Source organism: Dromaius novaehollandiae, chromosome 25, assembly GCF_036370855.1.
Source record: "Dromaius novaehollandiae isolate bDroNov1 chromosome 25, bDroNov1.hap1, whole genome shotgun sequence".
Classification (NCBI taxonomy): Eukaryota; Metazoa; Chordata; class Aves; order Casuariiformes; family Dromaiidae; genus Dromaius; species Dromaius novaehollandiae.
This window is the reverse complement of record NC_088122.1, coordinates 4299319-4367174: the sequence shown is the minus strand read 5'-3', so window position 1 is coordinate 4367174 and position 67856 is coordinate 4299319. Positions and strand designations below refer to the sequence as shown.

General features: G+C 49.1%; 6 protein-coding genes and 1 long non-coding RNA gene across 8 annotated transcripts in view; 4 read left to right on the top strand and 3 right to left on the bottom strand.

Moving 5' to 3' along the window:
• Positions 1–15083: 15083 nt before the first annotated feature.
• LOC112986222 (excitatory amino acid transporter 5-like) lies at positions 15084–30223 on the bottom strand. The gene is made up of 11 exons (XM_026105388.2): positions 30047–30223; positions 28393–28472; positions 25515–25727; positions 24932–24974; positions 24076–24298; positions 22210–22309; positions 21366–21599; positions 19124–19318; positions 17532–17666; positions 15335–15434; positions 15084–15221 (listed from the first exon to the last, which is right to left on the bottom strand). The coding sequence occupies exons 1-11, from the start codon at positions 30221–30223 to the stop codon at positions 15084–15086; spliced, it is 1638 nt and encodes a 545-aa protein (XP_025961173.2).
• On the top strand, positions 15501–20905 carry LOC112986225 (uncharacterized). The gene is made up of 3 exons (XR_003259961.2): positions 15501–16020; positions 19285–19335; positions 19842–20905. It is a non-coding gene; the product is annotated as an uncharacterized LOC112986225 (long non-coding RNA).
• A 1254-nt stretch (positions 30224–31477) lies between the features above and the next one.
• Positions 31478–43094, bottom strand: PRAM1 (PML-RARA regulated adaptor molecule 1). 2 transcript variants are annotated; one of them, XM_064497598.1, is made up of 10 exons: positions 42483–43094; positions 39418–40114; positions 36881–36953; positions 36170–36282; positions 35194–35248; positions 34478–34571; positions 33717–33879; positions 33160–33193; positions 32289–32323; positions 31478–32035 (listed from the first exon to the last, which is right to left on the bottom strand). In XM_064497598.1, the coding sequence occupies exons 1-10, from the start codon at positions 42483–42485 to the stop codon at positions 32031–32033; spliced, it is 1272 nt and encodes a 423-aa protein (XP_064353668.1). In that variant the 5' UTR covers positions 42486–43094; the 3' UTR covers positions 31478–32030. The 2 variants fall into 2 exon arrangements, with proteins under 2 accessions (XP_064353668.1, XP_064353669.1); XM_064497599.1 differs by lacking the exon at positions 39418–40114 and having other exon boundaries at positions 31483–32035; positions 42483–43089.
• A 984-nt stretch (positions 43095–44078) lies between these two features.
• POLE4 (DNA polymerase epsilon 4, accessory subunit) lies at positions 44079–47702 on the top strand. The gene is made up of 4 exons (XM_026105415.2): positions 44079–44364; positions 46502–46586; positions 46867–46908; positions 47253–47702. Exons 1-4 carry the CDS (start codon positions 44125–44127, stop codon positions 47264–47266), a joined length of 381 nt encoding a protein of 126 aa, XP_025961200.2. The 5' UTR covers positions 44079–44124; the 3' UTR covers positions 47267–47702.
• LOC112986243 (uncharacterized) lies at positions 47284–59584 on the top strand. The gene is made up of 7 exons (XM_064497255.1): positions 47284–47412; positions 49646–49741; positions 51600–51739; positions 52828–53095; positions 57563–57744; positions 58351–58409; positions 59289–59584. Exons 3-7 carry the CDS (start codon positions 51713–51715, stop codon positions 59437–59439), a joined length of 687 nt encoding a protein of 228 aa, XP_064353325.1. The 5' UTR covers positions 47284–47412; positions 49646–49741; positions 51600–51712; the 3' UTR covers positions 59440–59584.
• Positions 59585–59671: 87 nt separating this feature from the next.
• Positions 59672–64999, top strand: LOC112986252 (bone morphogenetic protein 2-like). Its single transcript, XM_026105423.2, has 5 exons — positions 59672–61945; positions 62131–62267; positions 62644–62766; positions 63148–63343; positions 64090–64999. Exons 1-5 carry the CDS (start codon positions 61594–61596, stop codon positions 64494–64496), a joined length of 1215 nt encoding a protein of 404 aa, XP_025961208.2. The 5' UTR covers positions 59672–61593; the 3' UTR covers positions 64497–64999.
• A 1762-nt stretch (positions 65000–66761) lies between these two features.
• The window catches only part of LOC112986275 (potassium voltage-gated channel subfamily V member 2-like), a 2614-nt gene continuing 1519 nt past the window's right edge, over positions 66762–67856 (bottom strand). The window contains exon 2 of the mRNA XM_026105471.2: positions 66762–67034. Coding sequence (XP_025961256.1) covers positions 66762–67034 — 273 coding nt within the window. The remainder of the gene's footprint in view (positions 67035–67856) is intronic.

Sequence of the window (67856 nt, the reverse complement as noted above, 5' to 3'; positions counted from 1 at the left end):
CTAAATGGTCCATGCTGGGAGTTCATGTAGTTCAAAATAGATTTAGGCTTTTACTTATTCATTCATATCTTTTTCTACAGGAATTGGATTATTATTGTGCAATTTGAGATTTGACATTTTTTCAGAAGAATCTGAACTGTATTCCTGAATAGACTAATCAAGTTTACACCACTAAAGATTATAATATTTGTAACATTATTAGAAAGATGGAATTAAAATAAGGCACATGACTCTTATTTTTCAGGAAAAATGTTGTTCTCTCCCATCTTTTGATGGTGTTTATCTTGATTTAAGGAGAGAGGAAAAAACCAGAAAACAAAAAAAACAACCCTATACTTCTACTCATAAATCTGGTTTGAAACTTTTGAAGAGAGTTTTCGAAAACAAGAAATCCTTCACAGATTCGGCAGGGTATTTTGGTTCCTCTTTTCCCATTTCAGTTCTGATGATTTGAGGCAAGATAGACCCCAAGTTTTGACTGACTCAGGAAAGATTGTATAAGTGACCTTTTTAAGAAATGCTCGTGAAACTGTGTCCTTCTAGTCAGAAGAAAGCCATTTGAATCCTAATATGCTACTGTTGTCTTTGAACAGATTGCATTGAAGTGTCACAGTAATACTCCCTTGTTACTTCACCAGCGCAACATTTTACCATATTTTGATGAAGTCAGCTCCTCTTGAGTTTCAGGAGGTGCCTTGCTATGTTCTTTAGTCACAGAAATCATCCTTCTGTCTTTGAGCTGGGATAATTATCATACCTTTGAGACTTTAGCTCTGATTTTTTGCTGAACTCCTAGTGACTTTAGCTGAGAAAAGGAATGTGGGGGGGGAATTATGTAGTGCATCGTGTATGATAGCAGGATGCATGGCAGTGCCAAGTCAGATCAGGCATCTTGATACTGTGAAAAACCAGTTTTCTAAATAAGCTATTTTTTCCTGTTATGAAAATTTCTCAGTACAGCACTGTTCACCAAGTTGGAACCACACACTGTGCTGAATTGGTGAAGAGCGGAAATCAGCATCCTCTGTTACTACCAGCGTAGCAACACATTATTGAATGTGCAGCATCTGTTGTAATCACAAATGTTTAATCAACAACGTAGATTTTTAGATCTTTCGGTTTCTCTTTTTTTGTGGACCTAGGCCAACTTTCCATGTTCTTCCTCCCATAGGATGTTAGTCCTGTGTTACTCCTTTTCCATAGGTTCATTCAAGCTTTGTATTTTTCTGCTCTTCTGATAGGAAAAATCATGAGAAGTTAAGGCATGTCTTAACCAGAAAGCTTAATAACAAAATATGCCCAAGTAAAATATGGGCCCCCTCTCAGAAAGGGCAGTTTTATTCAAAAGCAAAAGAAAAAAATTAGTCTAATCACAACCACCGAATGGATATTCTCTTTTTGCAGGATTCCCCAGAGACTCTCTGTCCTTAGACTCTTTTACAAAAGAGTTGCTCTAATGTGGGGTCTCTTGGAGCTTCCTACTATTAAATTTCACATACTTAATTTTCAGAATATTCTGAAATTAAGGAGTTAAACTGTACTGAAATCCAACTCACTGGTACTTCAGGAAACAAACTGGAGAAAAAAATCCTATGCTCCTTTGTGTTTTTGTTTTTATTTTCTCTGTATCTGCTTGTAAAATGTGATGTTTCCTTCTCGTAAAGAGAAACACAACTGCCTGCCCCCATGTCTTGCCTTGATTCCCATTCTGTTAAATATTTATATATAGTATACACACTGTTGAAAAATATTAATATTTAGAAATGTCCTCCTGGGCCATATTAATGGTGCGTCCAGCTCAAGAGTCTGTCTCCAACAGTGGCGGTAGGAAAAGCTATTTAAGGAAAGCACATGAACCTGGGCACCATCTTGTCTTCATTCCCCTCATGCTTCCCCAGCATGCACAGCCGTTGGATGTCAGATGGGACCTGCCTATTCCCATAATATTCCTTCTCCTCTTGCTTTTTAATTTTTTGGGGGCTACCTTTTGTGGCTTTAACTTGCCTTCTACTTTCATCACTTCCTGCTAGCAGGAGGCTGAAAGGAATAGTGTCATGATAGAGGTTTCATTTTACATGTTTGTCACAAATATAAGTGAATGAAGATGAGCAGTTTATGTTTCTCTCTTTGCTCCTTGGCATACTTTTTCTTTTTTTTTATATCTATGCGTAGAAACAGTGAATTTAGCAAAATGGAAATCTGAATCTAGCTTGTCAAAACATAGTTCTACTAACATTTCATTGGCAAATATTTTTTCTTTGTAATAAAATTAATTTAAATTTGGCACAGTTAAAATGTAGGGTTTTTTTTTTTTAGTTTGAATCACACATATACTATATAATGCTGTGAATGTTAAACTCTTCAAAATTGATTATTTTTTTTTCCTCTGCAGAGTCATAGCTGGAGTGCTGATTAAGGAGGGTGCTCTCAACTTAAACTAGAACTTATAAAAAACTTCATTCACTGAGTTTAATAAAAATGGGTCCGGGGCTTCCTGAATTCTTTGAATATCTATCAGTGGACTTCTAAAATTTGTTTTAACTGAAATTCTGTTTGAATGTGTTGGAACAGATTCTGTCCCAAGTCCAGCCTGTGCATGCTACAAAGAAAGATCATAAAGGAGAGCAAAGCAGATATTATTTGGCATAGGAGCAGTGTTGAGTCTGTATAAACAGTGCTGAGCTGCTTCCTTTTCATAGACTTCTGTAGGCTCCAGCTCAGGTGTCGTGGAAGGAGTGTGCACTCACCCTTGCAGGATTTCAAGGCTGTGTTATAGCTTACATAAGGCTGTGGTAAGTAAGCATGTGTGCTTCTCTAGAGTCATGGTACAAATAGTTTTGGTCTCTGTCAAGCCAGACTTGTAAAATTTGGAATGAAACCATTTTTTTGTGACTCTATATACTTCATTTACTTGTCCCAGACTATTCATTCTCCTTGGCATCTTTCAAGAGCCACGGTATACACATACACTTGTATATCCATGTATATACATATAGTTTGTGTATACATGTATGTATTCCTGCTTGTGTATGTGTATATTAAAATGTGTATAGACTATATTTTATGTTTATAATGTATGTATATTATATTGCTAAATTATATATGCTGAATAACATGTATATGTTATATATGCACATATGTTATTCCACACACAAATGCAGTATAGAAGTATTTCATACAAGGGTGTTTGTCTTTAAACATCCAGGTTTACTTCTGTAACATAATAGTCGTGTTTTTTGACTGTAATACAGTAATATGATGTACAAGATATAGAAGTTTTAAAATATTAATCTCCAGTTGGATAAAAATTTAACTCTCAAATTTCCCCAAAACTTAAAACTTCTGAAGTAGTTGCAGAAAACTCATTTCTGTATACTTCCATCTTGGTATTTCTCGACAGCAGTCCTATAATGCACAATATTGCTGCTTTTCAGGGAGCATCTTGCATTTGCTTTTCCCTACAAGGCAAAAATGCTGCCACTTCTTTGGGAATCAGCAATTTAAAAAATTATTTTCTTTGGGTCACTTTTTTTTTCCCCCGCTTTCTGGTTTTACCATACTTCATAGGCCTTAATGTTTTAATCCTTTCTTACTGCAGGAATGGAGGAAGGAAGACAACTCAGCTTCAAGACTGACTGTGAATCTATTGAAATGACTGATTGACCTCGTATGCCATGGCACACAACATGATTGCCTGGGGTGCACCATCTGACCCCTTACTCCCCCCACCCCATCAATGGATCCCAGAGCAGACATCCCGGCTGCTTGTGCTAACTTAGATAAAATGTATTAAGGCCTTGCCCGAGTGTCTTAAGTGCTTCTTTTCTGAACAAGGCAAGATTAAGGTTTATAGCCAGGTGCTGATGTGCTGCATACTTTGATGTCTTTGTGCCTTCTTCTATCACTCAACTGGCTTAGGAGGACTTGCCTTGCCATGTCTCTGTTTTATTCCTGGGCAATGCTGTCTCTGCGCCGTGACGGTTACTAGGGAGCGTTCTGATTTATATGTTTTGTTACTTGAGCAGTTCTTAAGGGCAACACGAGATGCTGTAGCTTGTTGGCGTGTTGCTTTGAAGCCTTGTGCTTTCCTCCTGGTCTCAGAGTACAGCACTCTTGACTGGGCAAGTCTGAACCTTGTGTGCTGTTGGACTGCCAGTGGCCTTGATAAAGGAATGTTTGACCTGACTTCAGCCTCTCCATATTCATGTCACAAATCCTGACCTTAGCAGAATAGCAGCTCTATTATCCACTGCAGCGGTATCAGATTTCCCAGCTCCTGTGCTGTGCTATGTACATTCTCATTTTGGGTGAGGCAATAATGCTAGCTGGGGACCTCTGATTCTTTTAAGGTCACCTCCAAGAAGAATAGAAAGGGAGAAGGACAGACATTTTCTTTTGAATTTGTTGAATTAAGGTAGCCTGACATAATTTGTGGAACACATCTTCTGCAAAGAATAACTCGCTGACAGTCTCATAGCTGCTGGGGTGTGAAGTGCAACAAATGGATCACATCTCTGTGTAGGACTCCTCTGCATCAGTTACTGGGGGGTACAGTCTTGATTGAATGGGAGATCTAATCCATTTTATCGCTTTGCTCAGTGAGGAAGGTGAGTGTCATCCAATCCTAAGCAAATTCTTTTTGTTACAGGAACCAAAAGAAGAAAAGATGGATGCCACCCTAATTTGAAGAGGGATGAAATGTTTTTGCTCAGAAATGTTGTAGTCCTCTGTAGTATGCATGCTGGATTGGGATCTTCTCACCTCCTGCCCAGTGCTGCTCTAACAGCTGCTACTACTGCAGCCTTCCTGGGCCTGTCCATCTCTTCTTCCTTGCTGGGGTTAGCTGAATGAGAAATTCCTTACAACCACTGCAGTTTTATGCTGTCGGCACTCATATCTGTGTGAAAGCTTAGTAGGTATTAAAGAAACGTGATGTGATACTGCTTCAAAATTTGTTTTGAATGATAAGATTTCAGAAGTGCAAGCCCTTAAAAAACAAAAAACAAGTGTTTGAGTGTCATTGTGAGCAAAAATAAAAATCTGAAGCTGTATTTTGTATATGGGTTTAGATGACAATGCCACTACGAACGCTTCAATCTCCAGCTTCTTGTACCAACCCTCAACTGTCATCTTATTTGCGTAGGTATAACTGTTGGTGTAGGTGCAAAAAGAACAAGTTAATGAACTAATCAATTTTTTGAAAGTCCTATAACAGTGGTTACTTTTAATCCAGTTCTGTTCTTGGATCTGTTTGCCATTTAGTCCCATAGATATTATATATATAGATATATTCCAGCACTATTGAAGGGGCAGTTCCAAGATGGGATCAAATAGCTGAGCCTCGGGCTGCTTGAAGTGGCATTGCCCTCAAAACATATAGTCAGGCATATTTCAAGTGCTTAATGTCAGCTGGGTGCCTTGATTAAACTAAAGGAACTATTAAGAGAAACCAGCTAGACTGGAAGGCTGGGGTATACGGATGTGAGGGACAGCTGGAGTTGCTTCTTAGCTGGAATTGCCAGTACTATCATCATTCTGTATTCCTGGAAAAGCAAAAGACTACACTGGGGGGAAAAAAAATAAGAGAATTAAGAGAAAATGGAGAGCTAGTAAGTAATTGCAGGTGGAGGAGGACTGGTTGGTAATGAAAGATGCACAAAGAAGATCTGGATGAGAAGGGGTTGTGATATTGTGAGGTAGGATAGAAACTTAATTTTCAGCTAAGTTGGGAATGTTGTGCATGTTGGCAAAAAAAAGAATAGATGATAAGACTGAGGTTATCTAGATAGAAATTACCATGGTGGTGGATGTAAAATGCATAAGACTAGCGCACTCTTAAGTGTAAGTGTGTAATTAGAGCTGGAGTTCTGATAGTATTAGTAGTATATTATGAATGGAAAATAGTAAGTATCAGGCATATGCATATTAGAGGAATGTAACATGGGCAATTATAACCTCGTTAATTTGATCTCAGTACTACACAGGGCTTTAGAAGTATGCTTCTCAATACGCGAGACGCCTACCCTTGCGGAGCACTAAGATCAGAAAATGAAGACTGTGGCAACTACTTTCAAGGGGCTGTGCGCTGTGGTGCAGCTTTTCGATCCAAGTGAAGCATAGCCTAAAAAATTATTCTGAAGCCTTACACTTCAAATTTTGAATATGAGCTTTAAAGACATGAAGGTAAATAGAAATGGTTCAAACGCAGCTTGGGTTTATAACAGATAGTGTTATTAATGTGATGGGTTTCTTTGAGAAGAAATTTATAGAAATTCAGTGCAGTAGCTCTATTCACCCTAGACTTGATACAGCATCACATAAAGCAGTAAATAAACTTGAGTAATTATTATAAGTACAAGAACTTTAGGGTGGGACCTGCTTTAAAAGAAGACAGCAGCAGAGAAGGTTGAGTAGGAGATACCCAGCTGGGAGGGCGCTATTAATTTCTTAGCTTTCTGGGAGGCATTTTTAACATTTGCTTGTCTTGAAATATCACTTACATGCTATGAAATTCTCAGCTGGAAATTGCTGAGAGATGCTGTAGCTCTCAGCTCGTCCTCTCTAATCTTCCTCCCAGTCTTTAGTGAGTGTGAGGAGATAGGTGGTTAGTAGGCATGAGAAATACTGATGTTCCTTCCCAAAGCACAGGTGCTACATGATCAGGCAGAGTGTATAAACATGCATCTCCAGGACTCTGGTGCAGTGAAGTACTACCGGGGTGAGGACAGGTCTGAGGAATATTTATTCTGAGAGAAAACTGAGTGTAAATTGTTTGGGCACCTGAGAGAGGATAGGATTTATCCTTTGGAAGTACAGAAGGGGATTAGAAGCATGATACTAAAACAGTGAAGGTGTTGTCACTAAAACTCAAAGTAGAATTTAAAAAGTTTCTAACCAGCACATCAGGTTGTTTCTGCAGCAGCCTTCCAGTTAGAGTAGTATGAACAACCGTCCACTCCCCTCTTCTCTCCTTTTCAGTTGGAATATAGGTAGGTTGGATGGAAGGGTGCCTGTAGCAGTAGGAGAGCTCATCTGATGAGCTGGACAGGTCCAATCGTGTGCTTCATGGTACCTTGTGACACACAGGACTGAAGTATTTGAGAAGATGATAATGTGAGGAGTCTCATTTTCACCTATTACTGCTGTTGGTCTGCTTGTATCCTTTGAATAAGAGATGTACTAGGTGGGGAATTAGTCATTTATGTGATGGACAGGATCTGACAATCAGCTATCTTGTTGCATCTCTGCATGAGAACATAGAGGAAGATTGTTGGTGAGAACTTGGAAATCTAGGTTCACCTGGTGGTTTTGATTTCATCCTGAGTGTAGAGCTGGTTTTGTTGCATAGATGCATGAAAGGGAGGCTCAAAATGGCCATTTAGTGTTTTCACTTACTAAAAGACTGGAGTGAGCACTTGCAGAGAATCATTTTGGATATCCTGTTTCTCAGTGCAGCGTGTGACAGAGTGCCATTGAGTTGTGTTCTCTTCAGTGGGAATGAATAGAAAGGCACAAGCCTTTCAACATGCTGCTAATTTTGAACTCCACCATCTTGCTTTCCTTATTTTGACAGTGAACCAGTTGAGCAATTTGGTTGTTTTCTAGCTGGGGATGGGGCACAAGTGGAAGTGAGGGCTATTACGTAGTTCGAGGAAGAACTTGAGGGATATAGTGAAATGAATGATTCATGTGCACGCAGGAAGGTTCTGATGAACTGCAGAATTTTCTTGAGCCAGCTTGATGCCTCTCCCAAGTAAAGTTAGGCGATCACATTACAGTGATAACAGAGGCAGTTGTTTACTGTCCAAAGCCAGCCAAGGAGTCGTGAGGCTTGTCACTGAATTAATATCCTTGTCAGAAATATCTTTGTAATATTAGGTTCATGTAATGTGTTCCTAATTGAGTTGCAGATTAAAACCAACTGGAGGCTGTATTTGGTGAGGAATGAAGCGGCTTGCTTAGTAAATGAGCATCTTGCTGTGTACGGCTGCCAGGGAGTGTCAGGTGTTCATTCATACGGCCCCATATGGCTGGAGACCTGCTTACCCAAGACATTTTTTTTTTCTCCTCCCATGACTCATTGCCGTAGCTGTTGTCAGTAGAGGCACCTAAGCCTGGATTCTTTGTTACAAAACAGGGTGTTGCTAAGAGACTGTTTTCTTTGTTTAGGGACCAGGACTCTGGCATTTCTTTTCCCCCACTCCAGCCTGGTTCAGAATAGTCTGAATTGTATGACCGTGAACAGCTGGCAGCATGCATTCTTGAGAAGTGTGAAAGAGGCTACGGTCCTTTTAAAACTTCCTGCTTTGTTATTGGTGATGTGTTTTTGCCTTCTCTTAGGATCATTTTTCTCCTGGCTCAAGCACGTTATTATTATTTGCTTATTTTATGTCTGATAGCTATCACAGTTAAACTCTTTGTATAATGATGGTGAGTGGTAATTGTAAATCCAGCTGTCAGGACTTTCCAGACCTCTTTATATGTGTGCTTTTTTTTTAAATAAATACATTTGCTGCAGAAGTGTAAGTGCTGTGCCATTCAAATTCCTCTTTGAGCTCATCCTCATTATACTAGAAAGAGTTTATAGAAACTCAGAAAAATCAGAGCTTCAAACAGAGTCAAGGTTTATTCTTTGGATTGCACTAATTCTTAAAGAATGTGTCAAACTTTTGTGTATTTTTGTAAAATGAGGCTGCCTCTTGTGTAGTTACTCTGCTCCTGCTTCACCCGTTTTCATTACGTCCCTTGGTCTGCTTCCAGAAGTTTATGCTGCAATTTTGAAAGCCATGACAGCAGCGCACAGGATTTTCTTGTTTTGTTTTCTTAAACCCTTTTATTAAAACAAGAACCCAAACTTAAGAGATATCTTAGTTACAAAGCCATCACTCGTAAGAAACAACAGAATTTAGCAGGCTGTATAACTAATTGTGAGCACTTGCATTGGGCATTATGAATAACTCCACATGTTCATAGACTAATTTTTCTGTAGCAACTTTGCATTACTTGAACTCTGCGCTCAAGAAATTTTCTGTTCAATAAGGATGTTACATACTGAAGTCCAAGGGCTGTAAGGAAGGAGTTAAAGCATATACTTTGGTTTTGACTCTGGGCTTCAGAGTACAGGAAAGTAGTGCTCTTTGTACACAAGTGAGTTTGGATAGTGAATTGCTGACATTAAGCTTGTATCACCGTAATCTGTTTCTGTCATGGACTCCTTATGTCGTATAGGGCCAGCTACTCTTGATTTTTCTCCCCCTCTTCTGGGTATTACTGTCTGACTTTTTTTTTCTTTTCCCCTGTCTTCCAGAGCTGGTGCGTGGGTTAATTATTACAGTCTCTTTAGTTCTTTGAACATCATATTTTAGCTAACATATTTGTTGGAAATTAAAATTCCACGGAGTGAAGAGGGGAGACTGGGGACAAATTATTTCCAAACTACTAAGCCGGTGTATGCTACACCATATATCTAACTTGTGCATGCCCAGTTCCTAGCCAAGGTGTTTTGTATGCAGAGAGCAGATGTATCTTCAATTCCTGCAATAATATAGACTGGAAAAGGAGTGCTGAAGATGCAAGTATTTGAGACATTTGAGGGGATTTATGGCTTTTTTCTTTCAGGCAGTGCTTATGTCTAACTTAAAAATTTCTTTGTGTAGTGAGAATAAACCTCAAAGAAAACAGGCAGGATCTTGAAAGAGCTCTTAAATTTTGAATAGATTTTGGAACTTTATCTTAGTTATGCTGAACAGATTTTTTTGGAACTTGAACTACTTCCAGACTCCAAGCCTGAGGAGCTTGGTCATATATAGGTCACTTATTTGTGAGTAACAGCAGCCTCCCAGGCTTTAAAATGGTATCTATCCTTTTTCACCCAATTGTGCCGATCTCACAAGTGCACTTGATATTTGTGGTGGGGATGTGCTAAGGAGAAATAGCAGCCTAGAGCTTCTACTTCCATACTGAAAGGTGAGAAAAGAAGGTCTTGGGAGAGAATACCTCCTCCGTGGGGACTTATTAAAAGAGCTGTGTATTTGGATGAGACCTGCTTTGGGGAAGGTGGGGAGCAACAGGTTGTTTTGTATTTGCCTGTTTATGAGGTTCTTGCACCTTTCTTTGTAACGTCTGGTCTGGCACTGTCAAGGCGAGAAGTTGCAGACTGAAAATGGCCAAGTCCAACTACTTGAGCTCGTGGTGTTCAACCCTATGCAGTTTTCTTTTGGTTTTGAGTTAATTGCTCTGTTTGGTGCTCAGTTCCATTTCCTGCTTCCCCAACAGAACCAGAGGTGGTCAGAAATATTATCATACCTGGAAAAGCAATGGTATTCATGAATACAAAGATAGAATTAGTTTCTGCTCTTATGACTCTGGTTATGAGCAAGTGAATAATTACTGTTACTTGCAGAGTATATGTGTGAGTATTTTATTTCCTACTTAAGACTTCCTGTATAGGAAATACTGGTGCCCAGGTTGGAAGAAAATAGTTATGATCTTGAAGAGCAGCTAATAACTCTGTAAGACAGCTGACTGGATTTCAGGTATCATCATCTGAAGAAGAGGATGAATTCTCAATATATGAGAAACTAACAAGTAAATACAAGTTGGTATTTATGGCCATTGGGAGGAGAATCATGAAGAATTCTACCTGACTAGAACTGTGAAATTGCTATCAGATGTCTAACAGGATGTAAATGTAAAGAATATTCATTCCGTCTGTATCCAACAATTGCTGCCTGCCAAAGCAAACAGCTTTATTTAGGATTCTGCAGACAAAAAGACAGCAAAATGGAGCTAAAATGTCAAAAAAAAAAAAAAAAGAAAAAAAGAAAAAAATGACAGTACTCTGAAGATAGTGGGCATGATGCTGCTGCTGTTAACATTTTAGCACCAGAATGTGGTTTGAGGTAATGCTTTGCAGATAATTGAAGACTTTGGGAATATTGGAAGGGAATCAAGAAGGAGAATGGTTCAGTATCTGTTTTGTTGTGGTTCTGCTCAAGGACAGTGAGTAGAAGATTTTTGAGGTGAGATTGCCAGGTAAGTGATTCAGCAAGTTTGGGCTGGGTATAATGTTTCTCCACTGTCATTTGTTCCTGTTTGTGTTGGCACGTGGTTTGGGTAGTCTGTGTTTCAAAATCAACCCCCAAATCTGGTCTTACAAAATAGACTCTAAAGGCTCAGCATTCTAAAAATAAAAATCTCTGCTCAAACATATAATTTAGAGTGGGATTCATCCAACTAACTTGAGCAATTAAAAGTCTTAGCACCCAGTCCGAGCCTGTCAGTAAGAACCTTCAGGAGACAATTCATCTGATCATAAAATACAGGATGCATTTAGGAGTCTAATTGTAAAATACAGATGAACTGTTCTTAAAGGTGCCTGTCTCTCACTGTTGACTGCAGGGCACCTCATTTGTCTGGCTTAAATGAGACACTTTACTTACCTTTTTTTTCCTAAAAGTTTAAGTTGCACACCTAAGGTCTGGGACCTCTGCAGTTTACACAATGCTAGCTGATTCTTTTAGACGTGGATTTTGGAGTGTCCTATACAGGGACGTTTTTGCTTCCTCCCCTTCTGAAAACGTTTGGAAATGGACAATATGTCAACACAGTAGAATGGAACATGGAGCAGAATTGGCCAGACGAGTAGAGATCTGAGCTAAGGCACCTCTGCACTTCATTCTGTGGCTTACGCCTACTTGGGTAGTCAATCTGAACGTAGTTCCTGGGAGCCCATCAAAGCTGCAGATGCATTTGAACCCTACACGAAGAATTTATGAAGTATATCTGAACCTTTGTTATGAAATCCAGCGGTTTGCAAATGATGTTACTGTGAACGTTGTCCTTACTGTGCTGTAAGCCATGTCTTACTATGCTCTCGTATACACTACATCTTCAATAGGATCTCAACGAAGTTGTATGGAGGGGATGGAATTGTGTGTGATGGTTCATGAGGTGAAGAGCACCTGCACAGAATTATGTGATGGAGGTCAGCTTGAGTGTGAAGTTATGGGAGGTGCACCTCAAAATTTTATAGGAGGCAGGGGTCATGCACAAGCTGCCACTGGTGAATACTTCTTTTGGCAGGTTCCCTCACTTGTTTGCATGTTACATGAGCGTGAGGTTCTGAGGACAGAAGCACAGAATCATCTAACATCTTGTTTGTGCAAACTTGCATCACAAGATGTTTTTAGGTCAGTTTAGGTAATTCTTTAAGTAGCTTCTTTGCAGAAAAGGAGGAAAAAAATAGTACTTCTTGTTTAGAGCTTGGAAGCACATGATCGAGTAGGGCTGTGTTCTGCCCTAAGCAGTAAGGATTAAAATGATGCGTTCATTGTTTGTAGAAGACTTGTTATCACATCAGACAAAATTAGAAACTCCTTAAGCAAATATGAGCAGTGAATCAAGAGAGGAAGGGGCAAAGGCACAGCTCCCACCCTGTATTCAGTGGGGAGGGATTTACTCCTCATAGGAGCATTTAGTATAGGTTATGTGCTGCTAACCAAAAAAATAGCGTTTGTGGGTTTTTTTAAAGCATCTGTATAGCTTAGAACTGCTGGGAAATCTCATTTTGCAGAGAATTCTGCTGTTCCAGATTTAAGTAAAGACTTTCAAAGTTTCTCGTGGAAGGAATTTTTGAAAAATTATTCTAGAAAACTTTTTGTGGGATAGTTTTAAAATTTATGATAAAATTTTAAATTGCAAGATAGATTTTTTTTTTTGGCAGGTAGAAAGTTGAGTTATTCTTTTTTTTCCTGTTTCAGTAAAACACAAACTAAGTTTTGACAGAAGAAGAGGTAGCAGCGCTCTCTACTGACTGTATATACCATTTCAAATGTCATCATGCTACACTAGTACTATGGTCATTTCATTTATAAATCTTAAAAAGATGTAAAAATAATATAAAAATGAAATTCCTTGATCAAAACTCATAAGTTTTTTATAAATTCAGTTATGTAAAAATAATTCATGCTCTGGAAAACAGCTAATAATGAGAACAGAAAGGGCCCTATTCTTTGAGATAGAGGTAATTTAATCATGGACTCTAGGAATGAACTGTTATCTCCTGTGTAAAGGTTTCACTTAAGCTGAAGGGTCAGTTTGCCAATTTGTATCAGGTCATATTCATTGTGAATCACATCACCAAATTTACCAAAACATAGATGAAGTTTCATCCCCCCATCAAAGCTCACATGGCCAAAAAGATAGACTTTTTACCACAGTTTAGGGAGGTACCATAGAACCAAGGGCTGCTTCTACTTTTGTTTAATAGCCACAAAGATGATAAATATTTTTCACAAGGATTTTAGTTTACAAAAATAACTTTCTGTGATTTTTCCCAGTGAAAATAATATTTGGACAGCAACCAAGTTCCTTTCCTCAGTTGCTTTGCAATTTTATTAAGATATTATACACACAAGCCATAATTAGGAGAACATCTATTTTGTGATTTGTGGCTCAAGTTCTCTGTGCACTAGCATTCAGTGTTGTTTAATATGTGCACCTATCGCTGCTTGTTGCCATCTTCAGCTGTAGTGAGATAAAGCAGAAAAGTTTATGCATTCATCATTAGGATGGAGAGAGAGACCTTTCTGTTTCTTACAAGTAGCTCAGAAAACAGACTAAATAGTTAAAATGAAGGGGCAGTGTATCAGTCAGTAGGATGTTGTCATATTTGACTTTTTTAAAGCTGCAGAGGTACTTTTCAGCTTGCTGAGTAAAGTTCATTGAATTGCCTAATGTGGAGCATGTTATTTTGACTTCCTCCAGTCCCAGCAGTTCTGAATCTAGTCAGGCAGGAGGGAATCAAACTGCTTTTGATGATGCCCAGGGATTTTGTCCACTCTGTGCTACTCTTCTGTCTTCTCGAAATCTCTTCCAGAAACCTCTGTCCCTCAACCACAGTTAAATTCTCATTACTTTGTGTGTATACAGTCATGCTGACATGATCCTCCTCAACTCATTAGTCGCTCTCTCAGGTTCTGATCCAACTTCATCGGAATAATAGGAGCCTTATTGATTTTTTTTTTCTTCCCCCCCACCCCCCCCATGTAAGTTCGGTCAAGAGTATCTCCTTTTGGAGAAAGCAAGTGATGCTAGTGGGAATTTAAGCTACTTCCAGATGTCTTATGCTGTGGCATACCGATGTGGGGGAAAGGAGATGAGATGTCATTTCGAGAGAGAAATGAATTCAGCTACATGAATCCTTTGTGTAAAAGGCCTTTGTGGAGAAGGCTGTGTTTGGAAGCCTATACTTTAAGGCTATAATTGGAACAAGAGTTTAAACTTAGGGTCAGATCCTTAGCTGGGAAAATCAACACAGTTGCAATTGGACCTGGTAGATTATTTTCACTCTGATAAAACAACCTGTAAACATCCATGTAAAGCAGGCCTGTCCATCCCTTCAGTTAATTAAAATGATTCTTGCTATTCATACTGACCATCATTGAGAGAAAGAAAACATTTCAACCAACTGTCCTTCTGTTTTGTGTAATGACTGGAAAATCCAGTTGTGTCCAAATTTAATTTTGAGCTATAGACAAAAAATATACTTGAAATTTTAGTTTTTAGATGACATCCTGCTATAAGAAAAAGCAATGTCTTAAAAAAAAAAAAAAGTTCTTTATTAAAGAAAATAAAACCTTACCGAATGCAGTCTAGACAGTAGACATAGGTTGCTGACATAAGGTGTCAGATTTTTTGTCCCGTCTCTACTACTTTTTAATCTCATCCAGTTCAATTTTTCTGTTATCTGCTGATTTCTCTGACCTTAGAAAGAGCTATGCTTGAAAAAACTAGTGGCATAAAACCTTCAAATCCCAGCTGCTTCAGACAGGGCAGCAAGTTTGCAGATGTATCCTCAGTTTACAACAAGCAGTTGGCTCTGTTTCCCCCTTTGGAACAACCGAGTGGTAGAGCCGTGCTATCCGTGTGCTCTTCGGCACATCCAGGTCTTCAAAGGATCAGATTTTTCTGCTTTTTTGTGCCAAGTAAGGCTTTCATCTTGCAGAGCATCCATATATGACATTCAGGATGTCAGTGTTTTGGCACCAAGATCCCTTTCCTGGGAGTGAGAACGCTGTGACCTACACCTGACAGATGTTATAATGCACTCCTGTCTGTTCGGTCAAGATTTCTTCAATCATTTCAATCACGTTATCTTTGGGCTGCAGAAGTGAGGTCTCTACAGAAGGAAACTTGTCTCTGTTGCTTACTGGATCTTGCTGCAAAAAGAAAAAAGGTAATTTTAATTTCTTCAGTGAGCCCATCCCTTGTTTCTGTGTATAATCTTAACATCTTCTCTGTTCCACTGCTCTCCCAGACAAGCGATACGTACTTCTGGGGGCTTGGGGGCAAAGTCCTTCTCACAGACATGTGCTATGATGCCAGCAGCCAGTGCGTCACCAAGGACATTGGTCATGGTTCGAAATCGGTCCCTAGAAGAAAGAGAGCCATGAGGTGGAGGTGGCCATGATCTTTTACGGCTTTGGAACAGGTGAACCTTTGTCCCTAATGTCTCTATCACAGTTTTCACTAACAGCAAGCTAAGTACAGTAGTGCTCTCAGCCCTGTGCAAATACAGACTGATGGTACAATGTCTGCTTGAACCCAGTACTGCTAAGGCAGTGCATGCTCATCTTTTTAGTGCACAGAGGTAACTCTGCCACTACCAAAACTTGAGGCATCGCGTATTTTGCTTCAACGTGTGGGTGAGCTGCCTCGGTGCATCATAAAACTCCCCAAGGTGCCTTTTGGGGGAGGAAGTCTTGCATTTGTCTAGCCATAGGCCAAGCACCTCTTCACATCAGTAGGAAGTACCAGCATTACTGTAGCAGGTAGTATAATTGCATACCTGTGGTACTCAACAATTTAACTTCCATTGTGTTTTAGTCTTACAAATTTCATCTGAAAAGTTCAACTTTCTTTTATATGAAAGAATGAGAAAAGCAGCTGTGATACTTGATGCTGTTTCCCACTCTCTCTAGGATGGCTGTGGGGAACAACTCAGCAACCACATGTCAGGTAACTATCAGTATTTACTTTATATGTTTTCTTCACTGAGCAGATTTGCTTCATTTTTATTGTGGTGCTTTAAAATGGTACATTTCACAAAGAGCATATGTTTGGACTTTTATTCTGTTTGTCTATGACAAATGTAGTCAACTATCATTTTTTGTTTCAAGATCAATCTGGTCTTCAACTATCAAGATAGGCATTATCTGCTTAAAATGTAGACTTCCTCACTGTTGGATGCAGTACTTAGAAAATGTCATCCATACCTTTAGAAAAGCTAATGATATTTTAGTTCTGGTGGCATATGTCTTTGAGATAGAAGTTGTCTATCACATGCAGGTTTTTTGCTACATCTGTTCAAAAACTGGCTATCTGATTTTCTGCTGTGATTTGGTGTAGCAACCAATTCGTACTTCAGTTATTTTCTGGTCTGATATGACATTAATCCATAAGTATTTCTTTTTTTCTTTAATCTCTCCCTGCTTTTTTTTATCCCTTTTCTAGTAAGTTAGGAGACAAGAACAGTTCTTTCTAATTGTGAAAATTCCCACATTAAAGTAATAGGAACAGCAAAGTAGATGAGCATATATTCTGGGTAATTGTCAGTGTTAAGTCAATATAAAATATAAACTAATACTAATCTGATTGATTTTTTTAATCTGGAGATCTTGCTTTTGTACTAAAAAAGTTTCTTTCCACCTATTTTGTCTCTTTCTTTCTTGTGGAGATCCTTCTGGGTAGCTTTCATTTCTCCTTGCAGGAAGCCAGAGACCTTTCACACTGTCTTCACATCTTGTTCGTCTTCCAGGGAGAATATTCCACCAAAGCAAATACTTTACCTTCCAACACTTACCTATCCAGCAAATCACTTTCAGAGTCCTATGCTGTCCACTCTCCTTTGCTCACAAAATGGACAGCTTGGAGAAGATTGGGACTTGAGGCATTTCTAGGGAATACAGCAACTAGCAGCCTTATGTGGTAATGTTTCATGAAGACAAGAATACACTTCCGCTTTCCTCCCTCCTTTCTACCTCTCACTCCTTTTGATCTCTTAAAAGTATACATGTACATATCAGAAAGACGGAATTTCTTTGTCCTATTTGAGACCTCCAACAAAAATGTGATATACAATCAGCCAAGAATTTGGATTTTTTTAAAAAAAGCCAAAGCTGTTTTCTTTTTTCTTTCAAATTTGGGACCTTACTCGAGACAGTGCTTGGGTTTCATCACCGCTTATTCCAAATACAGTCCATAATGAGGCTCTAGACAGTGGTGGACATGCCAGAATGGCAATGTCTCCAATCTGCGGTCATTTAGGAGACTATTGGCCTATAGTTATCCTAGACTATTTCAAGAAAATGATAGCTAAATGGAGTCCTACACTTGATTTTCGGCCTTGCTGTGTGATCCCTTAATCTGTGTTTATCTCCATTAGAACTGCTCCAGGAAATCAAAGTACATAAGCATTAGTAGCTGGCACTTAACACCCAACCTTAGCATTGTATATGGCAAATACTTACAAAGCCCAGTCTACAGCAATGATGAGTGTAATATCATCGGTTGGCAGCCCGACAGAAGTTAGCACGATGACCATCGTAACAAGTCCTGACTGGGGGATCCCAGCTGCACCTATGCTGGCTGCTGTTGCTGTTATGCTGCAGGGATAAGAAGGTCATAGCATTATTGTCACAAAGTTTTTCAGGGGGTTTGTTTGCATGACAAAAAAGTTATTAATAAATTTCATTATGTTGATCTAATATCCACCTATTAGGTGACCTGGAATGCTTTGCTGACCTGGAAGGACTTCTCTAAAGTATAGTGAACTCTCACTGTAAAAGTTCATGCTTCTTAGGCTTTCTGTCACTTGCTTAGCTGCCTCCCTTGTCTGCAAACCTACCATTTTAGATCATGAGAGGCATCTAAACTGTTAAACAATTTAGCTCCCCAATCCTGATCTGCGCTGTATGTATGTATGTTTGCTTCCACCTTGCTTTTGGAAGGGACCAACAAGATCTCTGAAAGTGAAGTTCTGTGTTGGGGATAGTTCCCTTCTGGGAGCAATCCCTGATGGAAGAATCGGAGCAGGTCTGGCTTCCTCCATCCTTCCTGGACCTCTTGCTATCAAGGTCCTGGACCTTGTGCCCCCACGTACCTGTGCACATCATGGCCTAAGGCATGCAATAGGTATTTTTGGCTTTGTGCTTAGAAAACACCATTCTGTTGGCTCTGCACTGGGCTCTGGGCCAATTTTTTTCTGTTCTTGCATCACTTTTAACTGGTCAGTTCTGTGTCTAGTTTCACACCCACATTTGCAAAAGACTTGTTCAAGCACTGTTCGGGGGCAGAGCAAAGTCAAGAACAAGCAGTCAAAGGCAGATTTAGATGTCAGTGTTACCAAGGGGGTGTCTGTGGAACTAAACTTAGGACATGAATGAGCTGTGGAGTGTTTCAGTGCAGAGACTGTACGATGCAGAGCAGGTAAGTGGAAAAAAATGGATGCAGGGGGAAAAACAGTTGGCCATATGGACAAGCAACAAAGAATCAAATTCTGTTTCGTGTTTCACTGTAAACTGCCTGAGGGAGTTTGGGGTAGATACTTGGCCAAAATTCTAAAGGAAGTTTTTCAAACCTCAGAGAGGGTTTTTCCAATTTTTGGATGCAGAGTTTGGGATTTTCACTGTTTCAGGTTAGGTAGCTCCCACCCAAAGTTACTAAATGTTTGAAATATTATTTACATATTTTTATCTAGATAGGTGCTTTATTTCTCTTCATAAAATGAGGATATTTCATTCTCGAAGAGGAATAAATTATACTAGTATAAACACTACTATGCTAATATTATTCATGCATACTGTGGATGTTGAGCTTTTTAGCTGTGCTGTTTTAGTTAGCAGTCTACTTTTTAACTACAGAACCAAAGCTTTCCCTAGCATACAGTGTAAAAGAGCTCATATTACACTGCTACTTTTTCTATTATTCAGCTTTCCAGCAAAGTTAACTTTGGATATGCTGTAGAAAGATCTCTGCTAAATGGGAAACTTGTGAGATGTTGTAATAACATCTATCAACATGAACAGAGATAAATAGTTCAAGTACTGAAAAAAAAAATTACCTTATAGTTATAATTTGTCCCAAATCCAAATCGTACTCATTAACCTGAGCAATAAAGATAGCAGCGACTGCTTCATACAGCGCGGTGCCATCCATATTTATGGTCGCACCGACGGGAAGGACAAATCGAGCCACTCGTCTGTCTATTCCGTTGTTTTCCAGAAGACACTTCAGGGTGATGGGCAAGGTTGCTGAGCTGCAGGACAAGAAATGGTGAGTGTTTCTTATCTGTGTGTTTTGTGTTGAGCACTCTACCAGCTGTATTAACACACAGTGTAGAAATACAGGTCCTCCGGGGGTTAAATGCAGCAGCAGTGTTATACAAGTTGCTATGGCGAAGGAAGGAAGGACACATTTCTTCAACTGATGCTACCTGGAGAACGTATGTAATTTGCCAAGCAATCAGCTGTTAGAAACTCTCTGTGTAATGAGCCTGCTTTTGTCTGTTATACCTACAAGATAGATAAATGTCCAGAATGTCACGTCAGCATTCAAAGAGATCACTCTGGATGGAGAGCTTCATGTGACAGTTACAACTGTTTGTTGTACGTCCCTGTTCCCCCAGCTAATCTGGCAACACCTTGAATATTGGCCTGAGGCAGAATTTGTCAGCATTGGCAATGCTGGTGTTCCAGCCAGACTCCTTTATCTCTGGTTTGTCTCCTGCATACTACGAGTATCTAGTACCCCACTGACCTTTCTTTCTTGTTTCTTTCTAGCAAGAAGATATGAGATGTAACACAGGAGTTGGGATAAGGAAGCAGAAGGACCAAGACAGAATGGAAGAAAGGAAAAGAGTGCAGAAAAGAAGTTGATGGGATTACGAACGCTTAAACTGTAAACTCTTTGAGAGAGGGACCCTCTTTTCATTTTATTGTGTGCAGTGAATGAAACAACAGCCCACAATCGATCGCTGAGGGGGGTCTGTCAGCAGACTGCAGGACTGTAACAAGGCAAACAGGTTTCCCGCTGTCCTCTACACTGGCAGCTCTTCAGCTCACCTAGCTGGCTCTAAAGCAGCAGCTGTCCTACGGACAGCATGGTGAAATAGAAAGCTTCTGCTATTATGGTGGTGGCACTGCAGAAATCCGTATTAACCTCTGGGTTTTGCCAGAAGGCCCAGGAGCTCTGCGCTTTGCAGAGCAGTTATGTTCTGAAAAGGTTGTTCCTAGAGAAACTGTGCAGCAAACTGGGCCTGCTTTATGTCCTCTCCTAGGAGCAGAGAGGAAGAAACGTGTCTCCAAGGCAGGCAGGGAGCTGATGATTGTGGTTAAATGGCAGAGAAGAAGAAGCAGGGATGGATCCATTTTTCATGAAGGGCAGAGGGAGGATAGAAGGGCACGTGCTGTGCTCTTCCCTCTTTGGGGGTAATCTGAAGAGCAGTGGGCTCTCCCGTTTTCTGATAAATCTGATTTTGCACCCTTGAAAAACGCAAAGGCGCTGCTTTAACAGGACACTTGCGTCTCTCTGCAAGGCCCTTCTGCTTCAGAGGTACAGAGATGGAGACCCAAGTTTGGGAAAAGATCAGGTAGTAATATTAGCAGAAGAGTCCTGCAGAGGTTGGGGGGGGGGGGGGGGAGCAAACCTGTATGGTTTTACTGGGATTATGGAGAGAAAAAGCATTACTTGAGAGAGGCCAGAAAGACCCTTTAGCTGGTCAGATGTTTTCTAAGAAAACTATTTTAACTTGTCTGTCTTTCAGAAAGAGTGATAGTTTCTGATGTAAAGTTTCTTCATTGTTTTAAAGTATGTCTGTCAATAAAAACTACATAGAGGAAAAAAATGATCAAACATTATCAAAATGGTTGTGGTTAGAAAAAGATAGACAAAACTTTTCCTTGGGGGAGCTTGGGATACACAGTAGTTAATTAAGTTTCAATAAGGTGTTCAGTAGATGTTTTGGTGTTTTCAATTAAAATTCAGGACCATAACAGCATACTTTTTAAAGCATGTAAAAGTCCTATTTTGAATTCTTTGAAAGAAAACTAACTGCAATAATTGAAAACAAGTGCATACGCAAACATCGTTGCTTTGTTCTGGGAAAACACCAGGAGAGAGTGAGCAGGAGAGAACAGTGGGAGCTGGATGGATCTGAAGATGCATTTTTGAAAAACTGTTTATTATGCATTGCTTAGATGTTTGTGTCTGTAGCTGCTGCACACAGCCAGGTCTCCCAGAGCTAAACCAGGTTCATTTTCAGGTGTTTCAGTGTATTTAGTAAACAGAGGCCACTTTTTTCATACCTGGAAGATGTAGCTAAGGCAATCAGCAAGGCTTGCAGTATTCCCTGGATGAAAGCAAAGGGGTTTTTCTTGGTGATGAGCATGAAAAGCAAAGGTAAGAGAACAAGTCCATGGATGACTAGCCCTGACACTACTGTAATGGCGTACAGTCCCAGCTTCTTTCCTATAACGGATGGATCTTCCATCTCCAAGATCTTCCCAGCAATGAGAAATACAATGCCAAAAGGGAAGTACCTGCAAAGAAGAATAAAAATTAATTTGAGGATGCAGTAATCATTTAAGCACTACGTGGCAGTTGTTGCAGTCTTTGGTGCAGTGGGATGCAGTCATGCTAAAATAAATCCAGTGTTCAAAATAGATATTATAAGGTTGCATACCTTACGTGTCTCTAGTCAAAATACAGTGTTTTAAAAGAATATAAAAGTTGCAAAGTCAAGCGCTCAAAGTTTAGGAATTCTAGAATTAGGTTGCTTTTTGCAAGCTTTATTCAGCACTGTGCCTGCAAGCACTAGAATGGAAGCTTTGATTATGTGGTCCTATCTCATTCTTTTTCCCCCACAAAAACCTGTCTTTTTCAGGATGCACAATAGATGGCCAGCATGTGCTGGTTCACATGCCCCCATGAAGGTTTTCTCTCTGCAGTTAATGAGCATCACCATACATAGGCAACTCAGCTAGGAATCATCACATTTTGCTAATGTTATGTTGATTGCGGAAAGGGCAATATTTTATCCTCCAGAGTTTTAATCCCCCAAAGCTTCCTTTTCTGTAGGCATGTGACTGACATTACTATTAATTAGCAGGCAAGAAACTACTCAGTTGAATCAAGCAGGAACAGATTTACCAGACTGCCATTGAGACGATTTTCATAACCGCTTCATTCAGACACTGGCACACGTTAACTAGTGGGGCTCCTCGCTCACCCATTCTTCCCAGGAGAAGTCCTGCAAAAAGCACATTGATTTATATTATTAAATAGTAGGAAATAATAGTGTGTAAAATGCTAAGTATCACAGAAGGTCAGACTAAATACGAATTTCCACAAATGCCTTATGAATCATGGTGATTACAACAGTGTCGAGGCAGCAGCCAGCCACACTGTTACAACGTGGTACAAAGATGGAGAAGAAGATAGTCCCCCCCAATGAGGAGTTCATAAATGTGTTCGTGTCGTCTGTGGTTAAATTAATTCCTCTTGAACCTGCCTTTCAGAATGAGACTGACCGACCTGCTGAACAGCAATTGAGCTTCAAAGAATGGTTTTACTAACAGCCCAGAGGTCCAGCTCCAGCAGTCCGTGGGAGCCCACTTTCCCAGAAGTGCCCTAATCCGTTTTGGGCAAAAGTGGGGGTGAGTTCAGCTTGGTGGCCTGGGCTAACTCAGGTGATTTTCTGCTAAGTTAGGAAGCTCTGATCTCAACACCCACACTGGCAAGGTGGTGGGGCGGTAATCTCGGAAGAGAAAAGCAGCTTCTCTTTGCTCATTCGGCTGGGCCGGAGGAGGGCACGTGTTCTGCATCCGAGAGGTCTGTATGTTCCCTGTGGACAGGGGACCACATGAAGTCAGTGGTCTGCAGATCATGCTCATCATGGGGACAAGAGTTCACCACAGACATCTCTTTTCATCTTCAAGGATCCTTAAGTGGGTCTGTCTCTGCCCAGCCCCACTTCACCCATCTCCTCCAGGCCAGTCACTGTATCATAGCCTTTAAAATTGGGCAGGCCCCTCTGCCTCTGATGGCAATCCCATGTGCTCCATCGGTATTCTCCCTTGCTCTTCTGACTACACTACCTCTACCCTCTAAATCCTCTAATTGGCTTTTTGGTTCCTCACACACTAAGTTCAAGATCCTTGCCCTCACCTCTTAATCTTCACGTAATCCTGCCCCCACAATAATCTCATTTCCTTCTGCTCTTTTCTCTCCTGATTCCTCTCTTTCTCGCTCAGCTTTGCACCTAGTGTCATTTTATCTCATGCTTTGAGTCGTCTCCAAGTTCTTGCTTCCAATAATTCTTTCTGTCCTTTAAGCCTATTTCATCCCTGTACCTTTCACTTGTTCCTGCTCCTTCTTCCTTCCTTAAATTTCTGCCCAGCACCTTGTCCATGTTGTTTTGTAAGCTGTTCAATACAGGGAGCTTTTCTTATTTTCTGCATAAAAAGCTGATATAAATTTCTGTGGATTTATAAGTGGCATTTGCTAAATTTGACTCAATTTTCAAATGCCACCCGCTCAGTGAGCTTGAGCACTATGCCAGGGTGAAGGGTTTGGACTGTTCATAACTAGCAGTTTCCCAGGCAGAATCTGCAAAAGTTATAGTTCACTTTAATAAACTTCACAAAATGGACCATCCAGCTGGTATTAACTTTTTTAAACCCTCAGGAAACATGCTCAGACTATGAAGGCTCATAGTGAAAATCTGGAGAGGAAACAGCCTTCTCCATGCATAAAGATCCATTGTAACACCCTTCTGTGAGCTCTTTAGTCACAGCACCGAGGAAGGTGGTGTCATAAGCTCTGTGCTGTGCCCAGTTCTCGAAGGACGAGCAGTTGGAAGGGAAATGGCCAGTCCTGGTACCTCTGAGCATCCCTGGCTCGATATGCAGCCCAGTGGCCACAGCGGTTATCACTCTGGGTTGCAACCACCATTAAATATCCCTGCAAGTGTGGTCATGGAGTAGCATGAAGACTGATTCTCTATTTAACAAGTACCTATTGTTGCTGAGAAGATAACGATTCCCAAGACATTCATCTCATTGCTGGTCCCAGGCAGGGTTCTGTAGGTCATTTCGGGAGATGGCGTAATCTCAAGAAACACAGGCCGATGGATTTCTGGGTTTTCATCATCGGGTGCAAAGTAAATAAAACTGAGAGATTTCCCTAGGATCTTTTTAAGGCTCGGAGACTTCACCACCGGCACAAGAACGGTTCGATACTGGAACAAGAAAAAAGAAGTGAGGTCAGTGTCCTGCTGGCAATAGGCTCCATCTTGCTCTAAATTCAGTGCCAAAGCCATCACTAGCTCAAATGGTCCTGGAGGTTCAAAGCTTGCTTTTCAGGCACTAAATTGATGTAAGAAAGAAAAGCAAGGAAGGAAGGAAACTATAATTATTCCCTGCGAATTGCAGCACAGCCATGTTCAAGGCACATCTCCTCTCTTGTGGCTCTTATTTTTCCCCCATTTTTTCCCCCCTTTTCTGGCCGCATGGGAAGAGATGTTGTGTGGTTTTGAACAGCAGCCTTTCCAGATGGAGGGCAGGCAGGGGTGTCCTGAGGCTCGGTGTCCCCCACCAGCAGTGATGCTAGCACGGCCAACGATCACCCGATCTGCCCACCCTGTGCCCCGCACCCTCAGCAAGGAGTGCCCACGCTGGGGTGGGTGGAAACCGGCCGGGGCAGCAGGCAGGGCTGGGAGGGAGGCGGAGGGAAGGAAAGGGAAGGGGCTCGTGGCCAGGCGGTGGCTGGGGAAGGGCCGAGGCCAGGGACAGCAGCCCTGTCCAGAGCTGGGTGCTGTCCCAGCATCTCCAGAGCTTTGAGCTGACTGCAGCCCTGGAGCCAGGTGACTCACCTGCTGAAATGAAGCTTCGATGAGATTGGAAGGAAACATGTTCCTGTAAGAGAGTAATTGTGCAGAGGTTAAAGCACCTCGTGAGCCCACAGGGAGCCTGGGAAGTTCCTCTGGTGGGCGAGAGGCCGAGAGGACCGTTACAGCTGACGCCTGCTTGATGTTCTCAGCGCAAGCCAGGGGAAAGCGAGGCTGGTCTGTGAGCGAGGAACAGGGCTGTGGATCACAAATGTAAACTGGGTTCACAGAAAGCTGGATGCTGGGAAGGAGGTCTGGCATCTCCAGCTCCCTCTTCAGAACTGGACCAGCTGCAAAGCTAGTACAGGTTGCTCAGAGCCTTGTCCAGTCGACCAAACGTCTCCAGAAATGGAGATTCCCTCCCTGCCCCAGTGCTGCACCACTTTTGCTAGTTAACACTAGTTCACTTTTAGTGCTTTAATCCAGCACTGGGCCAACTCCTGCTCGTTTTCACCTTGCAAAGCTCAAGGAGCTGCAGGGCTTGGTATATCACAGCCTGGACTGCAAAGGAAGAGCCTCCAAACTTTGCATTTCAGTGTGAGCAGGGCACTGAAATTGTGCGACGTACCTGATTAAATCCAGTAAAGCATCGGCAGAGCTGAGCACCACTTTCCTCACAGAATATTCCTCCTTCTGGGCCGCTGCACCAGGGTGGATGCTGACCACGAGGATGATCCCGATGGTCACGGCCATGAAGGTTGTCCAGAGATAGTAGGTGATTGTGATCACTCCCATCTTCCCGCAAGCCTTGGAGTCCATGGTGGCCAGCCCGGACATGAGGCTGGAACAGAAAACATGGTGGTCAGCATCCGCTCCCGTAACTGCACAAGGTGCACCTGATGGACCAGATCTCCAACATGCAACAAGTTTCCATAGCTGCTCCTCTTACCAGTGCTTAAAGGTGTCACCGAGCTCTTGCACATTGGTGTGCCTGGGTGGTAGCTCTCCACGGGATCCGGCTGGCTGCCCCCAGGCTCCCTGGACAGGCGGGGGGGGGCAGCTCCGGGGTGTGCAGGAGACAGCTGTGTGTCCCTTTACAAGGTCTGGCCATTTTTGTTGTTTTCCAAGGGATAACAAGTAATACTCTTATCATGTTTTGATAGTGAATAACTAATGCTCTTCTTGTTCTGTACGATATTGTCTGCTTAAACCTCTGACGCACTGATGCTGCAACTGCACATCTCTATTGACATCAAAGAATGGTATTAACAAGGTTTATAAAATCCTGATGGGGACAGACCCAACTTGCCCAAGGTAAGAGCAAGCCACTGGTTCGGACTTCGTGTACACATAAGCTCTCCTAAGAACTAGCCCATAAGCTACTTTTAAACAAAACTGGGCTAAAAATAGAGAGGGTATTACAGGCCACGAGCCCAGTAGTGAGAGCAGAGCAGGCTGGCTGTGTGCTGGTGGGGCCAGCAGTCATGGCAAACAGGGGTGTTGTGGGGTTGCAACGTGGGACCATGTTGGTGGTACTGCAGTGGTGGGACCGTGGTGGTGGGACCGTGGTGGAAGGGCTGCGGTGGCCCCAAGCAGCCTCCGTGGCAGAAGCAAAGAGAGAGGCTGAAAAAGCAATGTGGACGTTGGAGCTTTCCAGCGTGAGGTAGAAGGAGCCCAGCTTGCTGAGCTCCCTGCAGAGAAGGGGAAAAGGTGCCGTGGTCGCTGCGGAGAGGCACCTGGAGCAGCAAGGCAGCAGGGCCGGCTTCTGCAGCGACTGCACAGCCTCCGAATGTCACATCCAGCCAGGACAAATCCAGCCCCCTAAACAGCCACGGTCCCCTATGGCACGGTGCGTAGAGGGAAGCAGCAAATTCACCACCATGTAGTAATTAAATAAGAAAAAAGCCCGGTTTCATCCAGCTTGTGAGAGGAACGCTGCAGGCTGCGGGTGCTTCCCGATGCTCAGAGCCCCGGCGGCCCTGACCGCGGGCAGGAGGGTGGGCGGCTGCGCTCTGCCCCAGCAGCCATCCCCGCGCCGCCCTGTCCGCTCCCGAAAGGAAGCTCCCGGGACAAAATATCATTACGCTGCGATGAGGGCTGGGAACACCCCGAGTGCTAAAAAGCCAGGCAGCAGGACAGAAGAGGAGACATGAAATACTGAAAGGAAAAAGAAAGCAACTCTGTGAGGGCTGATACAGAAAATGCCAAGTGTGGCCAGGATAGAGACCACGGCGCTCCCAAAATAAACCAAAGGCAAAGCAGACAGTGAGCAAACCGAAAAAACAAGAGAGAAGTGGGACGTCCCCAAATGAACAAAGAGCTAAGTGCTTGGGTGTTTTCTATGCCCAGTGTACCAGCGATTGCGTAGAGTATGTAAAGCAATCCAAGCTCTTCAAAATCAGATTTAGGCTTAAAGGTAACTCTGTTTCTTATTTCTACAGCTGGACAGGCTGATAGAAGTGGGTTTTGCAAACATGAACCACAGTATTGAGCAATACTTGCAGTTTCCATCTGAACCTTCTCAAAATCCTCTCTAAGGAAATCTACTTTCGGTGTAAACATCTGCCAGCTGTCAACAGCCTGCAGACGGGCCAGGCAGACGGACGGACACACAAAGGAAGGAAGCACCCAAACCAGTGCAGGTATCTGCACCAGTGCAGGTGTCCACCAAGCCCAGGTGATGCAGCTCAGTCATATCCTGCAGCTAAATTCAGCACCCTCCTAATTCCCTGCCGCGTGGAGAGCCTCGTGCTGTGCTCTCCGACCAGGGTACCGGGAAGTTCACACGAAATCACCCAGAGCCCAGATGAGCACGCTCGGTTTTATTGGACTTTCTGTGCAACCTTCTTGAGCTGCTGAAAGAGGCTCTCGGGCTGGGCCCCAAGGCCCAAACCATTCCCGTACGCACCCGTGCTGCCCCGGCTGGGCGTCTGCCTGAGCCTGCAGAGAGCCAGGAAGAACAGCCCGAGAATCAAACACTCCTTCCTCGTACGCACGTCGCTGCTTATGATGCTTAACTCCAAAGTCTGGACAGCTTAATCTTTGGGCTATTATCTGCTTCGCTTGCGGCTTTTCTAGCAAAGCATAAAGAACCCAACCTATCCAGACCTCTGCCGAGCCCAGGCCCCAGACCGCAGAGGGGTCGTTCCCAATGCCTGCATCCCGCCGAGCCCTGGAGCAGCGGCACGGTGGGACCCGGTGACAACGGGATAGAGCAAACGTCCAGCTCCGCAGGCTTTAGCATTTGTTAAAGCCTCAGTCTAAGACAAGCAGGAGCAGCTTTGGAAAGCCAGTGCCTGTCCCCCTTGTGCTCCTGCTCAGCCTCGCCTGGATGGGTGCTCGTGAGACCCGTGCGGCAGAGGCGAGTGTGGCCATGGGATCACCGCTGTGCAACCTGTCGATCCCTGGCATGTTCTGTTCCCCAGGTTAGACCCTGGAGAAGGGGAGCAGGACCCATCCAACGTGACAGCAAGGTGGTCCTTCTGAAGCAGAAGAACATGTCTTACCTCGAGGTGATGAGGGGCAGGATCAGCATCTTTAGCATCCTCATGAGGAGCTCTCCAGGAAAGGAAAAATACTGCTTCTCCTGTGCAGAAACAGAGCAATTGCATCAGGCAGCAGCTGAGAATGACACTGATCTTGAGTCAAGGGCTCAAACTTGACAAATCTGCCTTTTCCTAACATCCTTGGGCCCTCAGCGCACAGCAGGGCTGGAGGGAGCAAGGTGGCCCAGGTCACTGCATGCAGCCGGTGTGCTTCAGGGGTTTGAGCTGTGATGGCTGTAGGAAGGGGCTGGCACAAGACAGCTGCAAACCTGGGGCTTGGCCAGGGCCCAGCTCAAGGCCCAGGGAGTCGTCCTCAGTCCAGACTGACCCAGCTCAGCGCAGCCAGAGGACGTGCTGGGCCAAGAGTCCCTGCCGCGGGCGGCAAGGTGTTTGGGGCAGGGGACTGGAAGCAGCGAGAACGAGAGCTCGGTGCGTGCTGAGCAACAGGCTGCTGGGCTTGGTGCAAGGCAGGGCGTGAGGGCAGGGCGATGGGGCAGGTCACGGCAGGAGCCCCATGGCTCTGCCAGGCCCACAGCTTGGTTCAGACCCCGGGGGCCAGGAGCACCGCGGGAGGCCGGCCGAGCTCGCACGGGCACGTGCACCGGGACCCGCGGAGATTACGTCTTGCTTTGCTTAAGTAACAGAATCATCTCTGCTATGGACAGTGATGCCGAAACTCTTAATTGAAGTGACAAGACGTTGCTAAATCCTTGCAGATTAAACAGGGATGTTCCAGCACCAGCCAAGCTCTGCGCTGTAACAACGAGCACATGGAGCATCCTGCATCCCTGGCTGTGCCAGCCCCGGGCAAAGATCAGGAGTGAGCCACAGCCAAGATGCTCAGTGTCCTTAAAGCCATATGGATTTTAGTGCTGTGACATCTAACAGTGCAATGCTCCTAGGAAGTGCTGAGCAATCAAACCTTTTCGGCACATTTTTCCTCCAATGAAGTAGTCTCCAAGGATCTGGGGAAGGAGGTGGCCCTGGAGCCCGCCAACTCTCAGCTGGCCCCGTATTTATTTTCTGCTCCTTTTCCAGGGGTGGTAATGGGCTTTCTGTACGTGCTTCGCTTTTTCCTCTGCCCGGCCTTTGGACAGAGTGACAAGAACCACAAAACAGCTCGTTCCTGGGGACGCCAAGGCAGCCCTGCTATTTTGCACCGGGGGGAGTTTGCTGCTGAGCATCAAACCCCAGATCAGGGCAGCTGGGCAGGAAAGACCCCCCCTTTCCCATCCCCGTCCCTCCCTGGAGGCTCTTCCAGCCCCGGGGATCCAGCCGGTGCCTCTCCCCATTCGTCCACAGCCCAACGCGGAGCCCCGCACCCGGCCACGCTGGCGTAAATAACTCCACTCCCAGCAGAGGGAGGCAGGATTTGTCCTGCTCAGGGCTGGTGGCTTTTATAAATGGTGCTTGGACAAAAAAAAAAAAAAAACAACCCAAAACAGGGAAAAGCCTTCACTGAAAGGTTATTTCCTTGAGCAGGAGCATGTGCCTTGAGTTTCTCAGGCCGTACGTGGAGCTGTGCCCATCCGTGTCCCTCGGCTGCACGTGTCAGGACCGGGGTCCACCTCTTCCCCATCGCTCCGGTCCCCGTCCCCAGCGATGTCCCACTTACCAGCTCCGTCAGCTCCAGAGCCCGCAGCAAAAATCCCAGGAGGCATCCGGTGACAACGGACAGCATTGAAAGAGTCAACAGGCCATTTTTGCGCCAGAAAGCCTGTATCCACCTCCAGACGCTCAGGAAACCAGCGGACAGTGAGTTTAACAAAGCTTTTTTGAAGCGCTCCCACATGATCCTCTTCAGCCGTCCAGAAGGTGCCCCGTGGAGCAGGTCCTCGCGACGGCCCCGGTGCCGCCGGGCTGGCTCATCATTCCGGGAACCAGCTCCACGGACAACTGCCCTTTGCCAGGGAGCGCCGGAGCCGAGCGCGCTGCGTGGCTAATCCCCGGGACCGGGCAGCGCTGCGCTGCTATTTGGGAACCTTTCTCCCTAATGGGCAGTGACGTCTTCAACTGGTTAATCTGGGCTTGGCTTTCTAGTCAGCTCCACGAAAGCCTGGCGCCAAGCCCTGCCGCGTTAACCCTTGATGGCTGCGTGGCTGCACCAGCTGCAGCCGCTTCCCCTGCCGTGGGATCAGGTCGTGCGCTGAGGCTGAGGGCAGGAATTAGAGCCCAGAGATCCCTTTTCTTTGGGGTTCCTGGTCTAAGAGGATCTGGATCCTGTCTCCGGCCTCTGGATGCTACAGGAGCGTTTGTGCTCCCGTCACTTTTAAGTGTGTCCCCTTCTACCTCTCGGGCAGTGTGAGGGTCTCGTTAGGGTGACAGCTTGCAAAAGGAAGACTGCTCACCAGGATCATTAATAAATTAATCAAAGAGGTGTCCACACTGATCTGAACTGTTTGGCAGCCCATTGCACTGCTGGATGATGCTGAACATGCCCATAGGAATATGGGTATATAGATCCCCAAAATCCCAGGTAGCTTTGCAGGGAAGCTGGCTGGAGGCTGGGATGCCTGTTCAATAATCATTGCTGTCCACAATTTTTTAGAGTATTTCCTCGGTCAATCTGACTCTGGTTCAGTCCAAGGGCCTCTGTGGAGGAAGAGAGTTGCGCAGGAGGCAGCCAAGGATTGGCTGGGTTAGTTTAGAGATACAGCACTGATCCCAGCCTGCAGATGTTCTGGAGACTGCAGAAATATTAAAACCTGGCACAACTGCACTTTGCATCCAGCCACGTGCGCAGGGCTGCACGCAGAGGAGGACCAGGAGCCCTGGGCCGGGATGCAGACTGAGGCCATGGCAACGACGTGGGGCTCAAACTGAGAGAGCTGTCTAAGGTTACATGAGGAGACCGCGGCAGAGCCGAGAACTAGAACCAAATTTCTGAAGTCCCACCAAGCTTTAATCTCCTGGCCAATGCACGGAGACAACTGGGGTGCTGCGAGGGTTTGCACAACACACTCAGAAATGACCCCAACGCCTGTTCGCATCCCTCTCTGGGATGTAAGGATGAGACGTGCTCGTCGGGAACCAGATACTTCATCCCCTCTGGCTCTGCTGTGTGTCAGCCAGGGAGGCGGCAGCAACCGCACAGCAGGTTTCTCGGGGCTCAGACGAAGTGGGGGCTCCTGCGCCTTTAGAAAGTGCCTTTCGTTCTAACTATTCTCTTTTATTTACATCTCCTTGGTAATCACACCTTGAGTGCTGGCATTTCAAACCTGACTGTGGTGATACCTGCCCTTTTCCAGCACAACAAGGATTTCAAAACCAGAAAAGCCTCAGATTAAAAAAAAAATCCCCAATTAAGACCATGAAACCCTCTCATATCATTGCCATATTTTACACAGACAAAATAAAGCCACAGAGAAGACAGCTTGATTTAAAGATCACTTTCAACCCCCTGGCTGGTCCCTGCTTTAGCGGGACAAGATCCTTGCAGAACGGCGAGCCTTCCTGATGATTTTGGCAAGGACACGGCCACTTTGCCAGGCTGTCTGAAAGGCAGCAGGAGCAGGGCATATAGTGCTTCTCATGTTTAGGCCCTCAGAGAGTTCTCGCTGTTGATGATGTCTCGTGACTTTTGCTTTAGCATGGACTGTTCAACCTGCCGGACAGGAATAGACAAAAATATTTGTTCATTGTTACAGTTAAAGTACATGTATCTCCTGAAAGGGCTTCCCTAGTTCCCTGCATGATCAGGGACATCTCAAAGGAGAGAAGGAAACATGATGCCTGTTGGACTAAGGGAGCCCTGGACGAGCAGGAGCTCTGGATACCTCCGCTGCCTCCCCTGTGCAGAGGGAGCAGCTCCCGGCCCCTCAGCAAGGGGCTAAGGCACAACTCACTTCTGCACCTACCGTAAATCTCAACGTCGTCGTAGATGTCAGTGTCCCTACGAGGAAAAAGAACAGGGCGCTGTGAGGAGTCTGGCACCCCCGGGAATGCTGCCACCACCTCCCACCACCCAGGCAAGGGCCAGCTCCTGCTCCTACATCTCTGTCGTGTCCAGCCCCTTTTGCCTCCTCCCAGATTCACGGTCACTCTTCTGGGCTGACGTCCGCAGCGGTGGGACAAATTGCTGCCCTTCCCCATGCCATCGCAGAGGATTGAACACAACAGGAAATGGGATTTTTTTTCCTACACACAATCCCTGTGCCAAAAGCTGACCCTGCTGCTCTTTGCTGTTTTCTCTTTGCCATTTTCTGGCTCGTGACAGCTCTGCTCCTCCCAGCCCCGTCGCTGCCCTGCTCCCCATGCCACTAGGACCTTCAAACAGCCTTGTGCGAGGCCATATAAACTGTGAAGTGAGTCTCCTTTGGCTGCCCCTCCCGCAGAGATGGGATCCTCCGGCATGGGGAGAGCGTGGCTCGGTCCCTCGCCAAGCTCCTCCTCGCACTGGGAACGGGAGCCCTGTCCCAGGCTGCCGGGAGCCTCAGACCCAGCCGTGCGGATTCAGGAGGGCTCGCAAAGCCCTGGGAAGTTGCTACTCTCCCTCTCTCATGAATCAGTGCCAGAACCTCTTCTGACACCCAAAATCCCTGGAAAGGGCAGATTTTTCCCTTCCGGTTAATGAGCAGGCGTTATCCTTGGGGATTGCTGCACAGTTTGTGTCCCTGGGATGGTTTTGAGTCGGCACTCGAAGGCCGGGGCTGGTTCAGTGCCAGCTGTGCTGGGCAACTGCCACAACCGCTGGAACGGGGAGGAAGCGGCTGGGGAAGGGGTACTCACAGGTGCAGCATCACGGCCCGGGGCACGTAGCCATCTGGAAGAGAGCGAGGAAAAGGACGTCAGGAAGTGCCAGAAGGAGGAGTGCAAGGAGGGGTTGCACCCCCGTGCCTGTCCCTGTCCTGGATGGGAAGGGTTCAGCTTCATCTCACATCCCCACTGTGCGTGCTTTTGGGTAGGAGTGAGAGGTGGGCATATACGATGCAACTACTGCAATGGGGGCTGCTGTTTGCAGGCGGAAAGGAAGCTGCAGAGACTAAAGAGCTTTGAGAACCCCAGCAAAAGGGCTGCTCCTGCAGAGGGAGATTAAAAGCAGAGAAAAAGGCACAAAGGCTGGTGCAGAGTGGAAAGAAAAGCAGGACATTTTTGCAAACGTAAGTAGGAACATTTGAGACCCAGGACAAATGTTGAGTCTCTTCTCTCTGATGGCAATGCGATGTCCCCTCCAGTCTATCAGTGCCATCAGTGCGTGTGAAGAAAGATGTTTCTACTAGCAACTGCCTGGAAGCTGTGCACTGCTCTCCCCGCCCTCGGCAGAGCCTCAGACCCCACAAACTTACATCTCCTCTGGCTGTTTCGGCAGAGGATTTGCTCCCGATTTGTAAACTGAATGACATCTAGAATTTCTCCTCGTCTGAGTGGGAGGTTCTTCCCTCCGCCTCTCTTCTCCGTCGCTGCAGGGTCAACCATCATTTGTGTGAGGACATGGATGTTTCCTTCGAACTGGAACACAAACAGCGTTGCTACCACCCTGGCAACAGCGCGGGCAGCTGCCCTAGAGGAGCACGAGCTGGGCAGGATCACTCTCCCTTCTTGGAGAAAGCAGATTCCTCTTAGGCAAAACGTCCTGTGGACTGGCCGTATTTGGGGAATGTTTCAGTGGGGAATGGGGCAAGTTTCACCTGCCACTGGCAGGCTGCAGGGGAGGAGAGGCTACTGTTGAGCTGGGAGCCTGGAAAACCCCATAGCACCAGGATGTTCAGGGCTTCCTGACATCCTTGCAAGGAGCAGAATCCAGTAAGGAACTGGGAATTCTCCCTCTCCCCTTGCAGATACCCAAGTGGAGACCGAGGGCTGCTGTGGCCTGTGGTCCCCGACAGAGCCCCGGCCTCTTGGCAACTCAGGCACAGTCCTTGTGCACCATGGACCCACCATTGGCCTCGTAATGGGGAATTTGATATCTGTGCTTAATTCCAAGCTAAAAGGCATTTTGTCTGATCTCTGCAGTGCACAGCTCTTCTCTGCCTTTACATTACATCCTTCTCGGAGGTGGTGGTGAGGGTGAGCTTAGAGGGATAAGAAACCATTCATTACTGCTTACTTTGAACTTCTTCTGAAACTCCCTGTCTGCCTTCTCCTCCTTCTTGCACTCCTTGAGCGTCATCACCTTTGTCTTCCGAAAGATCTGGGCTTCTCTGCAGAGTCGTTGAGAGTCACAGAAAAGCTCAGGTAACCCCAGCTCTCTGCTCCTTCCCATCCCCTTCTTCCCAGGCTGTTGTCCCATCGTGGCCTGTCGTGTTTCCTTTGCACAGGGTCTCCCCCAGCACCCAAAGGTGCCCCCCCCATGGTGCTAGAACCCCTCTGGGTTCAGGTTTAATCCTGCCTGATCCGGGATGTCTCACACCTTTATAGCACGATGTGGAAGGCTTTTAACTGTGCCGTGCTTGAGACTTCTGCCTGGCGTGAACTGAGCTAAACCCAGCCACAGTTACAGGCGTGTCATGGTGGGGAGGAGGCGTATTTGTGGCAGGAGGGTGCCCCAGATTCGCTGTGGCTGCTCTCAATAGCGGTGGCTGGGCCAGCATGTTGACTGACAGTGCTCACGGCACTGCTCACCCACCGCGCCGACAGTCCCGTCTGGTCTCTTGCCAGCTGGAAAACTTTGCAGCCACTTGTGCTTTTCACCACAGACATTCCTACTGCAACGCCAGAAAAGACCACTGAACCTCCGGCTTTGCCATAGCACAGCAAACGGGCAATGAGTCCCGATTTCCTGGTACTTTTGGGCCCACAAAAATCAATAAAAACCCTTGTTACCTCTGTGCAGCTGGCACCAGGGCAACCCTGTTAGAGGCCAGACCAGCATCTCCACCTGTAAAATCAAACCCAGGGAGGGGAGTTGGTGTGAGGCTGGTAGATGGTGTAGGTGCCCTCTGAGACACAACACAGGGAATATCTGCAGGCCATACTGGGGAGACTGGGCCCATCCCAGTTTGCTCTACCAGCTGGCCTTCCTGGGAAGAGCCAGATCCATTTCCCAGTCACTCACTCTCACTTTATCCCATCCCATGCCTGTGCACAGCCTAACCAGGAGCCCAGCCCTGGATCCCTCTGCTTGTCCCACTCCTCCGCAGGGGAACGGTTTGCTCAGTGTAACTCATCAATGGAGTTAAGTGAATCTGGGTAGAAACTTAATGCTTTCCTGTGGCATAAATGGCATTTCTCTGTTCAGTGTACGTCATTTGGGAAGAAGCTGGAGCTAATGTTGCTCTTCCCTCAGGTGAAAGCTGTCTCCATAAGGAGGGCAGGAGGGAAGGGGAGCATTAAACCAGCCAGGCAAACGAGACTGGAACAGCAGGGAGAGCTTTCCCTCCACGGCTCCAAGCCCTGAGACCTCCAGGACTGTCTGGCAGCTGAATTCAGAGTGACGCCTTGAAACAGCCTGGAGCGTGACAGGACATTGTGGCAGTACTGGAGCAGCTGCTCTCCATGGCCCTTGGGGCTGCCTGCGCGGAGAAGGGGCCACGGACATCCCTGGGCTCAGGTGACGCTATTTGGCCCGCCTGGAAGGGATCCAGCTGGTGAGAACATTTGGGGGTGAGAGTTTCAGTCCTCTGAGCACCGGGGGGTTTCAGAGTTGCCCCTGCCCATGTACGAGGCTGCAGAGAAACGCGCAGCCCGTGTGTGCGTGGGAGCAGCTGGCTTCCAGCGCACGCTCCGCTGCTGCCTGTGGTCACTGGGGCCTTGGGGCTGTCTGGTCCACAGCCAGTATCACAGCCCCTTCCATACGTACCTCCTCTGGAGCGGGAATACGCTGAGGGCTGGGACGCGGGGGGCGGCGGAAACCCTTGGCCTCTCCTGAGCAGTCCAACAGGCTCTACGTCGTCATATATCTCATCTTCTTCCCTGGAGCAGTGGGAAACTGCCATTAGGAAACTGAGTTGCAGCGACCGCACGAGGGACTGAGGGCAGAGGGTCTGAGGGTCTGAGCAGCCGGCCAGGAAGGCGGCTGGACAACAAGGGGCAGGCAGCCGCGCTGCCCACGTTTGGCCCTGAGCACGGGGCAGAGCGGGATGGCAGCTCTGTGCTGCGGGCCAGCAGCTCCTTGCAAGGCTCAGCAATGGGGCACAGCACCCCAAGGTGATGGGGATCATCAGCGGCGTGTGACGCCTGCAGCCAGGCCAGGGTGACATGTACCATGCACCAGCCCATGGGCACGATTCTGCCAGCCTGGCGCTCCGGCAGAGTTTGTTTGGGGGCTGGAGGGTCACAGGTCTGGGCCCCAATTCTTGGCTATATCTTTCCCACTTATGCAAGGGATTTAAACCATGGCTATGCGGAATAATCGCACTCTGCACTGGTGGAACTTGCTGTCTCAAGCTGGGCACTAAAAGTAGGCAGGAAAACCCAAGGACCCTCTTGGCATTCCCTCTCATGACCTTTCCACCGAATCGAGACAGCACAGAGAGAGCGCCTGAAATAAAAGTGCCACCTTGACACCTACCCTGTTAAACTCGGAGCGTTCTGGGGTGGGAACCGTGCTGCGGCTGATGCAGTATTACCTGGTTTCGGGTAATCTATGGTAAAAACAGAAACAGGAGGGAGCCACAAGAGATTATTTCAAGTCTTCTCCTCAACTCTGTAATTTGTTCTGAAATTCAGAGCCTCCCTGGACTAGTTTTTGTGCGGAGTGATGCAGGGTGATTAAACTGACTGCAGATCTGAATACAGGGAGGAGATTTTGCTCCACAGCCCCTTTGCGGATTTCCTTTCCTTCCTTACACTCTGGAACACGGCTCATTGAGAAGCTCAGTGGAGAGCTTTAATATACATATTCCCATGTTCTTAATGTTCTTTTCTCCCTGGACCAGTGAGGAAAAGGGAGGAAAAGAGGCTAAGATAGGTATTTTGAATATGGTGAACACTCCAAACCCAGAGCTGTATCAGAATCAGTGCGAGTCCTGTACATCTCCATCCACTCAGGAGTGCTGCTGTCCCCTGTACAATCCCCTATATACTTACATCCCTGCTATGATGCCATTATTTTTATCACTAGACTCCTAGCTGTCACCATCCTGGTCTGCCAGACCAGGCAACCACTGGCATGAACATCCATGATACAATATCCCAGCACTGCTGAAATTACTGTACCAAGGAATGAACAATCAGAAACCAGGCCCTAAAAATCTTACGGTTGCCCTCAAAATTGTGATTAACAGAAATAACCAAATTGGGGAGGGGAGGGTCATTTTACATTTTCAAACTTTCCTCAGTATCCATGAGACAAATCAATACTTGAAAACTACCAGTTTGTAAGACACACGGAAAAGAGGTCATTCACTCATCTCCTAGGGCCACATTCTGCCTTCCAAGCTGTGACAGTGCCGGGGGCTGGGGGCCCTTTCTGTGGGTGAGCAACGCCCAGCACAACGGCTGGCCCAGGTCTGATGAAGGCCTGTGAGTGGTACCACAATATAATGAGCTAATACATTAATTAAATAGAACAGTTTGGTTTTGCAGTTCTCATAAGGAAAGGAAGAGAGGCTCTACTTTCTTGCTAATGATCTGCTCTATAAGCCCAGCATGGCTACAGGTGATTTTACTCATATTATGGCTGCATCTCAAAATATTTGGCTTAATACACAGCCCCATCCCATGTAGGCAAAAGAGCAGAAGTATCAGCCAGAATCACCCTTCCATTTCCAGATCGAGCTGCCACTCAGTCTCAGTTCTCCCCTTTTTCCTCCCTCTGTCCATATCATCTTGTAGCATGGTCTGGTCGAGCTCTTCTAGACTCAGAGCTGTACAACTCTCAGTCTACAAGACTCAAAAGACCTCTGTTGAAGTCTCTATTTCTCTTCCCCTGAACAAGCCAGGCTTTCTTTCTGATCCTTGGTTTCTCAGTAGGAAAAGCAGCACTGTTCTGTCTCACATGGTACCATGTGGTTGAATGTGAGACGCTGAGATGTTACAGTAAGAGAAGCTCATGTATTGCTTGCAGATGGACCCTATGGTTATGGCAAGTTGGCATAAGCTGGTTAATAGGGAAACACCCTTAAAACAGAGTGGAGAACAAGCACTTTTAGAAAACTTGAAGAAGAAGTGGAATTTGAAACAAGTTTCAAATCCAAGAGCATCGATTAGCAGAGCGGTGGCTATTAGAAAGCAGCAAGTCTGCCTAGATCTGGAAGGCAGAGCACAGCAAAGGTCATGCCAAATGGAAAGGGACAGCCACATCCAAAAGGCACCAAGCCCCACATCCCAAAGACAGCTGGCAGCCGGTGAGGGGCACACAAAGCAGGCCCCAGCGGGCTGTTCCCAGGGAGTCTCAGCAGCTCCCTTGGGCTTGGAGGTGGACGGCATTGTAGGCAACACACTGCCAGCTTCAGATTGCCTCTGCCCCTAAGCCAAAGGGTGCATAAGTGCTTCTCCTCCGTGGGGTGGAGGAGACCAGCTCCCACCAGTCAGGCTTGTCTGCTCTTGCAATCATAGGTTGGACAGGTTGGAAAGGATATCTGGAGTCTCTAGTCCAACCTCCTGCTCAGAGTAGGGCTGGCTTCAGAGCTAGAGCAGGTTGATCAGGGCCTCATCCAGCTGAGATATGAATATCTCCAGGGATGGAGATTCCCCATCCCTTTGGTCTCTGTTGCAGGGCTGCACCGCTCTCACAGGGAAGAAGTTTTTCCTCACATTTAACCTCCATCCTCTCTACACCCTGCGTTAGGTAGCTGTAGGCAGCAATATGATCTCCTCTTTGCCCTCTTTCCTCCCAGCGGAACAAACCCAGGTCTCAGCCTCTCCTGTTTCACTATGTGCTCCAGCCGCCAGCCATCTTAGTGCCTTTCACTGGACTCACTCTTCACCTACTGGCCTTCTCTCTCATTCTTTTCCATATGCTATGTCTACAAAAGCCCCTTTGTCATTATAACCGCCCACCCCCCCTTGACTCCCCCTAATTTTTCTATCTACAAGGAGCTCCAGACCCTAACTGGGGAGTTTTTCCTTCCTAGGTCTGCCTTTGTGGGATGTGCCTGGCCATACTTGGCGGAGTGTTCCTCGATGGTTCTGTGGCAGGATGGCCGGGTACCCCAGGACGTGCTGCTGCACCGAACTTCTCCAGGTCCACAAGAGGAGGGCGCCTGGGCTTGGGTGGCCTCACTCCCAGGGCCTTAACGTGTGGCAAGGGCTTCCTCCGAGGCGGAGCTGGGTGCCCTGTCTCCTGGGTGCTTCCCACAGCATTCAGGGAAGCTGGAACAGACGCTCTTTCGGCAGGAACTGTTGGAGCACCCTTGTCTTTGACAAGTGGCCATTTCTGCTGGGCTGGGCTTCTCTGGGGAGGTTCTGAGGCAGCTCCAATGTCCTTGTTCAATGCCTCTCTTCGTCCTGGCTTTGCAGCGGTTGGGTGGGAATTGGCCTCTTGAGCAATCCCCTTCTTCAGTCGCGTCCCCCATGCTGGGTTCTCACCAAAGGGAGGAGTAGGCAAACTCTGTCCCTCATTCTGGCCTTTATTGCGAGATAGAGGGGCTTTGGTGAAATCCACTCTCCTGGTCCTGGGGGGCTCGGGAGGTGGCTCACCCTTGGAACCTGGCGCAGGGGTCTGTCCCAGCTCTGCTGCACGGCATGCTGCAGAGCGATTCTCCGGCCAGCTGCCTGCTTCGGGAGTGTCTTTCCTGTTCCCTTGGAGCTTTGCTCGTAGGTGCCTCACAAGGGCCTCTCTCCCTTCCAGATGTGTCTGTGACTGTTAAGAAAAGCTCCAGTTAAAACATCCTGAAGGAAAATGAATCACAGCCAAAAACATTTCCCCTTGGAGAATGCAGCATCGTTTCAACACGGCCTGACACTGAGCCTCCTCTATGAAAAGCAGTCTTTGCCCATAGTGGTCCTGGAAGGTGTCCGAGAAAATAGCTCCTTGGGCAGACTGCACCAGACCAGGAACAGGTCCCACCACCATGAGGGCATCCAGGAGGAGTTTTATGGAGCCTTTTTTATCTGATCCTCCCTCAGTTTGCTATGAGGGACCTTCAAAAGGGTGACACAGGGCAGGGGACTATGTCATACTGGTAACGAAGATGATGAGGATGGAATTTGAGCCTTAGATATTGCACAGGGCTCAGATGGGAGCAACCTGCCTTGCTCTGGTCCTGGTTCCCATGAACTCCATGGTAAACCCAGGGCACTGGGGAGATGGTCGTGCTCCCCCTTGACTTTCCATCTCATGCCTCTGGTCCTCAATCAGGGAAAAGGACCACCTTGCTGAAATACTGATTCCCAAGCAGCAGTCAGCCTGGCCTCTGAGACCACTGCTGATGGGTGATGCCAGCAGTCCCGTGCCACAGCTTATCTGGCTGATAAGAGCAGGATGGTGCTGTTAGATGCACAATTTGCAAGGGAAGTGGTTTCTGGCTAAAGACTCAGTGTGTGTCACTGGGTTTTCCCTGAGAGAGAAGAGTGTGGCAGCTTCCTCGCAGTCTCTTTTGAAAGCACTGAGCAGGGCAACCCCAAACACCACTTCCCTTATTATTATAGAAGGAACCATACGTCCACGTGGGGATGTATCCTCCTTTGTGACTGCCACTGCAAGGAGAAGTGGCCCTGGCTGTCTGGGGACTGCAGGCTGTTGTACCTGTGTCGTGGAGACAGCACAGAGCAGTCAGCACCCTTCACAGAAACCATCGGAGGAAAACCTGGGATGGCACTGCTGAAATTCATCCTAGCACAGTCTGTACAAGTAAGGTGAAGAGGCAGCAGGCCTGCCCTACTTTTTTGACCAGCGCATTTCCTGTGCAGCTCACATTGTGCTGAGCACACACAACGAACTAGGACACACCAGTGTCCCAGCCTCACACAAAAGCTGCCCCGAGCTTCCTGAGTGACCTAAAAGCATCTCTTTCAGAAGTCTCCGAAGAAAGGCTGCCACGAGGAGTATGGATGACTTTTGGGAGAGGAGTGCCAAGCTCAAGGTATGGCAGAGACCTCAGGTGTGATGTGGTTAGATTGTTGTAAGCTTCTCAGATGGACCAAATAGTAGAGAGACCATTTTCTTCCTCCTCAATCTTTCTACCGCTCCATTACACCAGGACCACCACGTCCTGTTGCATCAGAGCTAGTTGGTCTGCCAAGTTTGCTCTGCCGCTAGTAGATCTTGAAGTTCTCCTCCCTCTGGGATTTCAATTTGAGTTTGTGGTTGCATAATTTTTTCTTTCACAAGGGAAGGACTAACATGCAGAGAAGCTACAGCAATATTTGCAGACATAACTGCTCAAGTTTACACACCTAAATAAGTGCGAGTTCCCCTCACGTGCCTGGAACTGTGTGTGGCAGTCACCTCAATTTCCCCCAGTAAAAGGCTGCAAGCTGAGTACTCTAAAAATAGTCTGTGATAGAGGAGAGAATTCACTATTTCCTGCCCACCAATTAGTGGAGCTTTCACACAAATTAGTGAATAAAGCAACTTTTTCAATATTCCCAAACATGCATTCGGCTTCTGAATGATTCAAATGTTTGTAAATACCAATGTCAGCCATTCCATGAGCAAAGGTTTTTTATGGGATACTGCACTGCTGTTGCTGTGTTCTGAAAAATTCTAGCTTTTTCAACATATTTTGCATCAATAAGTGGTCTTCTGGATTCAGTGGTACAATGTAATCTTCTCTTCTTTCACAGATTTTATATCCAACCTCTTGTGCAATTCAGTGTCATCCGGCAATTCTTGCACTGAATCCAGTAAGTTGCCAGAGACTTTGCAAGCTTTGATCAGGTCAGCTGTACATAAGGATTTTGCCTTCTGCTGTACATTTGCTAGCCCAGACTGGCTACATTTCAGAACAGAGCAAAGTGATAATTTTATAGTTTCTGTCTGGCATTCAGCAGCTATTTCAGATTAGCTGGGGTTTCAATAAGCACCAGTGGGACAAAAGAGCTATTGTCTAAAGAGGGGAGCTACTTGCTGAGGAGGAGCAAGGATCTAGCACCTTGCAATGACAAAGCCAAAGAAACCCTCTAGTTTTCCAGGCGTTACAGTGGGAGAGACTGCCCTACTCCCTATGCTCTGTCCCCAGACACAACACTGCCCAAGTGTAAGTGGCCCAGCTACAGATATTACTTACCATTTTCCATCAGCAGACACTTTCTACATGCTCATCTCCGTCCCAAGGACCACCAGAGGCATCCAAGCACAAGGACTTGTGGAAGGGGAGTCTCTCACGAGCAGCAGAATCCCCCTCCTCTGAAACGAGAGACTCTTCTCTGGTGGTTGGCAAGAAGCTGTGTGTAATGCCAGGAAGTAGCTGTAGTCTGATGATGTAAAACATCAAGAGGAGGAGGAGGAGCAGCAGCAGCTTTCTTGCTCTGATGTTGTTGAGGGTTTAAGGTCCATTGAGCCCTACTGTCCATAAAATGGCCTGACAGGTAGCTGGGAAAGAGCCTTGGATTTGGGAAGCAATTCTGAGATAAGGTGGCTGGGTTCCTGCAATGAACAGGAAGGCAGATTATGTCCTCATTTCGCCATGGCTGGCATGGACGTGCTTCACATCAGGTCTCCAAAGCACCACGGGACCTGCAGAGAATGGAAGAGATGCGTGGTCTGCTCTTGGGTGGCTTCGTTCCACCATCTCCTACCAGCTGTTTCTGAGTAACACAGCAAAGCCAATACAGCCCGTGTAACAACGTCAGCTCAGCTCCACGTGCAGGAACCCAGCCACCTTGTCTCAGAGGAGGGTTATGACAAGGCCTCCAGATCTCAGATGCTGAGACACATCCAAAATATTTGACCCCTAGAAGAGCTGGGCTTTGATGGGAAAGCAGGGGAAGTGCTTTGCACAGCATAGTGCTGAATTAGGCCATCAGTGTGTTGAAATGTCCTGTTTTCACTGTTTATTGCCTCAGAGACAGGAAAGGTCTGAAAGGTTGAGTCAATCCTGTCAGTGTGGAGCAAAGCCTTGCTCTGCAGAGGGGAATTTCCTGCCCAGGCCATGCCTGCGGTTTCCAGAGGACCATGGCCTGACACGAACTGCCATGTCCCTGCCCTGAGGACGAGTGTCCCTTTGCCCCCTTGGGAAGATGCTCCAGCAAGAGCACTTGTGGCTGGCTCCTGCCTGAGGCTGGCTGCCAAAAGGACCATTTTAATGATAACACAGCGAGTAGAGAACTTGGGGAAGGCTCACATGGAGGCTCCACAGGCTTTGGCCAAATGGCGATGGTCCTGGGGAGCTCCTGTGGAGGGGAGTGGGTGCCTGATGGCACGCCGGAGAGTTTTGATACCACCAGCTGGGGAGAACATGGAAAGGGGCAGTACTGGGAGGCCCCACACCCGTATTGCCTCCGGAAACTGGAGGGGAGTCGAACACACTGGTGCAGGGCAGGTGGCCGCTGTGACACCAACCATGGTGGAAAGACGGGTCTCCATCACGGGTTGGTGGTGCCCAGGGGGGACAGGGAGGCCCGAGGGCCCTGTTTGTGGGGCCTGGGGGGGACAGGGAGGCCTGGGGCCAGGTTGGTGGTGCCCAGGGAGGACAGGGAGGCCCGGGGCCGGGCTGCTGGTGCCCGGGGGGGACAGGGAGGCCCGGGGCCACGCCAGGGAGCCGCTCGGGGCCGCGCCGGGGAGGCCCCCGGGCCCCACCGCCGGGCCGGGGATCAGCCCCGCGCCGCCGGCGGACGAGCGGCACCTGCGGAGCGCAGCCCCCTTCCCGCGGCGCGGCCCTGCTCCGCCCGGCGCCGCCGCTGCGCACGCGCGGGCCGCCTGGGCGCGGGATGGCGGCGGCGGCGGCGGGAGCCGTGCCGGCGGCGGCGGTGGCTGCGGCGGGAGCGGAGCCAGCGGCGGCGGCGGCGGCGGCGGCGGGGCCGGGGGAGGAGGCGGGCGCGGGGCCGCTGTGCCCGGGGCCGCTGCGCCTGGCTCGTCTGCCGCTGGCGCGGGTGAAGGCGCTGGTGAAGGCCGACCCGGACGTGAGCCTGGCCAGCCAGGAGGCCGTCTACATCCTGGCGCGGGCCGCGGTGAGGCCCTGCCCCGGGTGCCCCCCGCTCCCCGCCGGCTCCTTGCGGCTCCTTTGGGGCGAGGGAGCCCCGGCTGGGAGGTAAAACCCGGCCGGGCAGGGGCCTGGCTCGTCCCCCCAGCTGGGCGTCGTGGTCTGGGGCCGGTGGGTCCCCGAGCGAGGCCGGGCCCCTCCGGAGCCCCCGTGAGCGCCCGCCGCGGCCTTCCCGCCTGGGAGGGGACCCCGAGCCGACGGCGTCACCGGCCTCCTCGGCCGCGCAGGCCGGGATGCTGGATGGTCCGGCGCGCAGGCTGCAGCTGCCGGGCTGGCTCTGGGCGGATGCCCACGGGCAGCCGTCGCTCGGCCGCATGCAGGATGCCAGGGCTTTGCGGAGGTGCCAACAGGGGACATGAGCGGCTGAGGGGTGGTGGCGTCGGGGGCTGACCGGGAGCGAAGGGAGAGGGCAGATGTCCCGAAAGCGTCACCCCAAAATGGAGCTGAAAGGGGAGAGGGAGAGAGCTGGGTGGCACGCTGGACGGGGATGATGCACTGGCTCAGTTTGACGTCCTGACTTTTGCAGGACGGTAAAATCTCTGGGTAAATCGGTGTGATAAATCTGCTCTTGACAAGCATGGTTAACGCCAGCTTTAAGAGACGAGAATTCCCTTTGAACCCATGCTCAGAATATTGTTACTTGCCATTTCTTGTTTTGTCGATATTAGACCTCTTTTTTTGCGAAACCCATCCCAGAGCAACGCTATTCACGGATCCTCCTGCCCCTTAGTGTTTGTCGGGCTCATTTTTGAAGCTTTAGATGTGCTTTAACACCTCGTTTCTCATGCATTCTGTGGTGCTTTCAGTATCTGTTGGATGTCGACCCATTCACTTGGGTTTTTCTTCTCGTACTTTTTGAGGGTTTGAGAGGTTTGTTCTCCCTGCTCTCTTGTAAGAGTAACTTCCATAGCTTGTCCTAGCATTCATTAAGTAGGCAGAACTGCTGTGGGAAATGGTGGTAGCTCACAGTCCTTGCTGAGGTCTTCTCCTGGAACATATGATTTTAGAAACTCTGCTTTCTGTGTTGCCTGTTGATTGCATGGAAATTTCCAGGGACTGTGAGCATCAAATTTGTTCCTGTGCAGCCCAAATTTAGAAATACTGCTGACAGAAACCTTGGAGAAGGTGAAGAAGGGCTGGCTGGGCTGGGCTCTCCATACTGGAAATACATCTCCCTTTTTTAAGAAGCCTGCTGAAATCTCCTGTCCTGGTACGGTCAGCAATGCTCTGAGGTTGTAGCCATCTCTGTGATTCAGATTTGGCTGTGGGAATCTGCTGCTTGTCTGCAGAGCTCTCGTAATGTGCTCGGCTTGATGTTGTGGCAGGAAAGCACTGGGCCTTTGCTGGTGCAAAACCTGGGAACCTCGTGTCTTAGTTGCATCAGTGCTAGTAAAGCTCTGCCTTTTTTGTGTGGATTTCCTGCTTACCTTGGACTGCAGGCCTAGAGTTCGTGACACATAAATCAGAACAGTGTCTACAGAGGGGGGTGGTTTTTTGGAAAGGGGGGGGTGGATGGACACAGGTGAGGTTTGATCCGTTGGATGTCTCTTGGTGTGAGCTCACAGCGAGATTAGTAGGAGCTGGCTTCCGTGCTGTGAGCTTCGTGCAAAAGCATCCACGTGCAGACTCTTGTCTCTCCCTTTCAATATCTTCCTGCAGTAACTTTTAGGCGTGCTGCTAGGCGTTTACTTCCGACAGCTGAGATACCACTGGGTGGCATGCGAGGACAGTGGCTTAATCCACTTTATCCACTGAGTGCAGGACACATTTCATCCTCATTCAGAAAGTGCCCTGTGAACAGCTGATGAGCAGCTGGTCTCCCCGACACGTTCAGAGGAACCATCTCTAATTGTCTAATTATCTAATGCACACTCAGCCTGCTCTCCTCCCTTGTTACTTCTCGTGTGCGTTACTGTCCAACAGTAATTGCTCAACAATTTCGCTTGTTATTTTCAGGCTATGTATTGGAAGGGGAAATCTTAAGATGAAGATTCTGGTTTCTTCCTAAAATCTTGTAGGACCTTTCTTTTTCCTCGTTGCCTGCAGAATGTTCTCTGCTTCCTCTCATGTTCTGTGTGTGAAGCTGCCTTGTTTTTGCTTTGCAGGAGCTGTTTGTTGAAACGATAGCCAAAGATGCTTACGTATATGCTCAGCAAGGAAAGAGGAAAACTCTGCAGAGGAAAGACCTTGGTAAGCGACTAGTTTTTTTGCTCTCCTTGGAAAAGATGAAGGATCTGTCCCCCTGTGGTGAAGCAATCATAGGTGCTTCTCCTTTTTCCAAAGATGAGAGAGAAAAGGTTCTTTTCTACCAAATATTATGCTAATAATTTTGCATACTATCTTCAGAACAAATAAACCTCTTTGAAATTGGTCACTGTAATGTAATTTAAATTTGAATACTGATATTTGTAGCAGATGCAAATATGGATGTAGGTTTATCTATGTTAATTGTTATCACTTTGCTTTACAGATAATGCCATTGAAGCTATTGATGAATTTGCCTTTTTGGAAGGTGAGTTTCTGCTTGGTTTAGTTTGGTTTCAATATTTTGTGTAATCATCTCCTTGTTGGGAGAGGAAGAGCTTAATCATTTGCAGAACCCTGTGTTACACTTCTTTAATGGTTAATGGTGTAACCGGTTATGTCCCTCTCCTCTCTCTGAGGTGGAACGCTTAAAAATCAAATGGAACCTGAGGCGCGTACAGTACTTTCTAGCTAGATTTGTTCTTACTCTTTTGTGATTGTTTAGACTTTTATTGCATATTGCCTTGGCAGTTTGTAAACAAGTTACAGTTGTTCATGCACCTGGATGTCTGTTATCTCTCTGATTTCCAAGACTACTTTTTGCATTATTAGGTACTTTGGACTGAGCTGGTCAGAGGAGGAGCCCTCTGGAGAAAGAGACTGCAGAGATGGACACAGGGTGGAAAACAGAAGGATGAGAGTTTGAAAATAGTTCCTAGGATTGAGACACTGACATGGCAACCATAGTGTTTTGTATAAAGTTTAAGTTGTTGTAAGTTCATTATTTAAAATACATATTTTTTCATAAATATTTTGTATGTCATTTCACTGTGCCCTGTAGTCATGGTGAAAAATGCTCCCCAGCTTTCATCATGTAAGACAGCAGTTGCGCAGAGTAACTGTACCTGCCACTCTCCAGGTACTCTGCAGCAATACGAAGCCTTCCGTGGGAATCAGGCTGGCTCAGATCTCCAGGCATTTTTTTTTTTTTTATGAAAATGTATTTTTCTTTGTATGTGTGTGTTTCTTAGCCAAACACAATTAAATTTTTTGTTAAATAGCTGTGCTGATTTCTCCTCTGTGTTGCGGGGATGAAGGGGGTGGTTTTCCTGTACGCACTATGGCAAATGAGATCGTACTTTGGAAAGGATGCCTTCTAATGGTGTTTTACTTCTGCTAATCATTTCCTCAAGGCATCTGTCTCAGTGAAGCCTAGCTCTCTTCCAGGAACTGTGTGAGCTCTGAGGAGACTCAGTTCTTGTCCCTAGGAGTGTGCAGCTTCCATAAATTTCTATGATCCCTGCATCTGTAAGTAGTAGCATGACAGCTCTTGTAGCCAAAAATGCAGTCAGTACCCTATTTTGAATGCTGGATCGGTGTCAGATGCATTACGCTGCCACCACTGTTCTCCTGCTCTCTGTCATTCCTAAATCTAGGAAAAAAACTTCCCTGGGAATTGGATCTAGTCCCTGTGACTTGCGCTTGGCAACTAGGGGCAGAGATCATAACTTCTGTAATTAAGACACACATACAGCAAGCATTCGGAATATATTGCCGCCCTAGAGAGTGGTGTGTTTGCAAAAGAGAGTCCCTTACAGCGCACACACTGTCTGTGCCTCTTCTGATTCCAAGACTCAGCAGACTGGTACTTTCCTATATGTATTCAACAAGCTAGAAAGGAAGATGCATCCTCTTGGCTCCAGGGTTCAGCAATACTGAAGAGAGGTAAAAATGGAGTTTCAGGCCTCGCCTTGTGGTTGCTTTTTGATGGGGAATGTGTTGTCATTGCTAATGTGGCTCTGAGTCTTACCGTGTTGCAGTCTGTTATCAAAGGGCCAGTTTTGGTCTAAGTTCTGATGTCGTGGAGGGACAAAGGAGGGTTATCTCTTGATTAAAAAGGCCATTGAATGCGATGGGTGAGGTTGAAGGATGCATGTTTCTTTCAAATGAGGGGAGTTGAAAGTGACTCCGAGTTACCACAAACTCAATTAGTTTGAAAGTGGTGGTAAGAACAAAGACCCCCAATGGAGCGACCCCAGGCTGTGGGCAAAAGCAGTCGCTCTCAAGAAACGCTTTGAAGTTTGCTCAAAGCCTCATCCGTGTAGACACGTTGTGGATGAGATGCCATCGCTCTTGAGCCGCTCTAGGTGTTTGTGCAGATCACAATCTGGGAACATTTGCCGGCAATATGCAAACCCATTTGTCTCCGAGCTGTTCACCTTCTCGCCTCTGAGGGAGGGTCTGGTATAAGTATCTGGGACACTGGAGACCTTTCGGTGTTGACGTGTTTCCCAGGGTGCAGCTATGCAGGACCCACTAGCCGTAGTGTTCCTTGCGGGGCTCTTGCATGCTCCTGTCTTTGCCAGTAAGTTCCTTTTTTTCGTCATCTTGCGGCTCTGCCTTGGGCTCTTGCGTAGGAGAGAACAGGGCTTGTATGGGTGTGCAGAGAGGTGCAAGGCTGTGTGCAGGCTTTGTTCCTCTCTGACGCCTTCTGTACAAGAACATTGCCTCTTTCCTGCTATCCGCTGCTGTCTGAGCAGCGGAGGGATTGTGTGCGCTCAGCAAATGATTTAAGGTTTGTCTCTGAGGAAACCGCTGTGCATTAATCTTGATGGGAGTTTATAGCTTGCGAGCTGCTTTGTGCTGTAGCCGATGCTTGAGTTTCATGTGAAATAGCTTGCTCCTTATATCCTAGCTTGCATTGCAGTAACATGTAAGTAGAAGAGACCAGAGGACTGCTGTCTTATGAAAGAACACTGCTAAACAGCCTTTTTTTAGTGTAATTAATCAGACAGGATATTTAACCTAACTGGCCAGATCTTAGAGGTCAAATGGGTCATGTCCTTTATAACTACTCTAAATCTATCTTATACCGAAGCCATTTGTTCACGACAGCGGGTGTCGGGAGTCTTGTGCGTGGAGCTCAGTGCCTCCTCCTGGCTAAAGCAGGAAAGCCAACGAGTTGTAACTGGGGTAATGCTGAGCTTGGTGCTTTGTGACCGCAGGTGCCGGAGCCATCAGCAGAGAGAGCGAGCAAAGGAACCTGTTTGCAGAGAGGGGCTGCTGCGGGAGACAGAGCTACTTCCTCCACGTCGGGCATGGTGAGTTCTCCCTTTGCCTGCAAGAAACCTGGATCCTTTAAACTTTCCCACTCAGGATTCACCTAATATCCTTCAGACGTTTCATTATGTTGAAGTTATCCTAATCTCTTTTCCCTTGGGAGATTAAGGGCAGAATTTCCCTAGATATGCTGGGGTCTCCTCACCCAATAATCCAACGTTAACAGCATTTTTTGTAAAATAGGAACCAGTGAGTAGCCTGGCCAATAGGTCTGTTCATCTGCATGAAACAGGCTTCATCTTCTGTAGCAGTGTGTTGCGTGTGGTTGATTTCCACATCAGGAAATGTGGCTGAACTCTGCGTTCGGATCCTTTTGGTACTGTGTGAGTTCAGGAGTATTATGGGCTTTTGGTTCTCAGGATTAATCTTGGAAAGAGTGTCAGTTAGAGGACAGGACATCCTTAGTTTACTGTGAAGAGAAAGTAGGAAATATCTCCAACTGTTCATCAAGGAAATAGCTGTGGCCTTCAAAAATAGCCCAGAGTCTTGGTTCCTTTTGCAGTCAGGAAGGGTACGTAAAATCAGCTTTAGCCTCTTTTAGCAGAGATGTGAAAATGACTTTAATGCATATGACTGAAAGTCTGAGGTTTCTTCAATAAGATTTACATCATTTTTCTCAGTGCAGCAAAGCAATGCGGGAAGAATAAAACCTTCACTGTTGCAGCCTTTTTGCACTTTTGAGCCACTGCAGGTAGAGCCGGTTGAAGACGTTTCCTCTCCCCTGACTGCTTCTCCTGGCCCTGCAGAAATGCTGGTGGAAGGGACTCTGAGGGTGTAGTGTGAAGCACCATTTTGTGGATCAGGGTTGAAAAGCATCCACAAGAATCACTGGGGAATGGCTGGCTGATATGCTGCAAATTTCTGCTTAGTTTACTGCTCGCTTGCTTCCCTGTGCAAAGAAATCCTGAGGCAACTAGCAGCAGGTTTAGTCCAAATGTGACTTTAAAATGTCTATACATATTTTCTGCTGCAATGCAGCATGGAGGTGGTGGATGTGTCTTGCACTGATTCTGTGAAGATCAGTGTTTAAATCAGTGCAAAATGAAACTTTTGCAGAACACACCATGTTTGCAACTCCAGTAGGTTAAAGCAAATGAATTAAAGTGTTATTGAACTACTCAGCAGACACACACAGGGAAGAAAACTGGCCTTAAAATATGGTGAAAAGAGGATTTATGTCAGCCAGCCCTTAGAGAATGGACAACATTATTGGGAAAAATAGCCCATTTTAGAAATATTTCCAGAAGAAACAGCTATTAGAAAATACTCACTGGAATTTCACAGACTCGAAATACAGCAAAGTAAATTGATTTAAGTCCTGTCTGCTGTGGTCCCTGGTCTCCCCCTGTCTCTCCTCCATGGCTGTGTTTTACACGTGAATATGCCACGTGCATCTCTGGCTGCATGATCCCACCCTCCTTTCTTCTGGCACTGGTGCTGCTGTGGCAATACAACAGGTACAGGGAGCCGACTGAGCTGTGAAATTAGGATTTTTAGGGCCAGATTTGTTTTCAGCTTGGTCAGCTCTGTGGACTGGTTCCTCAGGCTCTATTATGAAATGTTTTTCTTCTGATCTACAACCGGAATGAATGCACATATGGCACTTGTGAAAGGCTTCCTCTGTGTGGTTTCCACGTGTGGTGTTCACGCTGAAGGAATCCCATTCCCAGCCAGACTTCCTGAGGATGAACCATCTCTTTTTGTTTAGTGTTTGTGTCATGCTTGTCAAGACAAAGCCTTGGCTCGAGCCCAGGCCTCCCCAGCATCATGCAAATTGTAAGTAATAATCCTTTTCCAGGGCTGTGGGGATTATGAGTTTGTCCATCTCATGTTTCACAGATGTCTCTGGCAGTCCTGTAAGTGTGGATGTTGGAAAGTGCAGGTCCAACTGTCAGTCCCAGCGGATCAGCTCCCACCATCCCAGCCTCCTGGGGCTCTCCAGACACACTTCCATGCTGGATTTTCTTAAAACTAAGAAGGTGAGAAATGTGGGTTTGTGTCATCCCCACAGCAGGAGCAGTTGGGTCTGGGTGAAGGTCACACACTGGTGGCTGGGCCTGTGATTTCATATACGTTTTAAAATACCAGCTGCACGCTTTCAAGTCATTTGCTTCTGCAGTGGAGTAAACCAGTCACTGAGCATCTTGTCCTGCCTCAGCTTACAAGCAGTGGAGTATAGAAGTTGGACAAAAAGAAACCATCCAGCAGTACTAGAGATTTCATGGCAGAGAAAGAGCCAGAGTTGAGCTGGGTGCTGAGAAGGTGTATTACAGTACCTGCCTGCATGCTCAGAGCAGCATCCAAGTGTATTTCTGGGCTCCTCTAGTCAAGCAGTGAGGCCATCACAGCCACATCTGCTCTGTAGGAGAGCTGGTGTCTTATTTTCAGAGCGGCCAGAGGCCTTTCCCTGCCTGGGTGAGCAAAATTGGCACAATCATTTATTTCATGATGCATAGCAATACCTGGCCTTTGAAGTGCTTGTGTCCTTCCCTTATCCTAGAAGTCACTAGAAGGAGCCTGTGCATTCGGGGACACAGCTATGCACAGACTGTAACGCTCTCCTTGTACCAGGAGAGTTGAGGATGTCTCATGTCCCATCTCTGTCCTGTCTAGCACCGGGATATCTGAACCTGGAGAGGGAATAGGAACAAGCTTTGCAGGATGCTGCACCTGTGTGTTTACCTGGGTGTCTGTAACTGTGAAAATACTGCTGTTGTCACCATTGTGGTGACACTACGGGTGCAACATCTTCCAGGCTGGCAGGTCCACATTTATTCCCCGGGGCTGTTGTCACTTTTTATGCTGGACCTACAGCACAGGGTGAATGAAGGACTGCTTTAGCCTTTACAGTTTGGCTGGTGGTAGCAGGGTTTCTGGAAATAAATGAGTTTGTTATAAATATCAAAGGCAGCACTGCAGCAACACAGTGCTGCCATGCAGGAAGAGAGAAGTAAAAGCTGAGTCAGTTCCAAGTCAGAAGAGGTCTTTATAAGGGACCTGATGCTGAAAGTGGTTCTCCATGGCTGTGTTTTACACGTGAACGTGCCACTTGCCCTGTTCTATGCAGCTGCAGGTCAGACATCCTGATTCGCCCCTGTGGCCTGGAGCTGAGCGTTCCTGCTCACCGGGTTCCTGCTGTGAGCCCACCCGCGTGCACGTGGAGCGGCTCCTGCTCTTCGAAGGGGTCCGGGAGGTGGAGGTGATCGAAGGCTGTCAGTGTAGCACATGCCCCGAGGAATGTCTCCGTCTCCCAGCTCTGAAGACCTTCTTTCCAGACTCTCCCTGGGAGGTGACGGTTGACGTGGGAAAGTGCTCCGACCCAGCCTACAGTGCAGGTATGGGAGTGATGGAGGGCTTCCCTTCCCTGAGAAATAGGGGGAAGAGCCCTTCTGTGTGATCAGCACCTTTTCTGCAGCATGAGAGCTCAGAACAAGATCTAACACCGCTCTGGTCTGCTACTCAAAGCCTTTTGACTTGCAAGGGAATGAGACTGTAGTTCATACTGTCAGGACTTGGGTTTTCATTTCCGCTCTGTTGCTGTGCCCTTATAGTGCAAGTCTGCAGGTGAAGTAATAATTCTTTGCCTCTGTGCGTGGTTTGAGGATGGAATTAAAACCACCTCGTTATAAGGAAATACCTTTTACCTGGAATCATAGAATCACGAAACAATCCAGGTTGGGAGGGACCTTTAGGAGCCTCTACTCCAACTCCTCTGCTCAAAGCAAGGCCAGCTGGACCAGGGCGCTCCAGGCTGTTTCTGGTTGAGGTCTGAGTATGTCTAAGGATGGAGATCCCACCACCTGTCTGGGTCCCTGTTCCAGTGTTTGGCCACCTCCATGGTTTTCCTTATATCCGGTGGGAATTTCCCATGTTCCAACTTCTGCCATTGCCTCTTGTCCTGTCCCTGTGCCCTTCTGAGAAGAGTCTGGCTCCATCTTCTGTACATCCTCCCATTACATAGCTGTGGACAGCAAGAGGATCTCCCTTTTGTCTTCTCTCCTCCTGGCTGAACAAAACTATGTTCCTTGGCCTCTCCTCAGATGTCCTGTGCACCAGCCCCTAACCCTCTTGATGGCCTGGGCTTGGCTTGCTCCAATCTGTCACTGCCCATATTGTACCGGGGAGCTGCAAACAGGGCACAGTGCCCCACATGTAGTCTCAGCAGAGCCAGATAGAGAGGAATAACCCCTTCCCTTGGCCAGCTGGCCACACTTCTGGTAATACAGCTTGGCAAGCAGTTGACCTTCACAGCAAAGGCTCTGCTTACGCAGCATTCCCGCTGTACCCTACGTTCTTGGTGGCAGTGCTGCTTAGACTGCCCAACCACATCCCCATTTATGTGGCCCCCGCCCTGTTCCTTCCCATCCTTTCCTGGTCATGCCATCGCACCCACACAGCTGTTTGCATGGCTCTGCGGCAAACTGGACCATGGAACCATTCCAGCCAGAAAAATAACCTGATCATGAAAAATGCACTGAAAATAGACTGAAGTAGGGTTGGACCAAGAGATAAATACACAGCAGGATGATCCAGATAGATTCCTGCCTGTTTTGCTTTATAGTGAATATTGCATTGAATTTAGATGAATGCAGTCTAGAGTACACCCTATCTGGACTGATATCAAGGCTTAAAATTGGGAGTTTTGTGATAAAAACATAAGCTGTTGCTGGCCCTAAACAACCCTTCCTTGTAGCTGGGAGCAGCAGAGTTCCTTAACTAGTGATAGCTAAGAAATGGAGTTTCATTTCTGACCTTCTGAAGTGTCCTTTCGTCTCAGCATCAGTGAACTACATTGATGTTTCAAAAATCTCTTGGAAGTGGAAACTCCAAACTAGATGGTTCCAGACAGATCAAAACCTTCCACTGGGATAAAGTTGAAATAGTTCATTTTGACTTAATATTGTGTTGTCTTGTGAGTTATCCCACGTATAAAATAACCTGAGAGTCAAGTCAGTGAAGTTGAACTGATCTGGTTTTGTCAAAATGAAAAGTCTTATTGAAGTGATTTCCCACAACTGCTTGCTAAAATCAGTTAGTTCTCTTTAAACTTGTTGATGTTGTGTTATTGGCATTTCTGCATCTAAAACCATCCTACCGAAAAGCTCTCAGGCAGCTGTGACATGGCTGTGCAGCAGCCACTAGGGAGGGACAGAGTCCTGCCATCCTCATGGGGACTGGAAAAGCAGCAGTGGGGCCTGAGCTTAGATGGGTTGGGAAGGCCGGATGGGTGGCCGAGAGGATAGGAGCTGGAGGGGCTTTGCTTTTGGATGTGTGTACAGTCATCCGAGAGCTTTAGGAGAGATCTGCACACAGGGACTCTGCTCCTGCAGCTGAGCAGCATGTGTAATCCTGAAGCAAGACATTGCAAAGGGAAAGGAAAATTAGGCAGTGTGAAGTGGTTTTTTTTTCCAGGAGTGGGAGAATCAGTGGAGACATTTACTTCCCAGATGTGTGACTGGAAGGTGCAGGTTGATGGCTGTTATCTGCAGAGTGGTTAATGGAAGACAGCTCATTCAGTGATAATGGCCCAGGGCTGGGAAATGCGGACTCGCTCCCAGCTTTGCCTCTGTCCTAGGGCAGGTCTCCGCACTTTCCTTCTGGATATTCCCCTTTAAAGTCAGGCTGAGATTTCAGTGTGATTTTCAGTGGTAACATTAGGTAGGTTGGAGTCCTGGAGAAGGATGTTAAAATCTCACCCAGAAATACTGGGCTTCCAGAAATTAGATGTGATCTTCTGTCCCCCTTTTGAGGCATTCCAGAGAGATTTGCTTTCGGGAAGTGCTGTTCCCTCTCCTGAAAACCAGGTGCCTCCGCTCCTCCCCATTCTGCTCCACAGTCCCAGCTCCCCATGCCCAATTCCAAAACCAAAACTCACGTTCATGCCCGTACCTACAGCTGAGGGAAGAGCTGCACTGGTGCCAGTGACATGCAGCTGCCAGGCTGGGTTTTGTCCTGATGTTTGGCTCTCATGTGTCAAGGAAGGTCTAGGGGAGAGGGAGTGGTTCAGGCATGGACCAGCTTGACCGCTTTGTAGCAGCACCCTTGGGAAGCGCTTCCCCACCGAGTGTCTCCTTGTGAGATCGGCCCAGCGCCAGCACGGGACCGTGCTCCTGCGGCACAGTTGGACGTAGCATCTTCCTTGTGCCAGCACGGGGAGATGCTCTCTCCATCCCCCAGCCCCGTCCGGCTCATCTGCTCACGTGGAGACCTGAGAGCCCAGCAGAGCCCAGCCCAGCAAGGCAAATCCTTTGGTGGTGTCTGGCCACGCAGACAGCCCAGCGCCAAGCGGGGGACGAGGGTGATGGGGAGCTCACTTAGCCCGTGGCAGGGGCAGGTCTGTGTGAGCCGGGTCCAGCCATGGTGGATCAGGTCCCTTCTCCTCCTGAGGCCGGCTGCAGATACCTTGTAGGAAAGCTGGGCTTTTTTATTTCATGTAATTGGGAAGCAACTGGCATCCCTGAAAAGACCAGGAGGACAGTGGACACCAGGGTGAACATGAGCCAGCAGTCACCTTCTCTGCAAATAAGGCAAATCCCATCTTGGGCTACGCTGGGAGGAGGGCAGTGGGATGAAAGATCGTGCAGCGGTGAGGCATATGGGAAACTGTGCTAAAAAGCTGGCTTGCACTGACGGGTATTTGCAGGGGTTTATTGCAGCTGGAAGCATCGGCAACCGGGCAGGTTGTGGAGCAGCCAGAAATTTCACATGCAGGATGGGTGGGCGTTTGCTCCCTATCAGTTTCGTAAAGGAGCGCGGATGGAGCGTGGATGAGGTCTGGCTGTCTCAGGGTGGGCGTCAGCAGGAGATGGGCTGACATGCAGCTATTTACTTCCCTAGGATTAGGAGGAATTTAAAACACAGGTGTCTCAAAGGGAGCCGGTGACCTGCAGCTTTTTGGAGCAGCTTCACTCAAATTGCAGCTTCACTCAAATTTCACACTAGGTTTCAGGCGTAGAGGAAGCACCTTGCTTTGGTGATCAGCATAGCTGGTGTGTGCTGATGCTCCAATTCCCTTGCTGCACCCTCTTGTCTAAATCTCTGCTATCCATTTCCAGCCCGTTAGGATGGTACAGAAATAACCCAGCGAGGAAAGTGGATGGTCTCCTGCTCCTCGTGTGTGACTCAGCCCTCTGAATCAGAGGAGCAGAGCCAGCGCGAGGAAGGCGTCGGGAACCCATGGCCAGGAGCTGGGGGGGCCGACCTGCCCCTCGGGACCGCGGGGTGCTGCTGCACCGGCTCGGCTTTCTGCCCGCGCGCCGCGGTAGCTCCTTGGCCGCGTGAGCTGCTCGGAGACTGGGCTAGAGCCGGGTCGTGCTGGGGCACCCTGAGCAACTCCGGAGAGAAATGCCCAACGGTTAAATGGCAAATAATGCTCCCCAGCTCCCTGGGATGAGAGCACATCTCTGGAAAAAGCTGCCCCATGAATATTTTATGTTCAAAGACCTTCTTTCTCAAAGATAATGTGTGATACTTCGTACCGTCTCCCTAGAGATGCGACTTGTGAGGGATCAGATGTTTCTGCTGGTACTCGGTGTTTTCATCCGGAATAACCTCACTTTGCCCCGTGGCCTGAAACTGAGAGGGAGGAACAAAATCTACAGCTGAGGCCCTGAGCTGGCAAAAGAAATGAGCCCCAAACCACGGGGAAGCTCGCACAGAAAGCCAGCGCTCTCTGCAGCAGGCGTTGGGCCCTGGCGCCTGAGCCGCGTCTGCTCCGCGCGTCGGACCCGCGGGGAAGAGGCTGCAGCTGCAGCGGCCTCGGATGCAGGCCCAAATTAAATTTCCTTCTCATTTCCTTCCAGATGGACTTTCCTGCCTACCCACGAAGTTTAACACTGCTCTGGTCAAAAACCCAGGCGGCAGGGAGGTGGTTCGGACTCTGGAGAACTGCGAAATGAAGGAAAAATGCTATCGCGTCTCCCAGGTGGAATATTATTACGAAATTGTTCACAGCTCTGCGGGACACAGAGAGGAACGGCTCAAGGTTGGTCTCCTACAGCTCGGCCTTCCCTCCCGTGGGCTCAGCTGGGTCGCTGCAGCAGCACGCTGGATTTAAGTGGTCCAGCGGATGCTCTGATACAAGCAACTTCACCGCAGTAGAGCTAAGCACACCCTGGCCACAAACTATTGTTGTAAAAATCACACATGTAAATTATTCTACTGGAGAAAATGTATTTTACTGCCACCAATTTGTTTACACACCAGTGCCATAAAGTAACAAACTGCCATTTCTTTGCGGTGAGAATTTATTTTCGAAATAATTAAGGGAACAGGTATTTATTTAAAATATGTCTTACGCTCCAATAGTAACATTTCATTTCAACAGAGACTACTCCCTACTTCAAGATGGGTTTTATGCAGTGGTGCCTATGGCTCAGAAAGCCCTGGTGTGCCCCCCAAATACTTCTCCTTACAAATGTGCCTCCCTGCTGCCCTTACATTACAAGACCGATGCCCCGGTGCCCACGCCGCTGCGGTCTGGCTGTGTATTCAGCCCAAGGATGCAGGTGGAGGGCGGCTGGTCCCCTGGGGTGTCCCCAGCCTGGCGCTGCAGGGGATTTTCATGCCTTTGTTTTGTAAATCTTTGCAGGAAATTGATGTGGGAAGGTGCTTGGGCAGCTGCTCCTCAGGGGATCCCTGCTTGCTTAGGTAAGCACAGCTGCCAGGATTTCAGTTTGTCCCCCCCGTAACTTCAGTGAAAGCCCTGCAGCTACGCAGGGTCTTGGATGCTGCCGGAGAGTTTTCCCGGCACGTCTCATTCCTGGACACGTTCAGTCAGGTTCGAGCTGCTTCTGGGAGCCTTTGCAGTTTCCATTCATCTTCAGTAACGTCTGTGGTTCCCAGGGCAGGATTTGGGAGGGTGACACAGAAAGAGGTTTTGAGCAGCACGCAGAGTTCACCCTCTCGGACGTTTCTAGACATGTAGCGACTGGCTGCGAGGTCAGAGATAAAGGGAGCAGCGTCTGCTCCGTCGCTCTGAGGGATGAAGCACTTTGTGCTGCCCGCAGACGAGCTTAGCACGTGTGGCTTGTTTGCTGGGAATGTGGTAAATGCAGAGGGAAGCCAGTCTAACTGCAGGGACATAAAGAAGCCCTGTTCTCCGTAGGCAAGGAGGGAGGAAATGGTTTGCTGAGTTATGCCGGGAGTAAGGAATAAAAACTCCCTTGTCGAATGTCCCCCGGGAGAGAGCTGCCTCCCTTCTCCCCCCTCCCTTGCCCAGGGCATCTGCCCTTTTTCCAGGTGATAAAAAGCAGTGTCTTGGTACTGTTCCTACTGCCCTGTCCTCAGTGCACTGTCCATTGACCTAACGGGGTACCAACAGCTGAGGACAGGGGCTTTTTGATCCACACGTGTCACCTGAAACAAGCAGGACCCCAGACTGTGGCCTGGGAGCCCGTGTGAGCTCTGGGAGCAGGCAGGAGCCCTGCGCCCGGCCCTGCCCCGTCGGTGGGGGACCCCAGGGTGCCGGGAGGAGCGGGGGCCGCGCCACCCTTCCCCGGGGAGTCACTGCCTTGTCTCTACCCGCAGGGAGTCGCAAGGCGGAGAGAAATGTCTGGTTCGGGGAGAAGCTGCCTCCGGCCGCTGTGCCCCTCACCGGTACGACGTGCACACGTTCAGGAGCCGCAGGGACCGCGTCCGCACCGTCCTCGCCATCCGGCAGTGCAAGTGCAGGGGCTAGCGGCTCCGGGGACCGGGCGTCGGGGCGTGAATGAAGCTGGGCTCGCGCACGGCCCTGCCCTGTGTCCTGCGAGACCCCTGCCAGACTGTCTGTACCATATGTAAATGAGAGAAGGCTATTTTATGAATAAAAGATATTTTAAGCAGCGCTTGTATAAATCAGCTGCCTACAGAATATTTGGCAGCTTTTAAAGTAAGCATCGTGGGCAATTCGCGGCTCCCTGGGGTGCCGCTGTTCAGCTCCCTGGCCCCTAGGTCTGCGCAGGCGTCCCGGGAGGAGCCCGAGCGCGGGGCTACGGGGAGGAGGTGGCCGTCTGGCACGGGCCCCAGGGCCTTACGGGCCCCAGGGCTGCTCCCGCAAGCTGCTCCCATTTGCAAAACCTGAAACAGGGAGAAAAGAAGGAAAGGGGGAGCATGCGGTGGGGAGAAGGCAGGGGAACACGTTGTGAGCAGAGGTGGGGATGCACATGTCCCCTCTGCAGTGTGTCCGAGCCCGGGTGGACCAGCGTTATCCCGTGGGGGACACGGCTCTGGCTGGCGACCAGGAATGTGCCCAGGGAAGAGGAAGGAAAGGGTCCAAAGGATTTGAATAGTTTCCTCTTTCGATTAACGCAAGCCTGTGCCACATGCCTGCAATTGCCTCCCTGTGTATTCTGGATAATTAACAGCCCTTTCACCCTCCAAACATCAGGTTAGAATAAATTATATATGCCAACTGGCCAAGCAGCCTGCAGCTTTTCTCCTAATCGCATTAGCCTGGAAGTCTCCCTGCCCTGCGGCAGCCGGGATCCGGACCTGCCCGGCCGGGGCGCGCGGCTCCCTTTCCGCCTGCTCTGGGCCCGGAGCGGAGACGGGCGAGCGGCCCGGCCGGGGCTGCGACTCGAGACGGACGGACGGACGGCGCCTGCTCTGCGCCGGCAACTTCCCCTTTCCTTCCCAAGCTGCTAGGGAGAGCCAGGATCTGAGGGTCCCGCTGGCAGAGATTTCCCTGTTCACAGGTCAATCTAAGAGCTCACGGGCTTTTCTAATCCTGCTCCTCTTATCTGCTGTGCTGGCTTTTAATGCACAACAGTGATTTTTCTGTTAAGTCATGGGGCATTAAAACAAATGCCAAATGTGAAGAGTCCACACGTCCTGTTTCAACAGATCTACCTCTGTCAACGCAGCTTCTCTCTGGTTTGGGTATATTAACAAAGAATTGGCTTTTATCCCATCATCCTGAGTTCATAGGGTTCTCATAATATTTCATTAATATCAATCATACAGAAGTTATCAGCAAATGCCCTTCCTCTAGGAAGCCCAGTTGTTTATTTTCTTAAAAAAAAAAAAAAAAAGCTTAATTTCAATTCTGTTTCTCCTGGTGGTGGTGAGTCACTGCTAAAACACAACACATGGCATCATTGCAAAGGAACGAACTGCAAACCCCGGTACTGGTTATTTTCTGCTGGAAACCCACTTTACATGATTTTTTTCTGCTTGCAGAGCTTGTTTGTGCAGATGTTTACAGCGGCGTGTGCCGGTGGGAAATGCAGGTGAGGCTGCAGTTCATCCGCACACCAGCACCAGAGGGGCCCCCCGCTACCTGCACGTCTGATACAGGGACGACTGCCCGAGACACCCGCGTGCCACGAAGCGCCTGGCTGTCCCTCGCTCCGGCGGGGCTCCCCATCCCGCCACGAGCTCAGCTGCGGTGCAGGGCCACGGCCGGGGTTTGCAGCCTCGTCCAGCCCGTAGAGGCTGCCCGGTCCCTCAGCCTGCGCCCTTGGGACGGCAGCCGTGACATCTGCGCCCGGGCTGCCCTGAGCCACCCGAGAGAAAACGATGCTGCTCCTGCCCGCGGCCCCGGCCTTCCCTCTCCCTCTTCGCTCAGGGCTGACGAATTCCTCAACACAAACGTCCTCCTGTTTGTCCCATTAGTGCCATCATTAAAAACCAGTTAGTCTCCCAGGGAGAGCAAACGCAGCCCAGCCTGGGCCTTGCCAAGGGACCCGGCAGCCGTCCTGCCCCCGGACCCGCGTCCCCTCCGAAGCCCGGCGCAGGTGAGCCGTCCTCCCCGGCGCTTGTGTACTGCGGCTAATTGGCGAAGGGCGCTGGGGAGCCCAGCTTCGCACCTTGTTAGCGCGGCAATTAGCTCTCTTTACCTCCCTGATGGCTCATGTGCATATTTGACTCCAATCCATCTTTGGGCCGAGTTATAAAGGTGGTGCCGGGGCGCCGGCGGGAGTCGAGCTGGGGCTGGGACAGGAGAGCCATGCTGGGGACGGTCCTGCTCCTGCTGGCCCTGGCGAGGCCGGTGGCCCCGGACGGCGCGGCCAGCCAGCGAGCCGAGGCGCTCAGGAGGCTCCTGGAGGTCTTCGGCATGGAAGACCCCCCGCCGCCCCCGGCTCATGTCAAGCAGCCGCCCCAGTACATGGTGGATCTGTTCAACACCGTGGCCAACGCGGACGGCGTCACCAAGAACCCCGACATCCTGGAGGGCAACACGGTCCGCAGCTTCTTGGATAAAAGTAAGAGCCCTCGGCGGGTGCTGCGGTGCTGGGGATGGGCTGGGGGGGCCGGGGGGGGGCGGGTCGGGTCCCCGTGTCCCTCTCAGTGCTGCGCGGCCGCGGGCTGCGGGAAGGGGCCGAGAGCGGCCGTCGGAGATCGCTGCCGCCCGGGTTGGCTCCGCTCTCTAACCCGTCCTTCTCCTCAGTTCACAGCGACAAGATGCATTTCCTCTTCGTCCTGTCCAGCGTAGCCAAGAACGAGAAGATCCTGACGGCGGAGCTGCATCTCTTCCGCCTCTGGCCGAGGGCCACTGACGGGCCCAAAAGGCACCACTTCTGCCAGGTGAGGAGGGGGACGGGGCCGAGCCTGTGCCTGGGGACGCCGCCGGCTCTGCAGTCGCTCGTCTGCAGGCAGAACAGCCCGGTTCTGGCTCACGCGTGGCCTCTCGGAGCAGCTGTCCTTCTGGCTCGGCAAAATTAACACCCAGCATCACCCCATTTCGGAAGCGCTGCACAAGGGGTTGCAGTGGTTTAACTACGGCAGTTTCTTAGCAGTGATTCCATCTTGGGCAAACACCAGCTCAGACTTCAGAGGTTTCTGACCGCCCAGACTTGCAATTCCCCCTGTCGCTCTCTCTTTCTCTCTTTTAATATCTATCTCAGCGGTGTTTCCCCTCCGGCAGGCGCCGGTGGTAACTGCCCTTTGCCTCCTTCCTCAGGTGAGCATCTACCAGGTTCTGGACAAGAGCAACCCGGACTCGCCCCAAGGGAAGAAGCTGCTGGCGGCCAGACTCCTCTCGCTGCAGGGCTCCGGCTGGGAGGTCTTTGCCATCACCCAAGCTGTGAGTACCCGAATTTGGGTAGTATGGAGGGAAAATGCTCATGCCCCGCTGCTGGCTCACGCTGCGCTCCCCGCTCTGCTGCCGCGAACGTGCCTCGTGCTGCAGCCTGGAAGCAGCAGCAGCCCCTTCCCCGGCCCTGGGGTGCACGAGCCTGGGGCTGGGCAGTGCCAGTCGGCCCCTAGCAGGGCTCCGGGCTGGGGGACGGGGGGTGACAGCCTGGGGACCTGGACACCAGCCTCCCCCGCCCCCATGTTGAGCTGCCACATCGCCCAAGGGGCAGTGGCTCGGCTGGCCTGGCCGGGGACGCTTGTCACCTGCCGTGGGGACACCCCGGAGCAGGGCCCTCACCTCTCCTGCGGTGACACCGGTTTTGTTCCCCAGGTTCGCGACTGGACGGAGGACGAAAGCAGCAACCAGGGTTTGTTGGTCCTGGTCCACAGCCTGGGCGGGGGCCCGCTCGACCCCCCCGCCGTGCAGTTCGCCTCTGGCCGGGACCACGAGAGCAAGAAGCCCATGCTGGTCCTCTTCACGGACGACGGGCGCCGGGGAGCATCCCTGCCCCCCGCCGCCTTCGCAGGTGTGCCCCGGCTCGCAGGGTGCCACGGGCCCCGGGTCGCAGTGTGCCCCGGGTGGGTGGTGGTGCCTGCTGCGCTGGTGCTTTTAGCTATTACGGGTGTTGCTTAAGCCATGGGAGACAGGGTGATGGTCACTGTCCTGGCAGCTCCGACTGTACGGCTGGCAATCCCAGCAGAGTCCAGAAAGCCAGCAGAAAGCTTTCCCCCCCCCTACTTTTCCCTGTTTATCCCAAGTATTGAGGAGGGCATGCTCCTTCCCCGAGCAGAGTCCCTGGCACACCGTCCTCTGATCTGTAACCGCCTTTGGAAAGCGATACAGGAGCTGCAAATGACAGCGCTTGCTCCCTGCATGGTGCAACTGTTAAAACCTGTTCATTTTAGGTTCTCCTAAGAAACGAGAACAGGGAATTTATGAAACTTGTAGCTGGTACTCAGGAAAATTCAAGGCTCGTTCTCCAGCCAGTGGGAGCAAGCTCTTTAGCTGGCTTAGTCCGAACATGGGTGCAGGCTTGCAGGCATGACTCTGGATTTTGTGTGCGCTGGCTCAGCTCCACTCTGGCAGTGTGAGGCTGTCCGCTCTTGGTGGCTCTGCCTGCCCTGGTCTGGCCGTGACCGAAGGGCTCCGTGTGCCAGGCAGCGGCAGACGGACGAAACCCGCAGCGAGGGGTGGCCAAGGCTGCTGCGTCGCTCGGTCCCTCGTTTCAGGCTCGTGCAATCCCTAACGGCATCATTTTCTCGTTTCTGGCAGATCTACAGCCTCAGGCTCCCGTTCTCCCTGCTAAGATGACGGTGCCAAAACTGAACGGGCCACGGAGTACGCGCTCGCTGGACCGGCTCCAGCCCTGCCAGAGGCATCCCTTGTCCGTGGACTTTGAGGAGATCGGCTGGTCCGGGTGGATCATCTCGCCGCGGGGGTACAACGCCTACCACTGCAAAGGCGCCTGCCCCTTCCCGCTGGGCGAGAACATGCGGCCCACCAACCATGCCACCGTGCAGTCCATCATCAACGCCCTCAAGCTGAGCGAGGGCGTGAGCAGCCCCTGCTGCGTGCCCGACAAGCTCTACTCCATCAACCTCCTCTACTTTGACGACGACGAGAACGTGGTCCTCAAGCAGTACGACGACATGGTGGCTGGGAGCTGTGGCTGCCACTGACGCGGGAGGGACAAGAAGGTGCTGCCGCTGCCACGTCGGAGGCCGGTCCCGCTGCCCGCATCCCTCCGAGAGCCCCGGGAAGCTGCACAGCGATTTCCCCCGATGCACAACTGCTCTGCAAGAGTCTCCATCCTGCAAAACCCCTCAGCGGTGCCAAAGAGACCAGGGGGAGCAAAGCAAGGCCGTGGCTGGCTCTCCCCGCCATGGCCAGGGTGGCTTCGCCCCGGCAGTGCCTGGGAAGGCTCAGGGCCGAGCTCTGATTAAATTGACCCAAACAAGCACTTGCGATTTGGGAGCCCGGCGAGGGGGATGGCTCCATTTCGGGGTGCCCCGCGGAGGGCGTGCAGGTCTCCTTGCTCACATGAAGGCTTCCTGCAGGCTGTACTATATGTATATAGCAAGAGCACTAATATATGACAGAAACCGCCTGTACAGTGGCCTGTAAATGTCTGTACATTGCTGCATTTTTGTGACTTGTAAAATGAATTCAGAAAATTAAACCTGCGGTTCTCAGGGGGGTTTCTTTTGTGACTGCTGCCCGATGGGGCTGGCAGGTACGGGGTCTGGGATGAGGGTGCCCGGAGGTGACCGAGGTCTGGGATGAGGGTGCCCGGAGGTGACCGAGGTCTGGGATGAGGGTGCCTGGAGGTGACTGAGGTCTGGGATGAGGGTGCCTGGAGGTGACCGAGGTCTGGGATGCGGGTGCCCGGAGGTGATCGAGGTCTGGGATGCGGGTGCCCGGAGGTGATCGAGGACTGGGATTCAGGTGCCCGGAGGTGATGCTGCTGAGTGCGGACGGGCGGCAGGGAAGGACGGCTCCGGGGAAGACAGCCGGAGGAGGCTGCCCGAAGGGAAGGTTCCTTGCAAAAGAGAAATGGGGAGAAAAATGGAGATGACCTGCACTGGGGGGTTGGGGTCATTGCGGGGGAGGTGCAAGTATAGGGGGAGGCGATGTGGGGACCGGGGAGCTGGTGCAGGTGTTGAGGGGTCCGTGGAGGTTATGGGGTCCCCGCCGCGCACAGCCCTGCTGCCCCATGCCTGCTGTCCCTCGGTGATCCAGGACTCGGTGGGAGCGTGTCTGAGCCGCCGGCCCAGCCCTGCCAGACGGCTGATCCACTCCAAGCCTCTTTCCAACAGTTTCAAAATAGCAGCCGCTTAACCATGGCCGCAGGCTGCCACGGGTGCCCCTGCCTTGCCCGCAGCAGCTCTTCATCTCCGAGTTCAGCTTGCAGGTGGGGAAATTGCACCCCAGCCTGGCAGGCAACCGTTTCCTTGCCGCTGCTCACCCAAAAGCGGCACCCACGGCTGTCGGCCTTTCCCTGTCGCCTGCCCTGCAGGGTCAGGCCCTGCCTGGGGTCCCTCTTCCCGTCCCCTTCAGCAGAAGGGTGCATTCCCCAGGGATCTCCTTGCTGGGTCCAGTCACACAGCTGAGGGCAAATACTTCCCCTGCAGCCCATGGAGATGTCCCCTACCACCACTGGGATGTGAGCACAGGACAGAGCCAACCTGGGTGTCCCGAGCCCACGCAGACATCCCCAGCTCTGCTTCCAGCGTGCCCAGGACCAGGCACCTCATCCTAAAGCTCATGTGCAGACTGGCTCGCTCACGTCCATCGTGGGCTTGTTCCTCCCCACCGACACACAGGAACAGTGGTAGCAAGCTCAGGGCAGATGTCCTGTCCTAGAGACCTCCCCGCCCCGGCTGGCTGCCCTGGCTAGGACAGGACTAACTCCCGCTGCTGCTGGCCGTGCTCTCCGAGCAGCACAAAGCTGTGACTGTACAGAGCCTGGGCAGGTGTCACGCCGGGCTTTATCTCATCACCTGTAGACTTCTACCACCCTCCAGACGGTGGAAGTCTAGCCTGATGCATCCCACCTGCTCGTGCCCTGTGTCCTTGGGGTGTCCCGTTCCCTAGCTAACCTGCCCCTTGACCATGGTGGACAGACCCTGCCGTGCCTGTGCAGTACTCCCTATAGCTGCTCCTTTAGTCATTGCTCTCCAGGACAGCGACATCTGGCACGCACTATTCAGGCAGGTCACTGCACAAGGACAGGCACAGCCGTGCTTCATCCCTCCAAACAGCCTGAGCTGGCGCAGGTACCTCTGCAACGGCACCTCCCCGCACGCTCCCTCCCCATGGCATGAAGCCTTCCCGGGGGACAGGACCTACAAGAGCAGCTGCAGGGAGGGATGGCCAGGACAGAGGGCAGGAGATGTCACGGTGGGAGACAAGCGGGGGTGGAGGGGTTGTCTGGGGGCACAGGGTCAGTGGTGGCGGCGGGGGTCGGCTCCACAGCACTCCGACAGCTTCCGCAGGGCTCGCTCCTTGAAGCGGATCCTCCTGGACAGCTTGAGCGAGAGGCTGGTCTCGTTCTCGTGGGACTTCAGCTTGGCATAGTAATCGGAGAACTTGTTGTAGAGGATGGAGATGGGCATGCCGTTCAGGATGATGCCGAAGGAGATGCAGCCGAATGCCACGATCCTGCCGAGCACCGTGTCGGGCACAGTGTCTCCATAGCCCACAGTGGAGAGGCTGACCTGGGAAAGGAGGGGATAAAACGCTCCATGTTCAAGCCCTGCAGACCTCTCCTGGCTGCTCACCCACTGAAGGGCATCCCAGCTTTCCTCTCACCCCCATCCAACAGCCCTACTGGTGCTGGGACCCACCTCTCTCCTCCTGCACGCAGGAGCATGGAGACACGCTGCTAGAGCCTAGGATCAGCCATTCAGGGATTCTCATCCCTGGTCATTTAAGCACCTGGATCAGCTGATCTTGCTAAGAGACACTTCCTCGGGGAGGAATTAGAGGCAGGCAGCCCGGGGGGGTGGAGAGAGATTATAATAGCAGAAGTGACTGGTGGGATCATTTTGTCTGCAAATCAAAAACCCCTTGTAACCCCTGGGTCTCAAGTGCTTTAGCTGTCTGTCAGCTCAGAGTTAATCCCAGGTTTATTATAGCGCTTGGCTCAGCAGAGCTGCTGGCTCCTGGTGGCACAAGCAGGCAGCGAACAAGGGACATCCCGGGACTCCGACAGCCCGAAGGTTCCTGTCCCCGACTGCAGCGTGCTCTGGTCTGTGTCCTCTTTCCGGACCTAGGCTGGAGCAAGGCGTCACCACGTTTCCCTGGTTCCCAGCCCTGCGCAGCCCTGGGTTGCTCTCCTCAGCCCCACAGGCGCTGACCCCGCTGCCTCTCCTTACGCCTCGTGAGCCCAGCCAGGCTGCCTCTCCCCGGCCAAGCCTCCGGCCAGTCCGAGCATCCACCCCAGGGCATCTGAACCATGCCAGGGCCACCCATGTGCTTGGGTCCCAGGTGCCATGACAGATAAAGCCCACGCTAAGTCATGCCCCCCTTGGCACAAG

Bases quoted from the DNA above. Each gene is read 5' to 3' on its own strand.
- POLE4 (XM_026105415.2), top strand. From the start codon at position 44,125: ATGGCGGCGGCGGCGGCGGGAGCCGTGCCGGCGGCGGCGGTGGCTGCG. The intron at 44,365-46,501 runs GTGAGGCCCTGC...TTTGCTTTGCAG, and splicing joins ACATCCTGGCGCGGGCCGCG to GAGCTGTTTGTTGAAACGAT. The intron at 46,587-46,866 runs GTAAGCGACTAG...TTTGCTTTACAG, and splicing joins TCTGCAGAGGAAAGACCTTG to ATAATGCCATTGAAGCTATT.
- LOC112986243 (XM_064497255.1), top strand. From the start codon at position 51,713: ATGCTGGATTTTCTTAAAACTAAGAAG. The intron at 53,096-57,562 runs GTATGGGAGTGA...ATTTCCTTCCAG, and splicing joins CGACCCAGCCTACAGTGCAG to ATGGACTTTCCTGCCTACCC. The intron at 57,745-58,350 runs GTTGGTCTCCTA...AAATCTTTGCAG, and splicing joins ACAGAGAGGAACGGCTCAAG to GAAATTGATGTGGGAAGGTG.
- LOC112986222 (XM_026105388.2), bottom strand. From the start codon at position 30,223: ATGTGGGAGCGCTTCAAAAAAGCTTTGTTAAACTCACTGTCCGCTGGT. The intron at 15,435-17,531 runs GTAAGTATTTGC...TCTTTCTTCTAG, and splicing joins ATTGCTGTAGACTGGGCTTT to GGACCGATTTCGAACCATGA. The intron at 15,222-15,334 runs GTACGTATCGCT...TTCTTTTTGCAG, and splicing joins TTGCCCCCAAGCCCCCAGAA to CAAGATCCAGTAAGCAACAG.
- LOC112986252 (XM_026105423.2), top strand. From the start codon at position 61,594: ATGTGCATATTTGACTCCAATCCATCTTTGGGCCGAGTTATAAAGGTG. The intron at 61,946-62,130 runs GTAAGAGCCCTC...CCTTCTCCTCAG, and splicing joins CCGCAGCTTCTTGGATAAAA to TTCACAGCGACAAGATGCAT. The intron at 62,268-62,643 runs GTGAGGAGGGGG...CTCCTTCCTCAG, and splicing joins AAAGGCACCACTTCTGCCAG to GTGAGCATCTACCAGGTTCT.
- PRAM1 (XM_064497598.1), bottom strand. The intron at 34,572-35,193 runs GTAACAAGGGTT...ACGACTCTGCAG, and splicing joins CTGGTGCCAGCTGCACAGAG to AGAAGCCCAGATCTTTCGGA. The intron at 33,880-34,477 runs GTAAGCAGTAAT...TTTGTGTTCCAG, and splicing joins AGTTTCAGAAGAAGTTCAAA to TTCGAAGGAAACATCCATGT.